The following is a 71,504-nucleotide window of genomic DNA, read 5'->3' on the forward strand; positions in this document are numbered from 1 at the left end:
GTAAAGTATTTGAGTAAATGTACTTCTTTACTGTTACTGTAAGTAAATCTTTGGCTACTTTCTAGTTTAACTGACTTTCAAATAAGAAACTTTTACTCAATAACATTTTGTACTTTTTACTCTAATATATTTTCATTGACAGTAACATTTTGCACATCTGTTATGGTTTATTAATTCTGCAGAAGAGGTGATATTGGGTATTGCGGGTACTAGATAAAATTTGTGTTTTTTGCGCCAAATGGAGCTACTCCACATAAAGGCGAATTAGCATCTTGCTAATAAAATTTTTTATTTTTTAATGATTGCTTTAATACTTTTTCTTTGACTGACTTGTTTGATATTTGTTTTATTCTCGCATGCTGAAGAGGTTGTTGTGTTGATCTTGGTTAATGGCAGTTATAAGGTGTATAATTTGATTTGTATTTTAGGAAATACTGTAAAACCTCACAAATCAACTGCTTTTGGCTTTTAACTTAAGCTTTTAACTTAACTTAGTCTTAATGTTGAGGACTAGAGCATCTTTGAGCCTACGTTCAATATGAGTAAAATCCGATACTTTAAGACTTGTACTCAAGTTATATTGGAATTAGTGACTTTGAACTTATAATGGAGTAAGATTTACAGTAAGGTATGTCTTTTACTCAAGCATGATTTTCAGATACTCTTTACACCTCTGGTGGAACTGCCTGGGAGTTTATACGAATGCTTAGATGTCCAAAAAAGCGTATGCAATATGTATGTGACAAAATTAACCACCCTGAAATCGAAGCTGATGCGATTTAAAGGAAACTTCTCCACCGAGTTGCGCTGCACTATACCTTACATGTAATATTGATCCACAATGTAGCATTTCTACCAGACTTCAGCTGCGTGTTTCTCAAAGAACGAACATAACACATTAATGCTGACTTCAAAGATTTCATGCTGTATAAAATATTCAGACGGACGAGTTTCCTCAGTGAGTTGACTTGATTCAGCCCGGGCACAGCATGGAGATGTGTTGATTGAAAGAGTGAAGCGCTTGAAAGAGAAAATACAGAGGAAACCTGAAGATGGTAAGTTTTAAGTGAAGTCAATGTTATTTATCAAGAATTTAAAACACCACAAACAAAAGGCTGTCAACGTGATGTACAAAAAGAATGAATAATATGACAGCACACAGAGATAAGGCTGAATAAAATGAACTTCACATAGTAAGACAAGTTAAAGGCTAAGAAACACTGAGAAAACAAGAGAATGGCATAATAAAATGTGAATCTCAATGGACCTTAAGATATTAAAAAATTTCAAGATTTAGATTATTACTAGGTTCTCACATCAGGTGGTTCTTCACCTTTGTGCATTGAAATCATCTAAACGCACATCTAGCAAGATTTATAGGTCCTGTGGTTTATGGGGCAACTGAGCTATGTTGTCGTTTGTCCAATTGATGGCCCCATTTATCCCCCATCCTGTCTCCCTGAGCCCGCTTATGGTGATTATCACCACCTGTATTCTATTTCCCCTGTGTGTATTTATGTTCTCTGTTTCTTTGCTAGATTTTTAATGCTGTATGGCCAGTTCTATTTTTATGTTCAAGGTTGTTTCTCTAGCCTTGTCTTGAATCATTTCTTTTGAAATTTTTTGCCCTTTTGTTTGAGAAGTTTTTTATTTTTTTTTATTTTATTAAAATATTTTGAACATTTGCCCGAGTTTGCCTCTTACTCATTCACACACTCCTCTGGGGCACATTTTGTAAGGGTCTGACACTAAAGCTTTTGATCCAAGCTGTGGATTATTCTTTAATTATATTCATCAAATCTGGTGTGAGTTTGCTGTGTTCATGTGGCAAGAGTTTTCATCGGAATGCAATCAGCAGAAAAATGAAGGCAAATCAATTTTAACATTAATTCAGGAAGCTGAGAGTTATTCGTATTGATGGACTTGTGAAAGAAACAGGGTTATTAGCTGTACTAAAGAGAGCTAAAAGATATTTTAATTGGTATTCTGCTAATGATTTCTCTTCCATCTCCAGACATCGATAAACAAGTCATTTTAAGCAATGAGATAAGTGGAGCACACTGAAACAGAACTGAGGATCTGAGGGTTACAGGCCTTCAGTGGCCCAACAGTGGCAGCTTGGCCTTCCCACCAAAAGTCAAACATCTTAACCACTGACCAGAGTAATACATAGATATTATATATATATTAGAGCTGTCAATCGATTAAAATATTTAATCGCGATTAATCGCATGATTGTCATGAGTTAACTCATGATTAAATTTTATGTTTTAAAGGTGCCTTATATTAATACTTTTCAAGTTTTTAATACTCTTTTTGACATGGGAATGGACACATTGATGCTTTATGCAAATGCATGTTTATTATTAGTGAAACCAAACTCAACATAGATCATGAAGACAAAATATTCTTATAAATGTTTTAAAGTAATATTTACACTGGGAAAATTGGCAAAGCAAATTTTTTACATTATTTCAAATAGGACAATTATTGTCCCTAATCTATCTGACACAAATATCAATGATTAGTACAAAAAGAAAACAAATTAACCTGTACTTTACCTTTGAAAAGAGTCATGGCTACAGACAGACAGACAAGAAAATGGGAAGAAATTATAAATGAATTATATAAAAATACAAGATATTTTTGTTTAATATAGACGCTTTGGACACCTCATATGTGGCCATGTGTGGTTCTTCTTCAAATTGTTACCACAAAATTGAAGGCACACAATCGCCTCTGGATGTGGATTACATTATTCCTTCCCTTAAACCATACTAGGAATCCCAGACCGGTTCCAGATTCCACAAAGATATGCCTCACATAGGTTGAAGTGAAAAATCTTGAGTGGCCTGTGTATAGAGCTTTGACCTCAACTCTATAGAACACCTTTGGGATGAACTGAAACATTGACTGCACACCAGGCCTCCCTCAACACCAATACCAGACTACTAACACCGTTGTGGCTAAATTAACACAAATCTCCACTCCAAAATATAGTGAAACATCTTCCTAAAAGAGTGGAAGTTATTACAACAGCAAATAGAGATTAAATATGGAATGGGTTGTTCAAAAAAAGCACATACTAATGTATGGCCAGGTGGTCATATGGTCACAACCTTTTGTCTATAGGCATATAAGATGCTGGCATATGTGGCATGCACTCAATACTGCTCTTGTTCACAGACTGTATTTAAATGTTAATGGAGTCAGAATTGCAAGGTCTCTAGGACCAGTCAACTTCAGAATTACTGGCACCTTTGTGTACAGGATTTTAAAAGCTTTGGCTGGATATTGAATCGATTTGAATGTATATTTTGGATCACTGTTTTGCTGAAAGAGCCAACTGCAGCCCAGCTGTAAGCTCTTAGCAGATGCAGCCAAATTTCCAACATTCCCATGGTCTATGGAGAGCAGTTTTCTCTAGTAAGTGAAAAAGAGTCCATTAATCATAATGAAGCAGCAGTTCAAAGCAGTTTTTTTTTTGTGATACATGGAACTGCAATCAGAAACCTTTTTCAAGTTTCAGGTCCTTCTTAAACTCCTCAAGACACCTGATTCACTTCATTATGAAAAAAGTCCTTGACGAGGTGAATCCAGTCCTTATCACACTCAATTCGGACATTAAGTTTTTCTAAATTGTGAATAATGGATCTGACACACAGGTGACTGCCTAACTGGATTTTAGTCATGATGGTCTTTTGAGCGTCTCGGCTCTGGCAATGAGAAGCACATTCGGTTGCCAGCACATTCCATGTACATGAGTTTTGAGATTAGTGCACTGAATGAAAAAATGACAACAACTACAATTTGGACAACATGCCTGCAAACGAGCTGCATACTTTTTTCAGTGTTACATTTTGTGTCAAAAAATATTTTTTGGAATGGCGTGATACAATATATGAAACAATTAATTAATTGTGTAAAAATTCCATGCGAAAAAAAAAAAAAAAGCAAAACGACCTTCTGTGGATGTGCTATATATTTAATTTAAATTTAATTTGATAAAAAAACATGAAATTTATATAATTAAAATGAATGTAAATATATATAAAAAAAATGCATGTGAAATAAAAAAAAAATACAGTATGAGTGAAAGTAAATGAATTGTAAAAATTACATAAGAAATGAATGAAAGAAATGCAAAAGTTACATGTGAAAAGAAATGAATTTTGTAAAAATCATGTAAAAATTATGAAAACTGTGTAAAAACCGTGTTAGAGAATCGAGAATTACTTAAAAAAATGACGTGAGAATAAATAAATTGCAAAAATTGCAGGTGGACAAAAAGCAATTGTGTAAAAAGCGAATACATTCATTCATTGTTTATTTATCTTGTCATTTGCACAGTGGACACGTAAAAAACTGCACATGAAAATATATATATTAAAAAAAAAAAAGTGTGAAAATTATAGAAATTTTGTTTAAAATAAATAAATCAAGTTAGAAATACATATGGAAAAATTAGTCACTTGGAGAAAAAAATCAGGTCAATATAACTGATTTATGCAGGTAGGGGGGAGGGGGGATAATTACATAATAAAATAAAATGAAAATAAATCAATCGTACAAATCGCAGGTGGAAATAACGGAATTGTACAAAAAAGTTACATATGAAAATACATTTTTTATTTATTTATTTATTTAAGTTTATATATACTACACGTAGAAGACTGCATATCTAAATTTCCCAATCGCAGATGAAATTCTTTTAAGCGAAAATAAAAAAATTCTATCAATCGTGTAAAAGTGAATAGAACTTGTGCCAAAATTTTACAAATCATGTAAAAAAAAACAACACACTGCATGTGAAAAATAAATAAATAAATCACGTGAAGACGGTGTGAATTTTTTAAATAAAAGATACACTTACACTTTGTTATTTCCCTCAACAGGTTAGTAAGGGTTTGACTGAGGTACCGTCTATAATTTCTATCAATTGAATGTATTAAAACTTATGGGTTAAGAAATAGATTTTTTTCGCCTCTGCTCTACTTTCTCCGTCTGCTGGAACGGTGCATTAAATCCGTGTGCTTCGGTGCATTTCAGAAAATGTATTAGCTGAACATTTTAATGATGAGCTATAAAAAAAAGTTCAGTGTTAGCCCGAAGTGCCGACGGCCTGCGCTTTGAAGTGCTGACAAAGTGTTTCTATAGAGTTACTCGCTTTGCGTCACGTCGCTGCGAGGAAAAGACGTCTTTAATGAGAAGCGCTGCTTTCTGCCAGACATTCGAAAGTCTTTGGGGACGTTTTTGGCATGGCTGCCAGAAAAGAGCCAGGCTCGGGCACAGGCTTGCGTCTCCTGGCCTGAGTTCCTGAAGTTACTCTAAATCATAAAAGAGTTTTATGGGCATTAATGACTCGTACTTATGACAGATAGGGAGGGTCAAAGTCCTGTTCTATGAGGGTATGAGGGTCATCCATTAATCACGGATTAATGAACACTAAAGTTCCAGACTGGAAGGTGGTTTATGTGCTGTTACTTTTTTTTTTCCTACGATTATTTCTGATTATGTTTCTGAGAAACTGAGGGTTTTTTTTAGCATTCAGAGTTATAATAACCTTTACTCTTCTGGGAAGATGCTCCACTAGATTTTGGAGTGCGTTTTTGGAGATTTGTGCTAATGTAGGTGAAGTGAGGAGGCCTGGGGTGCAATCAATGTTCCAATTAATCCAAAATAAGTGGTAGCTCAGTGGTTAAGGCTTTTGGTTACTGGCGGATTTGGTTTAAAGGCTGCCACTTTAGGGGCCCTTGCACAAGACCCCGTACACTCCGTGCTCCGGGGGTACTACATCCTGGCTGACCGTGTTCTCTGACCCCAGCTTTCAAACATTGCTAAAATACGTGAAGAAAGAGGTACCTTTTCATCTTTTTCACTAGTGATTGGACTTTGGATCGAAAGGTCACAAGTTCAAATCCCACCACCACTGCCACTGCTGGGCCCTTGAGGAAGGCCCTTAACCATCCTCTGCTCAGATGCAAGTCGCTCTGGATAAAGGCATCTGCCAAACGCCATAAATGCAAATGTGAATGTAGTGTTTCTATAGGGTTGAGGTCAGAACTCTAGAGCCGCTAACTCAAAATTTTCACTCAAAACACTGCAAAGCATATCTTCATGGAGCTGGCTTTGTGCACAGGGGCATTTGTTATGCTGGAACAGTTTTGAGTCTGCTAGTTCAATGCTAGTGTATCCAGAGACATTGTATACAATTGTATGCCTCAACGTTTGTGGTAATAGTTGGAGGAAGAACCACATTTGGTTAGAAAAGTCATGTGTTCTTTTGTCAATTTCCCAACGCATACATGGATCAGCCATAACGTTCAAGACACCAAGAGGTACAATGGCAACTGTTAAGGGGTAAGTTATACTACTATGCAGCAGAAAGAACGGGCAAGCGTAAGGACTCTGACAAGGGTTAAATTGTGATAGACGACTGGATCAGAGCATCTCCAAAGGTCTTGTGTGGTGTCAGAAAAAAGCCTAGAAAAAGAGGCCCAAGTGGTGGGACAAGTAGTGAACCAGGGAAGGATCATGGTGCCTAAGGCTCAGTGATGTGCATGGGAAGGATGAGAAGGCTAGAACATCTGGGCTGACCCCATGGAAAAGCTATTGTTCTGCAAGAGTATACTTTGATTAGAATTTGGTTGTATTGTTAACTATAGACTTTGGCCGTAAACCTGAACACATGAATCCAGATGTGTTCTGAAAGAGCCATTTTTTCCCTGAATGATGTAATTTGCCAGATCTCCAGTTTTCCTGTGGATTTTTACCAATCAGTTCTAGAATGATCACCATCTTTAAGTGACAAAATCATTAAAAGCTTGAGATGCAAGATCACTCGTTTTAGATGTATATTTTGGATCACTGTTCTGCTACAAGTGCCAACACAAGTCAGCTGTAACCTCTTAGCAGGGGCAGCCAAATTTCCCAGGGCTTTTGGAGCAAGTTGTTATTTTATTCCAAACCCAAATTAAATGCTTGTTGCCAAAAATTTTGTCTTTTTGAACAATGAACTTCACAGCCTTATTTCTGTGGCTACATTTCTGGAATAGATTATTGGCATGGATGTGGTATGTCTAATTTTGTCTAAAAAATGAGAACCTAAATGAGCTCTTGCTCATTTCGGGATCAGAATTTCTCCACAGATTTTCTCGTCTTCTTGACAGTCGCTTGAGACAGAAGCGACGTACTTCACGAGGCGGGGGCGCAATATTCATTTCATCTTGCAACTCATTAAATAACGGAACGCGAACTCTGGAACTGAAGATGCATCTTATCGGGTGTAATTTGATTTCTGCTAAACACAACACCGATGTCGAATATATACTGTACATACCAAACAAACTATGGGAACTGTGCCGGCTGCTCACATTAGATAGCGTTTGTTTCTCTCCAAACCTACTGTGTATGTAGATTTATGAAGGCGCCTCTGGCTCTATTGAATGGAGCCCAGTATAATACAAACTCGCATTAAAGAAAAGCAATTCGAGCCAAACGTTCTATTGGTTCGTAGCCAAATATATACTGTAAGTAAAGTATATTATTCTGCATCAGCTACTGCCTAAAGCAGGACTCTTGAAGATAAATTAGAGTGGGGACAATGGGGACGTGGTTGGGCTTCGGTACGAGTCCTGAAGAGAAATCACGTAATAATATTCCTAGTGTAAGAACCAGCACCGGCTCTCTTATCGTAATTCCTGAAGGCTCACTTTGGTGACAGCCACGTATTTGTTATGTGTGGAGTAATTACTTTTCTATGGCGGCTGCCTGCGCTAGCTGATGGCGTATAATTCAAAAGTGATAAATCATCAGCGTCTCGGCAGACAAGCACGAGGTTTCCTTGTCGGGAAAAAGTATTTCAGCACGCGAGGTTGCTTTTGGCTTTGTAGATATCGCAGGGCAACGATGATACAAGAGGCCAATTTTTGATGAGGCACCAAATGATACACCAGACAATTTTCTTTTGGATGCTGCACCATGCAGGCTGTTGTTTTCACCAGTTTGGAAGATATCACCACAGAATTATGCACTGGCCAAAACTGTCCTGACAAATTAAGCATTAACTTCAGCAATTTGAGCTACAGTAGATCATCACATCAACTTTGAGGACAAAATGTTCACTTGCTGCCTAATAAATCCCATCCACTAACAAGTGCCATGATGAAGAGATCATCAGTGTTCTTCACTTCACTGCTCAATATGTTATAATGTCATAATGTCATACCTGCTCAGTGTATATATTATCGGTGTCCCCATCTTGCCTATAGTCAACTGGTACCAGGTGCGAGAAAAAAGTCTAAATTGAAAACACTACATCTGAAAACACTTTATTTCCAAAAGTATTGGGTCACCTAGTCATAAGTGCGGTATGTGATTTTTGAGCATCGCATTCCACATTTAGTCCAAATTTGCTCTTTTAATTCCCTCCACTCTTCTGGGAAGATGTTCCACTAGATTTTGGAGTGTGCTTATGGATATTTGTGTTGATCAGCCACAAGGGTATTACGAAAGTCAGGTACTGATGTAGGTGAGGAGACCTGGGGTGCAGTCAGCATTCACATTCATCCCAAATGTGTTCAGTAGGGATGGAGCTCTATCGCAGGAGATCTTCCACTCCAACCCATGCAAAGTATATCTTAATGGAGTTTGCTTTGTGCACAAGGGCACTGTCTTTTGTGGGCACTGCTTTATTTTTAGAACCGTCTCTCTATCAAGCAAGTCTCTATCATGAGAGATTTTTGTTTTTTTCATCAGTTTCGGGCGCCATGTCTAATTTTTCTAAACATTTTTACTGGTGACAGAGTTTCATTTTTGTAAAATATTAATTTTTTTTCAATACTTCTTTCAGTTAACACTGGATCCAGAGTTTTTTGGACATGAATCAGGGATAGAGAACAAAATAAACAAGATGGCAAAAGGCTAACACTTATTTACAGTGTAGGGGCAATTTAGATTCACCAATCCACCTCCTGGAACGGCAGAGGAAAAACGGAGAACCATGAAGCAAACCACGCAAGGAGAAAAGCTCAAAAAACCCGAGCTCAGGATCGAACCTTGAAGCTGTCAAGCCCAAAAGATCTGCCAGGTGTACATCGTTTTTTTTCCTTTGCTTTTGTGTGAGAATGAAAAAAAAAGAGAGAGAGAGAGAAAAAGAGAGAGAGAGAGAAAGACACTTTGCATTAATTTTTAATGACCTACAAACAGACACCAGTACATAGTCAAGTATGACAAATCATAATGGCAGGCAAGAACTCACAGACATTTTGTCGTAATGATATGTTTGGTAAAATTATTAAAAAATTATAATAATAATAAAAAAAAAAAAAAAAATCACACACGAGCGCACACACTCCTTCGTCGTTGCAAACGCATTTCTACTAGTTGCATCATTTGCAGCGAAGAAAATGAATTTCACTGTGTAACTAAAATAAATACTACAATGATGATGAACAGCCAGGAAGAGCCGGAGTGGAGAGGTCCGAGATGTGGAGAAGTGGTGGTTATGCACCTTAGCAATAAGCTTATTAGTGCTGAGCTTGCAAAAGAGGTAAATAAAATTCCCGGCTCGACATCGCTTTCCCCATCCATTACACTCCGGCGCGTACGCGAGGTCTCTCCAGTCTCTCCGAGTGCGGATGCAAATCCAGAGTTTATCCTGTTGAAGTTTGCGTGATGGAGTGACGGTTCACGCGATTGACCTTCGGGTGTAACGTCTTCGAAGTGCAAAGACGTGACCGTATGAATATAAATACACCTGGAGGAGGCGTCGGTCACACTTACAACTGTCAAACAGTACGGAAAAGCAAAGATACACAGCGACGTCGATTCAAGTGTATACTGATAAACAGGGTGGCGCAGAAAAACTAGACATTTTGGAACGAGGAGCAACCCTGGGACTTTTTTTGATGGTTGCATAAGTATTCAACCCTCCCTATTTTCAAAGAAAAACAGCTTAACACAGCGATGATGCATGTTGTGGAATGTATTGACGAGGGATTCTCACGATGGCGGCTCAAACAGGCTCGATATTCTCTGGTGTGAGGGCCGTTCAAAACCACCAGGGGGCTCCACTTTAACTAATGTCAAGAAGCGAATCTCGCACTGGTTCCAAACAATTCCCAGGGTCGCCACCTCCTAGTTCAAAAACTTTCCTCTTTCCCTGCGCCACCCGGTACATTCGATCGCAAAATAATCCCATCCACAATAAATATCGCACAACAAATTGTGGATATCTGACCATTACATTTCCTACAGTACGTGCAAAACAAAAAAAAAGACCTCACAAATATACGTTCGAATAAATATTCAGCAATTTATAACAGCACACATCAAATCTTTGCCCCAAGTGGCCTGGAATAATTCCGTAATCAAGCCAGTTCCCAATCACGTCCCTTTGTTCGATCGCGTTTTGTTCGGCTGCACGTTTTCAGTCCTGTTTCCGCCGCTTTGTACAGGCGTGAAACTTTTATTCCTTCGTTGATTACGCTCCGTGATCCTTCTCGAAAACACACCGTGTGAACATTTCCGAATGGTAAATTACAGCACCAATTATTTTTTCACACTTCCTGTTTTTTGTCCAGAAATAAACCTGGATACACACACACACACACACACACACACGGCTGTACACACATGCTAGTTTCCTCCACATGCACAATAATAACAATGGATACTCGCGTACACAATATAATCGCTTCGTATTTCTGATTCTGACATTCGTAATTGTAACAATTTACGTAGAAATAATTGTACCACAATGTCTTCAGTCTGTGATTGCAATTGGTCAGATGGTGCCGAGGTTCTAATAAGTTCTTCATTCCATTTTAGATACACTGGGACTTGAACTTAACCTAATAATAATAAAAGAAACCGACATATTTTGTATTTTTTAACAACAACAAAAAAATTGTAAAAGAGTTCTCTACACTATGGACAAACGTTTGTGGACACCTGACCATAAGACTGCTATGTCCTTTCTTTAGTCTCCATTTGCTGAAGAACTTTCACTCTTATGGGAAGATGTTCCACTAGATTTTGTGGAGATTTTTGCTCATTGAGCTTCATAGGTGTTAATAAAGTCAGGTACTGGTGTAGGTGAGATGAGAAGGCCTGGAAAGCATATCTTTCTGTGCACTGGATTGCATACTGGAACAGGTTTGGGTCTCAAATATGGTCTTCAAATGTGTGCCTCCAAATTTGTTGTAACACTTTGGGAAAGAAGACAATATGGCTGGAAAAGTCAGGTGTCCCAATACTTTTGTCCGTATTGTGTTTTTAAGGAAGTGGTCAAGCTGCGGTTAACTTTCTCCGGGAGACTAATGATGTTTGCAGCTGCTATAAGGAAAGCTAATGTGATATTCCATGGCAACAAAAGTAACTAGAAATGAATAAGAAGTATGACAATTTTGTTTCAAATTAAGAAACTAACTTTCGGCATAATTGCTGTTGAATGAAAGAAATAAAACGTACCCTGTTGAGTTTTCGTCTTTACCCCTGACGCACTACACTGTAAAATATATACTACAGATATAATATTAACTTAAATTAAAGGAACGTTCCAGTGTTTCAACCTCATCCAGACGTATTGCTCCTGCAGTGCATGTGGGGAGGTGGTAGCTTAATGGTTCAGTCACTGGATTTTAGATCCAAAGGTTATGTGTTCAAATCCGAGCCACACCAAGCTGCCACTCCTGGGCCCCTGAGCAAGGCCCTTAATCTCAAAGCTGCTCAGTTGTATGAATGAGATAAATGTAAGTCGCTCTGGATGAGAAATGGCATGAATGTAAATGGATTAGCGCCGGATATTTCTGGAATAAAAAAAAATAGCTTCAAACGTTTTCATTGTGGGAAAAAGTCCCAGGATTACGGCATTGATCAAACGTGTTTCAGGTGCGGTGTATTTGAATTCGATCGTAAAATGCTTGTATAAACAACAAAACAATAACCATGACTAATCCGTCTTGGTCATTACGGGTTGGTCGGCTGCAAGCCCTTTTGAGTGCTCGATGTTTACTGGGAAATTCAAGCAAGGAAACAAACAATTCAATTTTCCTTCACAGAACATCGGAATACATCTTGGAGAAAAGGCTCGAGTGCTTCTCTGCGAGCTCAGTGCATTTCAAGAGTGCCTCTTAATTCGGGGGAAAATAAGCAGGCTGATCATACTGACCTGGGATACAAGTTCTCCGGCTTTCGCTTGCTCACACACATACACACACACTTAAAGACTTTGTTCAGTAATAACAAAAAAAAGTACCTGAAAAATTGACTGGTTTGAAAGATGCATGTGCTCTGAGAGGCCTTTAAACACCTAGATTAGACTAGTTTAAACCGTACGCACATACAAACACGTAATCGCACGCAACCGTTCGACGTGCAGTCGCCTCAGGCTACCACAGGTTTGTCTCTCGGATCTCTGAGATTATGTGGTTAGCCTTCTGGAGTGCCTGGGGAGAAAAGAGAAGGGATAAGTGAGGACAAGGAATGGAGATGTTTGCCTTAGGAAACAAAAGAAGAAGAAAAATGCTCATTTTTTGACTAATGCAAAGTAAGTTATGACCAGAGATGCTGAGATTAGTCTCCATTATTGTTAACGCATTCTCAGTTCTATGATGCTTTTCTGTACAGCGTGGTTATAAAGAGTGGTTATTTAAATCACTGGAATATTAAAGGTGTTCTCCTTTTGTGGAACTGCCTGCCTGATGTGTTTTTGTTTGTCCCGGTGTAAAACTGTACCCATTTATATAAATACTCAAATCAACTCAACTAGCTGAGATCATTTTCCCTTCCGTTCCTTATGTTGGAACAATGTGAATATTAATTGAAGCTGAATGGCGGATTTACAGATATTCTTCGGTTCACTGTGGTGAAATGATGAAATTCTGGGTCACCACCTGGACCCCAGTTTGCTATTTGACAACCAAAGAATGTATCATGTATCGTAGTATGTATCATACATAGCTAATACAGATGGTATCAGAGTTACACTGGGTCCACTTTTCGATTATACAATGACGATACATGGTGCATACAGGTGCATCTCAATAAATTTGAATATCATAAAAAAATGTATTTATTTTAGTAATTTAAAAACAAAAAAGTGAACCGCGTATAAATTCATCATACACAGACTAATATATTTCTAAAAAAAATTATTTTCATTTAGATGATTTTGGCTCACATTTAACAAAAACCCACCAATTCCAATAATCAAAAAAAATTTGAATACTTCATAAGACCAAGCAAAAAAAAATATTTTTAGTGAATTGTTGGCCTTTTGGAAAGTATGTTTATTTATTGTATATGTACTCAATACTTGGTAGGGGCTCCTTTTGCTTTAATTACTGCCTCAATTTGGCGTGGCATGGAGGTGATCAGTCTGTGGCACTGCTGAGGTGGTATGGAAGCCCAGGGTCTCTATAGGGTTCAGGTCTGGTGAGTTTGCTGGCCAGTCAAGCCCACCAACACCATGGTCATTTAACCGACTTTTGGTGCTTTTGACAGTATGGGCAGATGTCAAGTCTTGCTGGAAAATGAAACAGCATCTCCATAAAGCTGTTCAGCAGAGGGAGGCATGAAGTGCTCTAAAGCTTCCTGCTAGACGGCTGTGCTGACCTTGGACTTGATAAAACACAATGGACCAACACCAGCAGATGACATGACTCCCCAAACCACCACTGACTGTACAAACTTTACACTGGAGCTCAAGCAGCTTGGATTCTGTGCCTCTTCACTCTTCTTCTTCCAGACTCTGAGGCCTTGATTTCCAAATAAAATGCAAAATTTTCTTTCCTTCCATCTAAAAAGACGACTTCGGCCCACTGAGCAACAGTCCAGTCCTTTTTGTCCTTTGCCCAGGTAAGACACCTCTGCTGTTGTTTCTGTTCAGGAGCGGCTCGACACGAGGAACGCGTCAGTTGTATCCCATGGATACGTCTGTGTGTGGAGGCTCTTGAAGCACTGACTCCAGCTGCAGTCCACTCTTTGTGAATCTCCTCCTAATTATTAAATGGTCTTCATTTAAACTTTTTCTACCACATTTTTTCTTCCATTCAACTTTCCATTAATGTGCTTGGATACAGCACTCTGTGAACAGCAGCTTCTTTAGCGATGAACTTCTGTGTCTTACCCTCCATGTGCAGGGGGTCAATGATCTGTCAAGTCAGCAGTCTTCCCCATGTTTGTGTAGCCTCAATCAGACTGAGACACTATTAAAAGGCTCAGGAAACCTTTGCAGGTGTTCGGACTTAATGAGCTGATTAGAGTGTGACACCACCAGTCTCCGATATTGAACTTTTCACAATATTCAAATTTCCTAAGATACTGAATTTTGGGTTTTATTAGCTGTAAGCCTTAATCATCAAATTAAAAGAAATAAACACTTGAATTACATCAGTCTGTGTGTGATGAATCTATATAATATACAAGTTTCACTGTTTGTATTGAATTACTAAAATCAATTCACTTTTTAATGACATTCAAATTTATTGAGATGCACCTGTATATACACTAAAGGTCGACCGATATGGGATTTTCTCTGGCAGATGCCAATATTTTGACATCAGGGCAGCCGATGGCCGATTTATCAACAAATGACAGTCATTGGGGTCATCGGAATGCATTTCATCATAAGTACCCCCTGTACTCTCAGTTTAATTTGTTGTATGTGCTCACAAATGCACACTGCAGTCGTATGTTAATTTGAATAAGCACCATCTTACCTTCATACAGTAGCTCATTAACCCGTTTATACCTTAGTTTTCTTTCACTCATCTACACACACATTAATGACTACACACTTACCTCGAGCATGTGGGCGACCTCGGTGCGCTGCTGTGCCGTTTCCTGAGACTCGATGAGCAGCTCCTGCAGGAGAGGCTGCCTGTACAGCTGACCCACAAGCTCACTCTGCAGACGCTCCTTCACAAAGTTTACCAGGAAGTGCATCACCGCTTTGGGCACACTAAGAGAGACAAAAAAAATAAAGAGAGATGAGGGGAAGAAGTGGCCAAGAGCTGTGATTCAAGAATATACTTTATTGGATATTTTTTATACCGTAAACAACCCCAAATGAAAAAAAGTTGGTACACTGTGAGAAATGTAAATAAAAAATCTGAATTCTCTTCACAATAAAAAAAAAAAATGTTAGACCAGTTGCTAAAGTTTTGGAAGAGAAATGTTGTCCTATATGTGTCTGATACAGGATTTTAGCTGCTCAACACTTTTGGGTGTCCTTTGTTGTATTTTTCATTTCATGCCTGCCTTTTTTCTTTGCATGATAGAGATTTAACAAGCATTTGATTATTTAAAGGAAATCAAGGTGGCAAATTTATTTTACATTTACGACATTTAGCAGACGCCTTTATCCAGAGCGGAGTACGGAATTGCGTCAAAGTCTCCATCAATGATTACATCATCACTGGTTCACTAGGTTGCAGACTTGGGATACCATCAGCCTAAAACTCTGTTGGAAGGAATTTTATCACATATTTTTTAAATACTTAAACATACACTATTCACAGAGCTGCCTTGCTTATATGCTGAATAACTAATGCCCATAAATACACAAGCGCCAGAACATGATTCCAGGCCTCGCAACAGTCCAGCCACTTATACAAATTACAGGGGACATTGCCTGGCTGTCACCAACTCTACAGCCAGAGAGGACCAGATAAGTGAAACTCAGCCCTGGAGATATTTATACAGATTGAGAATGTTTTTTTGTCATTTGATTCGTGTTTTCGGAACCAACACTTGAAAATAGTGTCCATAAACAACAGCCATGCATATAGATCCATACAAATTCATCAATTCAATATCTAACATTAGTTAATATACGGACAAAAGTACTGGGACTATTTTTTCAGCCGTATATACATGTATATGTAGTACTTCACCCAAACTGTTATCATAAATTTGTAGGCACACGAATGCTGTAGAATAAACTTCACTTTAACTCAAAAACCCAAACCTGTTCCAGCATGACAGTGCCCCTGTGCACAAAGCTAGCTCAATGAAGATATGGGTTTATAGTATAAGATCTTGATTGGCCTGCTATCGAGCTCAGACCTCAACCCTACTGAACACTTTTGGGATGAATTGGAAAGCTGACTGCACCCCCAGGCTTCCTCACCCTCATCAGTACTTGACTTGTGGCTGAACGAGCACAAATCTCCAAAAGCAAACTCCAAAATCTAGTTCCCAGAAGACATGGAAGTTATTATAAAGAAGGAAAAAAGTCCTTTATACTCGTCACGTACTTTTACAGCAGCAGTAAAATTCTTTTTTTGCATATGCCAGAGATGTCGGGATGCCATGATACAGCGCCCCTGGAGCACAGAGCATAAAGGGCCTTGCTCAATGGCCCCTATTATAAACAGCAAATGGGAACTAAATGCAGAATTGGTGTTGAATAGAATTAGGTCCTGTGTCACTTATCCCTTAACCCTCTGTGCTCCATGTGCATCATGGCTTGGATTTGCAATGAAAGAACTTCAATGTGCTGTAATGTACGTGACAAGTAAAAAGCCCCCCCTTTCTTTGAGTTCCTAAATATGTTATAGAGATCATGGGCCTCTATTAACTGCCATAGATGCTTACGGGAAGCTACATGAGGTTCTGCATGGTCTATATTTTCTGCTGTAGAATTAAAATCATCTCCCAAAATTAAAAGCACATACAAATCTTATGGTCACGTGTCCACAAAACACTTCTTGAGCAGGCCATAGACTTTCTATACCGAATATTTGACGTTCTTTCTGTAAATATGTTCATTCATATTTTTTGTATACAGACATAGCGTCCTACATTAATCCATTTGCCCAACCATATGTACTCCTAAATTAGCTGGACCTTTCCCCCTCTGACCTGTCCTGGATGTTCTTGCGGACGATGAGGAAGTAGCACTTGATGAGGCGCTGGATGACCTCGCAGTCGCGTTGCTCACGTGAGCTCAGCTTCCGAGACACCGGCACCGCCTGTACGATAAAAAAAAAACCAGATCCATCAGTCGGGTCCGAATCGCACAGAATAAAAACGCTAAATGTTACAACCATATACAATCATAGGTTGCGAGTTCTTTAATAAATACACCTATCAATTCAATAACAGTGCACTCTTGAGAGCTGTAATGTACTTTAAAAAATAAAGATGCTTTTTTTTCTTTACCGTGTCCAGTAGGTTAACAGATTTGTTAGGGCTTCCAAATCCAGGCACTGAGCTTTTGTCCTCCACTGGAATCTTATCGTTCTTCCAGTGATTTCCTCCATCCAGTGATTCAGTCTGGGAAGGAATTTATGGTGTATGGTTATGCTTACATTTTACACCAGAAAACTGCTATATTTCTGTAGGTCTAAAAAACAAATAGATATGAGGGTGCATGTATGTGTGGTCTCATATATACACTTCATGATCAAAAGTTTGTGTACGCTTAAAGTCGCAGGATTCATCGATTTTGCCGATAAAATCCATACTGATAGTTTTTCCGGGTTGCTGAAGCGACTGGGAAGGTCTTCTTTCATTAGAGATTGGCGAATCACTGATGTCACGTGCTGTTTGTTTTAACACGTGAGACTGTGCTGGACAGCGCTGTCATATTTATTATTTATAATTAGATTTTACTTTGTAATTTGATTTATTAATATATACATAAATTTCATATTTGTTTCATTTAGCACATTTTCATGATAAATTTTTAATCTTTGTAATTAAGTTTAGTACTATTTTACATAGAGTGTTATGTTTGTATTTTTTTATCCAGTATACATTTAAAAAATTATTGCTTGAATAATCGGCAAGTACAATCCAACCTAGCTATCTGTATCGGTAAAATCCACTATAGGTCGACCCTCTAGTGGACACCTGACCATAAGATTGGTATGCGCTTTTTGAACATCCCGTTCCACATTCAGCCCATTTACTGTTCTAATAACCTCCAACTTTGTGCTCATTTAGACACACAGGTGTTAGAAAAGTCATGTACTCGTAGAGTGAGGAATCCTTCGTCAGGGAGCTGGCTTTGTGAAGGTTTGGAACAAGTTCGGGTCTCCGAGATCAAATAATAGGCAAATTCCATACGTCCAAAGATGCTCTATACAATTGTGGGCCTTTAACTTTGAAGAAGAACCACACATGGATGTAAAAGACAGATGTCTCTATACTTTTGTCCAAATATGGTATCTGGATTAGGTGTGTGTGTGTGTGTGTGTGTGTGTGTGTGTGTGTGTGTGTGTGTGTATACACGTGTGCGCAAAAACCTGTTGGCTGTTGACTGATGCAGACACTTGTGCGGCATCTGTGAAGTCCGGGTGCTTAGTGTTGATGTACGCGAGCTCTATTGACACCAGATTATGGACCTGAAACCAAAACAGAAGCACACATGTTTGTTTTACTATCATTGTGGGGACCTTCGATTAACACATGTTCTACTACAGTTACTGTAAAGTCTAACTTTAACCCAACCTTAATTTTTTTTTTTTAACAGTTTTGACCTTGTGGTAACATTTGGTTCCTCAAGATAAAAAATGTATACCCTCCCTTTCCCCAAACAATGTTCCTGATTGTTCTTGTGTGTGTAAATCCTGGTTTGTACCATTTCGTTGGTGATTGGAAGACGTTTCCTGAGTAAACTGGTCACCACCTCCACTATGGAGTCATGCAGCTTGGGAAAGCGCAACAGTTCCTGTAAAACCAAATGGAAATACTTCAATAAAGTACACGAAAAAGATACGTGAATTACTTTGTTATTGTCCACCACTGGGGTGTGCGTGTGTGTGTGTGTGTGTGTGTTACCTGAGTACTGTGGGACGAGCAGTGCTGGATGATCCTCTGCAGCTCCTCGTGGACGAGCTCGACGCAGCGCAGACTCGGCTCCTCCAGTCTCTTAATCTGCTTCTTCACCAGCAGCTCGAAGCTCACCTCGGGAACGAAAAGTGCTGGACGGGGACCCTGCAGCACAAACAGGGCTTTACCCAGGATGCACCTGGTTACATATGGCTGTGCTAGTCATCTTTCCAGAATGGAAAAGTTTCATTGGATTTCATCCGAGTGCACTGAATGCACCGTGTTATTTTGATAAACAAGCGCTAATCAGGTCCTAAGCCGCTCATTTCCGGCACGATCCAGTGAAATTATTTTGATGGAACACCCAATTCGGGTCAGAATGACTTCGCTGTGGTGGCTCTTAAAAAAAATAAACGCATTACCGTGGCATTTCGGATGGCGGTGAGAATGTCGAGCTCGGTGAGTCCTGCCAGCGGGTCGATGGATTGCAGGGTCCGGCCGAACGTCTCGTGGAAAATGTAACAGATCCGAGCGCCGCCGCATCTGCGCCACAAGAGGCACAAAAGACAGGCTGAGTGGTGGATCGCAGCAAACAGACAGCACTTTAAAGCAAGTTATGCACTTCAAACATCAATAAGCCGAGTGGAAATACAAGCACTAGAGGCTGAAGTCATATTTCCTTCCCCGAGTGGACGTAACGAGCTCGGTCCTCCAGCTAATTAGCCGCTTGTCATTTTCACTCAGCTGCACAGAGGAAATGTGTGGCTTCCGTATCTGTCAGACTCGCAAGAGAAGAAGAGCGGCGCGGTGGGATGCTCCGTTCACGCTTCGGGGGAGGAAATAGATCAGCAACATGACTGCAGGTGGCAGATATTCGAGTTGAATAAGGCAGTGTTTCCAGCTGCTAGAATGGAAGTTGTTCATGGAACGTTCTACAACAGCAAACATACACTATATGGACAAAAAGTTACTAAACAAGTTTCCTAAAAATGTTAACCTTTTTAAAATAGCAATTTTTAAATAGCAAATTTTTTAATTTTTACTCCACTACATTAAAACGACACAAGTTTTTCTTCTTTTTGTTCGTTTTCTACACTTCCTGGTTTGGCTCACAAGATTTGCTTTAATGAGGCTCTGAAGACACTCACAGCTCCGAGGTCTGGATGTGTCGGGCCGTGCCCTCGATGGTGTTGCAGTAGTCCGTGGCGAATTTGGTGACGATCTGCAGAAGAGTGGCACTGTGGTCCTCCACAGGCTGCCCGTAGCTGCTCAGCCTCGCCTGGAACTGGGCGTTCAGTGTCGTCACGCGAGCCTTGAGCTCGGGCAGGCAGTCACGGATGTGGTGCATGAGCAGGCGGCTCAGCGAGCGTGCCAGGTGACGTGAGCCGCAGCGTGACGCTAAGGACGGGTAGTGTCGCTGCAGGAACGCTTGCTCGTCACGCCACGCGTCTGCGATGCTTTTCTGGGTGTTTAGGTCATGCTGGCTCCTGAGAAATGAGAAAGAGAGGAGAACAGGCTTAATTCGCTGCACTACATGAATAAAATACTTTACAAAAAAAACCAACAATAAATTAAGAAGATAAAAGACAATTCAAGGTATTAGTAAATAAAAACCTGCACACAGATGTACAAAAATGTTTTTACAAAAATTATTTTGAAATACTGCCCACTTGTGGTCAAGTAAAGGTACTAGACACAAAGGTGAAAGATTTGGGTCACTAATAGTAGAGGTCGACTGAAAGTGCCGAATTTGCCGATAACGGATTAAATCAACCGATTTTTTTAAATGGATACTGGATTTAAAAAAACAACAACTAATTTAAGCATTACTGTTTGGATTTCTAAGAAATGGTAAACGCTGAAGTGAATAAATACTTTAAAAGTATTGTTTTCTTTTTGTTTGTTAATTTTCAACATTTACCCATATTTTTTTTAATAATTATGAATTCTTTTTCCCAATTATGAATTTTTTCACTTCATTTTATTTAACTTTAGTTAGTGCACTATAAACTAACAAGGTACAGCACGCAATCAAAACAAACAGCATGTGGTGTGGGCGATTTGCCTCTAGAGGCCGCTCTCGTACTGTTTAATGACACAGCTGCTCCAGCGGCATACACAACCCGGAAAAACTCTGTATAGATTTTTGCCGATAACTGATAGTTTCAGCAATCGACTTTTGATGCTAAATAATCAGCAAAAAAACAAAGAATCGGCTGACCTCTAACCCATAGTTTACTTCTGCCTTCAGACAAAGCACGCAATGTCCAATTGCAGTTAGGACGCATTCCTACTAGGTTCAAATTTTGGTTTGTTAAACACCACTCCACTTCTCCGTTATAACTAACGGCAAGGTCTAGTTCCAAAATTTCCAGTTTCCCAGCGCCACCTTGTATTTATATGAACTACAAGGTCAACTATGAACACAAAAACCTGCTTTACTTTCATACTCCTTATACCCCAATGTTTTTTTTTTTGTTTTTTAACTGTGACTAATGATACCTTGGGGGAAGAACAACCAGTTATGGTGATGTTCCACAGTAATAGAATAGATTTTGTGTCTGGAGTGTTATTGGACTCGGACCTGTTGACCACGCCGATGATGCCGAGCCTGACGGGGATGATGCGGCCAAGCAGAACCTCCAGTGCGTCCGTCCCTGCATCCATCAGATCGAGCTTACTCACAACTAGCAGAGTCCTCCGACCTGGCAAGAACACACACACCGTCAGAGACACATTTTAAGGGTGCGTGATTTATTATTTTATGTAAATTCTATTTAATTGTATTGTAAAATCTATTTTATTACACCTGATTAACACCTGATTTTTCCCTTCATATGTGGTTTTTCTCCAAACTGTTACCACACGATTGTAAAGGACGTCTTTAGATATTGTAGCATAAAATTGTCTATTTTCTTGAACTAGGAAACCTGTTCGACACAACATATAGTTTACATGAGTTGGAGTGGAAGATCTCCAGCTATAGATCTCTGATCCAAACCCCATTGAAAACCTTTGGGATGAATATGAATGCTGACTGTACCCCAGGCATCCTCACCTCACCTCAATTCAAATCCAATGGAACATCTTCCCGGAAGAGTGGAGGTCTTTTCTAAAAGTAAATGAGGACTAAATGTGGAATGAGATGTAAATCAAAGATTTGATCTAAACTATAGAACTGCCTTCGAGAAACATAATATAATCTTTTTGAAGAAGGGAACAGAACTACAGAGAGACACAAGAAAGACACGAGGGCTCCCTCACCATCAGGATCGACCTCACGTGCCAGTTTCAATGCGTCTGAAGTGGCCAGGTCCGAGTTAGCTGGAGATACGCACAGAATGAGAGAATTAGGATTGGAGATGAAGGACAGGATCATCTCCTGTACCTGAGTCTCAATGTCTTCTGGCTGGTCACCTACTGGCACCTGAGGAAAAAAGAAAGAAAATCCAAATCAATCAATTAATCTAAATAGGTGTTAATGAGTAAAAATGATTATTAATTAATAAAAAATAATAAAGAACATTTTGTCTTTGGTTACCTTGGTGATTCCAGGCAGGTCGACCAAAGTGAGGTTTAGAACGTTAGGGGAGAAAATCTTCAGATGGATGGGTTCTGGACTGATGCCCTTCACGTGTAAACACACATTATTAAAAATATTAACGAGTCTTGGATATTTTTTTTGAATGACTCCAGTCCAATCAAATTATTTCAGTCAAAAGTCACATGACCTTAACCTTTGAAAATCTGCATACATAACTTTTCTTATCTTTTTTATTCAGTATATAGTACAATATAGTAAACATTACAATACTGAATCAGTATGGAGGGCTGGTGATAAAGTTATTAAACATCATTTTGCCATATTTTATTTTAACAATAACACAACACTATAAAAGACATTTTCCTATGTGCTGTATTATGAACTCGGTAGTGGGAGTTCCTTCTACCGGTTGCCGTAGTAACGTTTAAAAGTTCTTATAATATTAATGATATTATTCATATTATATATAAATGATATAAAAGTAACTGAAAGTGATTACTGCAGAATTCCACAACAAAATAAATACCACAACAAATCAGCTATTTTGTGCATGATCCTTTTTTTTTTTTTTTTATAAAACCAAATATATTGTCATGAAAAAAAAATTAAAAAAAGAAATGCCATCACTATGTCACTGCATTATGTCTTGAACAATTAAACATATTGAACTGATTTTTTTATTTATTAAAATATACTTTATATAATATATTTAATTCTCTGAATTTCACTTAAAAAAATAATTATTAAATGAATAAAAAAATAATAATAATTTCCTGTGCATGTGAGTTTCCAGATTTTCCTCAGTACCTTGTTGTTAGTGGTGCGTTCAGTCTCCTCCTCGATTTCCTTCCGAATTTCGGTGAAATCCGTAAAAACCTTTCAACAACAAGAACAAAACTTCAGCTCTTCAAGTGTGGAAAATAAAATAAAAAATAAAAAATCTGAAATTGTTAAAAACCTGGTGCTTGCAGTGAAGGAAGGTTCCCCATTCCTCAGCTTTGATTCCTGTAATGAAGATGATAATAAGCGTTAAAGTGAGAACACTTGTTGGCTTTTTTTTTTTTTTTTTAACTACAAGGTTTTTAAATGAGACGAACGAGAAAACTGTTCAATTTCAATCTCTCACTCTTTGCACAGCAATGGGTTTTTCATAATTAGCATAAATTAGGGAGGATGTAGTGAAGATGGTGGAGATGTAACCCATATCATCAGCCATTCTGAAATTCAATCATGAAATAATGAATAAATGAAAAAAAAAAAAAAAGTGGACAGATTTTTAGGAAGGGACACGGGACAGAAGGTCGCTGAGATGGAAGCAAACATAATGGAGATGTGACAGGTGAAACTGAAGAACAGCCAGGAACAGTTCATGCAGATGAAGGAGTTAGGTTAGTACACAGAGACCTGGAAAGCTGCACTGAGAGTTCGCTTTTGTCCCGCTTTCTGTGGAATAGTGAAAAGACAGAAAGAACAATCCAGAAAAAAAAGTTAAAAGACCAAAATATCCAGAAATTCTGCACTATACAGAATAAGAATCGAACATGATATAAAAAACAGATATTAATAAAATTATAGCAGCTAAAAACAGTCTCACCGGCTTCTCTCTTTTCTCTCCACTGAAGTTATATAATACATCAAACTGTGGGGTATTGAGAAACCGATAACATTTCAAATCCGTAGGATCTTTATTCATTTATTGTATTTGTTTAATTTTATTTGCCTTTTTTTTGCCACGTACATGAATCATACACTGTATATTCCAACATAAAAGAACAAAAATTATCCCATAAAATGGCATTTATTGAAAATAAAATCGATTCACAACACAAATATAAATAGCATCAATAACGTTAATACACACTACAAGGACGAAAGGTTGCCAGCACCTGCCCATAAAATCCGTATGTGCCGTTATTTGCTGTTCTAATAACCACGCCAGATGTTCCACTAGATTTTGGCGTGTGCTTGTGGAGATTTTTGCTCATTCAGCTACAAGGGTGTTAATAAAAGTCGAGTACTGATAAAGGTTGAAGGTGAGGAGGCCTGAGGTACGGTCAGCGTTCATATTCATTTATGTTCAATAGAGCTCTATAGAAGACCAGTGAAGATCTTCCACTCCAACCAATGTAAAGCGCTTTTGAAGATATTTCAGAATTATAATGTAATCGTTAAAAAAACTGAAAAATGAATGAATAGTCCTAGATGCTTAACAATAAACCTCTTATCGTTCGATCTCCTTTTCAGAATCACATGTTGCTGTTGATGTAAATGTAGTTACCGTTCTCCTGTTTCCGGCGTTCTTCAAGAGGCGGGACGTTCACCAGCTGCAACACTAGAGGGCGCCGTGTGACTATTCCTGAACCACGGGGTAAAAAATCTCGTCCGACCAGACTTTCCAGGACTGAGCTCTTCCCACTGCTCTGTAAAGTCAACAAGATACAGTCTAAATCGAAAAGTCTTTCCTTGGCATCATTTGTATGACACTGTATGGACAAAAGTATTGGGACACCAATTTCCACCCATATGTTGTTCTTTCCCAAACTGTTCCCACAAAGTAGGAGGCACACAATTGTACAGGACGTCTATGGATGTGGTAGCAGGGAATTTTCCATTTACCTCATCTAGGAGAGCCAAACCTGTTCCAGCACGCCAATACCCCTGTGCACAAATTCAGCTCCATGAAGATATGCTTCACATGGGTTGGAGTGGAAGATCTTTCGAGATAGAGCGCTGAATCTCGACCCTATTGAACACCTTTGGAATTAATTAAAATGCAGAATGCACCCCAGGCCTCCTCACCTCACCTACCTCAGTACCCAACACCTGTGTGACTGGATCTCCACAAACACACTCCATCTTTCCAGAAGAGTGGTGGAGCTTATTGTAATGTCAAATGGGAACTGAGTGAGATGTTGGAAAAACCACATACAAATCTTATGGTCAGGTGTCCACAAACATTTGCCTATACAGTGTAGCCACTGAAATGGAAAGATGTGATGCCACAGTGTTGGACTGACCTGTGAGCCCACCACAACGATCTGAGGGAGCTGAATGATCTTGGCTCTGATGGTGAGGAAGACCTCCTGCAGCCGGTTAATGACAGGGATTAAAGTCTCCATCTCTGAAAAAAGAGAGAGGAAGAGAGAGAATTCAATCTGTTTAACAGGTGATGGTGTTTTATGCTTCTCTTTATGTGGACGCTGATTTTGATTTGAAAAACACTTCCTTCAGAGATCCTGAACATAATCCTGGATACAGATGTTTACCCAAGTGTTGGTGTAGGTGCGGTGAAGAGGTGAAGAGGTATTTCATAGCTGTCCTACAGGTTCTTCTTTATACCACGATTCACTTACTGACTGAACTTACAATAAAAAAAATCATTCAGGACTATAATTGACAACGAAACGAAAATGAAATTAAAAGACATGAAGTTATAAAAATAGCGATCCATAAATGCAAATTCAAACACTGTGACCAGAAACAACATACATTCTCTTCCTGTGAGTTTAGAGCTGAGATCCTCAAACTCTCTCCTATAAAGGGCCAAAAATAACTTAATTGATGGGCGATGAACTGAAAGTAAATGATTCATCACACCGAACTGTTTGGTGTTAAAACGAAAGTTGCTACGATTCCCCTCATTTAGGTTCCGATAATATGTAGAAATGATTAAATGAATAAAACAAAAAGATTTCTCTGGAATCTGTGTAGCGAATGAGGGTACATTTTTTTCCAGTCGATGGAACTTATAGTACAATAAAAACTTAATCCTGACGTATTGTACAATACAGAAAAATAATCCCATGTACCCCAATCAGACGAAACATTATGATCACCTGCCTAATATTGTGTTGGTCTCCTTTTTATTGCTGCCGAAACATCATTAACAGCATGAAATTCTCCAGCAGTCTGTTGGATCGGACCACACCGGTCAGCCCATGTGCATCAATGGGCCTTGGCTGGTTCACCACTGTTCCTTCCTTGGAGCACTTTTGGTAGATACTGACCACTGCAGACCGGGAAACCCACAAGCCCACAAGAGCTGCAGTTTTGGAGACGCTCTGACCCAGACGTCTAGACGTCTCAGTTTGTTAAACTCTATACGCTCACCCATTTTTCCTGCTTCTAACAGATCGAGTTTGAGGACAAAATGTTCACTTGCTGCCTAATAAATATCTCCACTCACTAACAGGTGCCATGATGAAGAGATCATCAGTGATCTTCACTTCACCACTCATTATGTTATAAGGTCATAATGTTAAGCCTGATCTTTCACTGCTTTATACAGCTATTCAAGTTATAAGCAATACATCCATATGCATGTCATATCAGTGATCTCTATTAAAAGACATAAAGATGGTACTTGAAGTGTTTTCCACATTTTTGACAAGTTCACGTCAGGGTTTCTGCGGGTTTCACCGAATCAAATTTATGACTTTAAAATTAAGACCTTATTAAAACCTATATCACGACATCAAAAACACACCTGTGCGAATATGCTGTGAGCAGCTGGTTATAAAACCAGGCCCTAAATTCAGTTTTTTTCAAGCCAAGATTTGCTAAACTTGCACTAATTTACATCTGGGGTACAGTCAAAAAGAGATTTGTGAGAAAATAACAGAAAGTTCATTCTTAATTCTGCCAATTATATTCAAACTAACAGAAAAAGATCTACAACACCAATAAACAGTACAGGTGGCGGTACATAAACATTAAGACCTGTTTACAATTATTTAAGACTTAGAACAGCAAATTTAAGATTATTATTTTATCGCCTAAAATTGAATCTTTTTGACTTTTTTAGACTGTTTAAGACCCCCGCGGAAACCCTGTATTTACATTCCATCTCAATGTACTTTTTTTTTGCAGCTTAACCATAAAACCAAAAATGTATATTAGATGTTAAATTAGAAATACAGATATGTCAATGGCATTTCATTTCATTTCTTGCTCATATATGACATGGCAGGCCACATAAAAGGTCACCACGGGTTTGATTTGAGGTAAAATCTCAGGGATCTTAGAGAAATGATAATAGATTATAAATGGATGGTATTGATCCAGGTTTTTATTCCGGTGTTGACTACAATCATTTTGAGCTCTAAATTTGAAATGGAAACTTTTTTAATATTAATGATCATCACGAAGCCTCGATTAAGTCAATAAGAAAGCGTATATGGAAAACGAGGGGAAAGACAAGAGCGCAAGAGGAATACAGTGTGAGGTAAGAGAGGAGGTACGTGAGCAGGGCGGATATTAAATCCGAATTTAATGAATCAGTGAATAATTAATGATTAAATATGAATGAAAACGTAAAACTTATTTCTGTGTGTCGCTTCTCTACACTCCTTCTCTCTCTCTCTCTCTCTCTCTCTCTCTAAAATGCTCATGAGGTACCAGTGACCAGTGCTCCTGTCCCTTTCTTCTCTTCAGATGCCTGATTCATTCTGACATCTGACCTCTGGATGGATGTTCTCTTCAATTGGAGACCACTCTGTGCAGCTGAGGATCGTTCCACATCAACAGCCCAAAGATCCATGAAGTTACTGAGCAACTGAAGAACTTTGAGGATGGATTTTGACTGGAATTAACATAACCAGTCTACTACAATGGCTCAGGTTTGCATTGTTTGGTTTGCGTGTACAGTTCTGCTTTTAAACGGCCATCATTGAACTGAACTGTAATGAACGGACATTCAGTGTTGAGGCTGAGGACGGATTCCCTTTTGAGTCTGGTTCCTCTTAAGGTTTCTTCCTCGTGCCATCTCAGGGAGTATATAAGGAGAATATAAGGCACATGTTATACATTCTTTTATACAACTTTATAACCTCTTTATCACTGTAAAGCTGCTTTGGGACACTGGCTACTGTTAAACACGCTCTTGCAAACTAATTCTTTTCACTTACTTTCATGCAAGTTTTCATTCATACCCGTTTTTTTAACCCCAAAAATGTACATGATTCATTTGGTGTCTGCGGTTGATATTATTAATGTCATTTGTTCGGAGTTTTGCGAAAGAGATCGAGGTATTTGTGTCACAATCTTTACCGTACTAAGCACCTGTGTGTTCTTACTTGAAAAGCGTCCTTCCTCTGTCCCTTCGCCCCCTCCGTCCTCGTCCCTGGGTCTCTTAACGATGGGACGCTCCAGACAAGTCCCAGGTCTCGGGCTGAATGAGGAATCGTAATCAAAGAGACAGAAAAGAGTTTTCAGAAATGGGATTCAGGAGCTCGTCACGGGTCAAAAAATCACAAAGGTGACCCTTGAAGCTCGTTATTGATTTGTTGAAGGTATTTGGTTTTGTTGTTTTGTTTCTTAAAACATATGATGTAAGTAAAACAGCTTTATGAAGATTTTTTTTTCCTGGGGTGGGGGAGACATCCATATTGTCATTCTCACATCTGGAATATAAAATTCAACATCTGGGCAGATGTGATGACAGATGCAGCAGGTAGCAGAAGACATAATTGCACTCTCTATCTTTTAAAAGTTTCTATTTGATGCAATTTAAGTAAACTAGAAATGTCATTTTGAGCAAGATCTTAAACCAATAGTGATTATCAGCCATCTAACTAGCTAACAGAAAGCCTAAAAGAAATAACCGCTTGGCTCGATCCCAATAAGCACTAAATCAGAAACAAAGTGCACTAGATACAACCTCAGCGTCTGTTCAATAAGTGCGCCAACGTAGTGAACGATCATCCGTTTGGTATCCAGCAACACAAAAAACGTTGACTAGCAAGATAAAGGACCATAATCGCCAGTTTTCTCACTCACCCAAATGCAAAATAATGTTTGTTTTTTTCCGGCAGTGTCAGTATGATCTTCACAGCATTCCTTGCGCCATTATAACATCATTTTCTCTGAAACGTTCAAAATGATTCACTTCATCGACTCACTTCCTCAACCACCGTCCCTGTGCAGCTGTCAAAGAACCCGAGGGGGCGTGTCCCTGTCATCGTTTAAGCCTCTGATTGGTTACCGCACCTTTGACGTTTTGTTTTTCTGTTTCGTGATTGGATGGTTTGGTTGTCTGTTACAGGGTGGTCACAGCTCAGATCCCTTCCCATCAGTAGCACCCTCACTATTTAATTCCTTATATTAAATATTTAATTATTATGTGTGATAATTATATATAATATATTACTTTTTTTATTTTGTTATGCTGCATACCCTATTACTCAGTACCCCATAATGTCAAAGGGAAAACAAAAAAACAAAAATATATTTATTTATATATATATATATATATATATATATATATATATATATATATATATATATGTATGTATGTATGTGTGTGTGTGTGTGTGTGTGTGTGTGTGTGTATGTGTGTGTGTGTGTGTGTGTGTGTGTGTGTGTGTGTGTGTGTGTGTGTGTGTGTAATTCTTTTAATTATGGCATGTTCATATTGGTAAGTATTTGCAAAACACTTGAAAATGAGCTCAGGTGCTTCCTAGTTCTCATGATCATTGATGAGATGTTTCTACACCTTGATTAGAGTCCACATAATAGAAAAGGTTATTGATTGGACATGATTTGGAAAGGCACACACTTCTTTAGAAGGTCTCACAGCTGATAATGCACATCAGAAAACAAACCCAAGTCATGAGGTCAATGAAACAGAGCTCAGAGACAGGATTGGTGTAAGACACAGATCTGGGGAAGCATACAAAAAAACTGCTCCAAGTAGCCTCCATAATTCTCACATGGAAGAAGTGTGGCACAAACCAAACTCTTGTGAGAACAATCTGAGTAGAAGAGCCTTAATAAGAGAAATGACCAAGAACTTGATAGTCACTCTGACTGAGCTCTGGAGATCCTGTGTTGAGATGGGACAAAGTTCTTTCCACAGTCCCCCACCGATCTGGGATTTATGGCAGAGTGGCTAGATGGAAGCTTCTCCTCAGGGTAAGATCTATTGAAGTCCACCTGGAGTTTGCCAACACGCACCAGAAGGACTCCAAACTGTGTGAAACATGATTCTCTGGTCTGATAAAACCAATATTAAACTGTTTGACCTCAATTCTTAACGTTATTTCTGGAGGAAATCGAGCATCTCTAATCACCTGCCAATAACCATCCCAAAAGTGAAGAATAGTGGTACGCACATCATGCTGGGGGGGGTGTTTTTCTGCTGAATGGGCCATATTGATATCCTAAATAAAAACCTGTTCCATAGCGGTCAGGACCTCAGTTCACGCAAATTCATTTTAACGGCACTAAATTAATTAACGCTGATTTAGGCAGTGCATGTTTCTGTTTGACCATTTTTATAAAAAATATAAATAAATATAAAAGAGGCAAAATTAAAAACATTTATTCACAACGTCAGATTCAGGTTGACGGGATGACAGAGACAGAGATGGCATTTTACAAAAGCACAGCATTTTGTTGTTATTATGTATACGAATAAAAGTTGACCCTTTACAGATCCCAATGATGTATTGGTCTTCTTTGTACGATTAAAAAAGACAGAGTCGTTTAAGTTCATCTCTGCGTTATGAGGAAAAAATGCCACAAAACGCATTGGCGTGTTTGTCGACCCCAGAGGGTTCATCATGTGTGTGCATCCTGGTGGATTTTGGATTTTGGTGCTGAGACTTGGCACGTCAGTAAAACAAATGTTTACTGATTACAAATAAATTTTCAGTGAAGGTTTATTATTGTTATTATTATAATTTTTTTATGTTATTTAATAAAAATGGTCAAACAGAAATGCATGCTGCATTAATCATACGTTAATAAAATGCCATAATTTTGACAGCCATGATATATTATTTATTAATGTATTAATTTATTAATTATTAATTATATTTACATATATATATATATATATATATATATATATATCTGCACTTGTGAATTTGAACAATTCTAAACTGTGTACCTGTAAAATGCAATGACTTCTATCTAATTATTTTGCTCAATTTCTATTTCATTTTAATCTTAAAAATACCGTAGAGACTTAGAAGTCACTTAACATTTGAAATTTTCTTTTTGCCTTTTCTTTTCTTTTTTTTTATTAAAGGAACAGCGCATGTAGGATGTTTTGGTGACAAGGTGAGGGAGGCGAGATTGAGATGGTTTGGACATGTGCAAAGGAGGGACATGAATTATATTGGTAGAAGAATGCTGAGGATGGAGCCACCAGGTAGGAGGAAAAGAGGAAGGCCAAGGAGAAGGTTTATGGATGTGGTGAGGGAAGACATGCAGGTAGTTGGTGTGAAAGAGGCAGATGTAGAGGACAGAGGGGTATGGAGACGGATGATCCGCTGTGGCGACCCCTAATGGGAGCAGCCGAAAGATGAAGAAGAAGAAGAAGAAGAAGATGCAGTATATCTGATTGCATCCTTTACAATTGTATACGAAATACTATAATTATAATGTATTATTATTAACTTATTAGCTCATATTGATAAAGCACTTTCAATATTTATCACAAAACATTACACTTTCTCATTAATGTCAATTGTACTACTCAGTTATGTGTCCCTGTATTTCCAACGAACTATAAAATCATCTGCATTATTTATTAAGTCAAATATCACAAATGTGTAACCTAGAAACATAAGAGCAAAACTAAGTAACCAGGGCGTGGATGTAGAATCATAAAAAAAAAGAATCTGAACAGAGAATCACTCAGTTCTGGGTGTGCCCTGGCCTTCAAACCCGGAGCTCAAGACTGAGCTTGTCTTCTTTAATGAGTACTGAGATTTCCACATAACTGTCTAGTATCTTAATATAGGTTTATAGATTGAATATGGTGAGACAAAGTTACAAATATTGCTGAATATTATTTATTTTCTGAATTTAGAGTGTCTAATTCTACTTTAATTCTATATAATTCACTTCTATTATTTGGTCAATTGTAAAGCTTTTGTGATCGAACTGTTTTAAATAAATCATGTTAGTTTTATACACAGAAAGTCCCTTTATTTTTTAATGTAAATGCAATTCTTATTCTTCAGCTTTGTCTATTACATCTAATACTATTACTACTATGGCTAACTATAATAGAATATACTGCACATACAAGTGCTAGCAACGTTTAATATAAAAATCTAAGATACAATAGATAATGTAAGATAAACAATAGATAATAAGGCATTTTCCACCATGAGAAAGTATTAGGAGAGAGGGCTTTTTGGTTTCTGAGTAACAAGGGAATGGGTGTTTATAGCTTCTATAACCTACATTATATTGCCAAAAGTTTGCTGACACCTGGTCATAAGTATGGTATGTGCTTTTTGAGCATCGCACTCCACATATAGTCCCAATTTGCTCTTAAAATTCCTTCCAATCTTCTAAGAAGATGTTCCACTAGATTTTGGAGTGTGGACATTTGTGTTCAAGGGTGTTAGTAAAGTCAGGTACTGATGTAGGTGAGGTGAGGAGGCCTGGGGTGCACTGAGTGTTCACATTCATCCCAAAAGTGTTCAGTAGGGTTGAGTTAAGAACTCTGTAGCAGGCCAGTTAAGATCTTTCTCTCCAAACCATGCAAATATCTTCATGGAGCTGGCTTTGTGCACAAGGATATTGCCATGCTGGAACAGGTTATTATTATTATACCGCATTCAAAGACGTCCTATACAATTGTGGGTGAACAGTTTGGAGAACATGTTGAAGAACATATGGCTGGGAAAGGTCAGGTATCCCAATACTTTTGTCCATATAGTGTACATACTAACAAGTCAGAACTTGTTTTCTGGGGTTGATTAAAAGTGAAAACACCTTTTTTTCCCAAAACATTTTTTAAATCGGAATTGTACATGGAAAATACCAAGTGCAAGTTGAGTCTTGAAATTGAATTATTATAATTAGTCCTGTTTAAAATCACAGAAAAATCTCAGTTCATAAATGAGGCCTTCTTCTAGTGTGCACTAGCATACTAACAAGTATGCCGAAGAGAATCGAGCTTTCGAGGCCCTGGTTTGGATTCTGCATACTCGCATACTAATAAGTACGCAAAGGGAAGATCTGGGGATTTCATTATTTTGCGATTTAAAACAAAAAAAAGAAGCAGTTGAAATGAGTGTTGTAGAATTTGCGTGTTTAATCTTTGATTGAGATAAGGTTTTTAAGAGAAATGTGTTCGTTTAAATGTGTAAAACTAAAATAAAATTGAGGGGCGGCACTTCCGGTTTTGGAGGCCGGTCAGCAGTGCGTCAGTCCCTTGTGACGCCGCAGCCATGTTCGCCTAGAGGAAGGCGTTCAGTCTCCTCAGCAGATGTGTTCCTCCATAACTCAACCCTGGTTAGGAAATTGATTGTTTCGACACTATTTAGGCATTGAATTTATTTTTTTCAGACGGATATCAACGCTGTCTTTGTGTTTCGGAAGTGAAAAGCCGGTAGGAGGTAGGGGTCGTGTTTTCTTTCTTTCTTCCTTCCTTCCTAAAAATACAAAAATACAAGGTGTCCTTGTTTAATCTTAACCTTAATGTATTAAATGATGTACTTATTTACTGTTTTATATCTGTGCATATATTTCCTTATTTATAAAACCTAATTTCCGCCTTTTTTTTTTTATTACCAAGCTTCGCCTGCAGCCTTTTACTATTGTTTCTACCAAACCCGAATTTGATTTCCTGCGATATATATTTTCTTTTTTCCCCACGAAATCGTTTTAATTTCTGCACAGATCCACAAATAATAAAAAACCATAACGCATCTTCTAACATTCGTCACTATATGATCGAAACACCCCCCGTGTTGTGACGTCACAATATTTGAATACGTGTGTTGATTAATATTTTGGAAATGTGTTTTTGTTTGAACCTGCAATCGTGTTATATTCAATTCCTAGTGAACTACTTCAATGCTCAGTTTTATAATTGAGTAAAATGGCCATCTTGAGTTAGTTAGGTTTGCTGATGGTGTAACAGTGGCATTCCCAGAATTCCCTTAAAGTTGGACTGAGTAGGAGCAGAATTCCGAGTGTCCATAAAGAGTTAACGGTTGATGACTGTGTGTGTGTGTGTGTGTGTGTGTGTGTGTGTGTGTGTGTGTGTGATTCTTCAGATCTGGTCTAGACATCATGGCCTCTCGCAAGAAGGTGCTGCTTAAGGTGATCATCCTTGGAGATTCTGGGTAAATGTCTCTCTCAATCTTACACACACACACACACACACACACTCATCATCACACCACTTCTACTTTCAGAAGCAAACAGCTCTTTGACTTCCCCAAAATAAGAAAAGCTGGTATGAACATTATGGAACAAAGTATTGGGACACCTGACTTTTCCACCCTGTACGTGGTTCTTCTCCAAACTCTTAAACCAATGTTGCAGGCACACAGTTGTATAGGATGCATAAAAAGTTCTCTCCACTTGAACTAGGAGACTCAAATCTGTTTCTCTGATCTGCTTTTACGTGGGTTGGAGTGGAAGATCTCCTGCTGTGGAGCTCTGACCTCCACCTTATTGAACATCTTTGATTCTCACTCATTACATCATTTCCTCAATTTACTAATACAAAACATTTTGGCTGAATGAGCAGAAATCTCCACAAAATGGAACGGAACTTCTTCCCAGAGGAATGCAGATTATTATAAGAGCGAATGGGGACTAAAATATAGACTAGGATGTTCTCAACATGTGCTCAGGTGTCCACAAACTTTTGCTCTGAAAAAAAAGATGATCTTAGCAAAGGAAAATGTCAAGCTTTTTTTTTTTTTTTTTTATAAATATATATTTTTAAATAAAGAGTCTAGGTGTTTTATTTATTTTTTGTTTAGTTTTTTCTCCAAACCAATTTATTTTAGCTACATCATATGAGCACAGATCATTGCATCACCCCAAAAACAGACAGAAACCCAGGTTGCTTGAAATAGAAAAGGAAAATCAAAGAGCGAGTTGTTGCGTAAAGCGAATTGATTACTTCCAGATGTAAGATATATCCTTATGTCTGGAGAAAAAAAAAAACTTTCCATTTTCAAATCTCATTAATTGAAAGGAATGAATAGAAAGTGTCCCATGAATATAAATGTTTTCTACATTTTGTAATAAGTCTCACTGATGCCACAACATCAGCTCCAAATTTATGAGTATGTTTAAAGCGAACAAGCTTCCTGTTCGTTGCCCAGTTCGGGGGGAACATGTTTTTACGCAGATTCTGTAGATTGAAAAGTTGAATAAACGCGCTCTTGTGGCTTTTCCGATACCGATGTTGAAAAGGGTGCAGTATGCAAATGAGTCATGTAATCAAGGGCTCTGCTTTTTTTTTTTTTTTTTTTTTTCTTTCATTTCTTTTATCTTGTTTGCGATCTTGACCTAGTGAGAAAGTCCTGCTGTGCTCCACATACTAGGGATTTTTTACACACACACACTCACTATCACAAAGTGTATTTTTTGCTCTTTGCCCATGTTCACGTGACCCAGGATAAGATTTTTTTTTTGTCCTATTTTTTATTTCATTTGCACAGTCAATAAAGTAAACCGTTTCTACCTGTAAGTTAGAGGACTTTGGTATTCAGGAGTTCCCCGTGTTTTCCAAGTCACCTTCGTTTTCTACTGCTTTCAGCCTGGCTTTAGGCGTGGCTCCACGTTTCTGCAGTCTAGCCAAAGCCAACTTCTTTTTTCCTATTGTCTTCTATGTTTGCCTGTGGTTTCATCCAAATTTTCTTACCACATCCAGATCATCAGCTCCTGAGCACTGGGTTTCCAGATCATCAGCTCCCGAGCACTGGGTTTTAATATCACACAGTTCTGATGTTACTGTTGACCGTAATTCGAATCGCGGTTTAATATTGTGTTCTTTCGAACAGTTTTCTATTGTAACCGCTAGGCCGTGTGGGAGTCTCGGAGCAGGCATGATGCCGGAAATATAAAATAAATACCAACACAACTAACTATATGAACATTTTAGGACATCTGACTCATCCACCCATGTGGTTCCTCACCACAAAGTTGTGAAAGACAATGGTGTTGGATGTCTTTTGGATGTCAAACCTACCTGACTTTCAACCAAAGAGCAAACATCTTCCCAGAAGAGTGGAGGTTATTACAGCGAATGGGGAGTAAATGTGGAATGGGCTGCTCAAAAAGCATCTTACACTGTATTTTCCGGACTATAAGCCGCTACTTTTTTCCCCACGCTTTGAAACCCGCCGCTTAAACAATGAATGAACAATGATGCTAATTTATGGATTTTTCCTGGGTTTTTCCCGGTTTCACAAGCTTTAAGCCAAAAAACTGAGCCCCATAACATTAGACCAATGAAATTGCCGAACGGGTTCAGGTGAACCAATGAGAATCTTTATATTAAATCAGATGCGCTCCCACTGAATCGGGCCGCACCACATCATAAATATGGATGATGTTCCTTTGACGTTTGACCTGCCGCTCACTTGGACTGTCTACAGGAAATGAGAATCATTCATCACGCTGAAAACAACCGGGCATGAAAACACACACTTCACCTGTGTTCTGAGCTGCACGGCATCGGGAGAAAAGCTTCACCGATGGTGATTTTTAAACGCACGACGATGCCAAAAGATAAACTCCCGAGAGAAATAGTTGTGAAAGGAAGGAGGAAGACAGTGAACAATGACTTTCTTGGTAGGCTACTGTTTAGATACAAGTCGTGTTACAGACACTGTCTTTCATTAAAGCCTGTGTAAAGATTATTAGTTTCAGTGAGGCTTATAGACAGGTGCGGCTTATTTATCTTCAAAATAAAAATCTTTGTAAAATTCAGTGGGTGCGGCTCATATTTGGGTGCGCTTAATAGTCCGGAAATTACAGTAATCAAGTGTTATTTTTTGTCCATTTTAGTGTACATCTCTGTTCCTGATGAGAGAAATGTTGATTTAGCCAAGTCTCTGTTCACACCTTGCTATACTGTTTGCTGAGGCGTCACTATTTTGTCTTTGTTTGCTGTTATAATGCTCTTGGCTTGTTTTATTGGACAAGTTTACATGAATCCATGATCTCTCACCCCCCCACCCCACCCCTCCTTTTTTTTTTTTCTTTCAGGGTTGGAAAGACTTCTCTAATGAACCAGTATGTCAATAACAAGTTTAGCAACCAGTACAAGGCCACGATCGGCGCCGACTTTTTGACCAAAGAGGTGATGGTGGACGACAGGCTGGTCACCATGCAGGTTGGTTTGAATTGTTTGGTTTGAAAGCGGTCATTGTGTCAGAAAACACAGATCTCCATGAGCTAGGTTTGATACAGGAAGTGGCAGGTCGGTAGTTGGATTTCTGATCGAATAGCCCTTAACCCTCACCTGCCCAGTTGACTAGATGACATAATTGTAATGGAGTTTGTCAGTGGTGTTGTTCATGTAGGATATACAGAAAACCCTCCACCTGCATGATTCTGATCAGCTTCAGAAAGCCAAGAGTGAGTTCGTTCTGAAACGATTCCAGTGCACAGATTTAGAAATTTTTATAAGTACGTTACCATAAATAGGTTTCGATAAGGAACTAGCATGGCACAATTGCGACAGAAATCAAGTGTGTGTGTGTGTGTGTGTGTGTGTGTGTGTGTGTGTGTGTGTGTGTGTGTGTTTAAAACACTTGCTGTTTGGTTAAATAGTACATGAAAAGGTTGATTCTACCTTACGGTGCGAGTAATGACACTGCGCTAACTCTAGTCCCAATTTGCTCTTCTAATTCCCTTCACTTTTCCGGGAAGATGTTCCACTAGATTTTGGTGTATGCTTGTTGATATTTGTGGATACCCCACAAGGGTGTTAGTGAAGGCAGGTACTGATGTAGGTGAGGAGAACTGGGGTGCAGTCAGCGTTCACCTTCATCCCAAAAGTCTTCAGTAGGGATGAGATCAGAGCTCTATAACAGCAAGATCTTCCTCTCCAAACCATGTAAACCAGGAGCTCATGGAGCTCACTTTGTGCACAGAACAGCTTTGTGATAACAATTTGGAGAAGAACCACATATGGCAGAAAAGGTCAAGTGTCCCAATACTTTTGTCCATCTAGTGTAATTTAATTTGATTTAATGGTTCCATGTGATTAGCGCCGTGGGCTCAAGACCGATAAAGTGCATGTATTTGAATATTAAAACTCGCATGGTTTGAAGACGACAGCATTAACACATGAGGTCTTTTAAATGGTTTCATACGACTAGCAGCTCTGAAGATATCAAATGCATCTGCTTTGAATGATCATCAATCGATGTTCTGTTTGTTGGGAGAACACGGATCAGAACAAATGGGGGCAATGCAATGGATTTTCTTCCTGAGGTAACGTCTCCAGCCTTGGAGGTAGTCTCTGGACTAATGAGCTGCCTTCAGCGAAATCATTTACATACCCGATTTTGATTGGATAAATAGAGGATCTGAAATAGAAGCTGCATTGGTTCTTGTTTAGAAAACCACATAGATTAACTAAAACATTTTATCATGTGTGTTTACTTTTTTGGGTGCTGTGAAACTCTTGGCCGAATCCCACATTACAACCGATTTCCTCCAGTTAATGACTTTTGAGTTAATGAAACTAATGGCATTCGTCTTCGCAAGTGTAAACTTCAAAGCACGTGCCGACTCACCGACACACACATTATCGACTTTTCTGATTAAACTCTATTGGTTTTAGAAACCTGCTGGAAGAAATCAGAAACCATTCTGATTATCTTGTCTATTTTAGATACGTTATCTCCAGGAATGTTGGAAATGCTTACTCAGCATCTTCTGCCACATCAATAAAATAAGGTCAATACTGTGTATTAGATGGTTCAAAGAAATTTATTGTCGCTGCACATTTCTTTTGCATACAAGCCGTTCTGAGAGTTTTTTTGCCGATCAATAGACGAATTTTGTCGACTAAAAATGACTGTTGTCATGGCTAGTTTTTCGACAGCGTATTAGGGCCACTGTGGGATAAAAAAAAACTGGAAGGGGAGGGGCAGGGAATTTCGGCATTTAAAGCTGAAAAGATTACAAGAAAAAACTCACAAATTTATGAGGAAGAAACAAAGATTTATAAAAGTTTGTGTGTAAAACTCAAACATTTCCTATCAAGGAAGAAAACCACATATACAACTGTGTATTACGGCCAATAACGGCTTTTAAGGGTGAGGCAGGGAGCTAAACTCAAAAATCTCCGGGGTTTCGATTTCTATCAAGAAAGAAAACAGCATATACACTTTGCAAGGTTGGGCAGACGTCACCTGCTTTGCATTTTCCCTTGGATTAAAAAAGTTAAATACATATTTTATCCCAGAATCACCAGATCATCATACTGGAAATTTCCGAGTTTAAAACTTTTTATCTTCTTCATGTTAAATTGTTGTCGTTTTAAACTTGGAAGTTTCGACTTACAACTTTCTAAATTTTACACTGAGATTCCCTGCCCCTCCCCCTTTCAGTTCCCTTTAAAAATCCGATATTGGCGGTAATACACCATCGTATTATATGCAGGTTTCTTCCCTGAAAGCGCTCTGGTTTTGAGATATGATCTACAGTAGTGTTAATGTTGAGTATGAAGTGTTGAGTCAAACCCAGTCAGCGTCATGATGAATCCAGTCAGTTTGTAATGTCATATGACTTCCTGATGGTTTCCCAGCAGCCACTGGTTTTGTGAGAACAAGTTAGCAGCTTGTGTGACGTGCTGTGTTGTGTTGTGGTGTGGTGTTGTGCCGCGATGTGGAATGCTGATCCTCGTGTGCCAGCGAGCACATGACTCACCAACCTGCCTGCGATGACTGTAATGGGGACAAACAGGAAGTACAGGCAGAAGAGTTAATGCTTCTTCTCATTCTCTTGTTGGAGGTGTTCTGTATAAACATACCATTAATTCATGAAGATATTTAACTAAATAAAATACACTTCAAGGGTTATTTTATATATGTATATAAAAAAAAAAACCCTCAAATAGTCACTTTGCAGTTGAATCCAGATACAGACATACACTGTATTAGCAAAAGTGATCAAACACTTGGTCAGAAGTACGGTATTTGCTTTTTGAGCATCGCATTCCACATTTAGTCCCAATTTTCTCTCCCTCCAGATGTTCCACCAGATTCTGGAGTGTACTTATTGACATTTGTGTACATCATTTTGCCACATCCAAAGACGTCCAATTACAATGATCTGCTTCTAGCTTTGGGGTAACAGTTTGGAGAGGAACCACATGGCAGGAAAGGTCAGGTATCCAGATATTTCTGTCTATACAGTGTATTTGGAGCACTTAGCATTTATAGACCGTGGAATTGCATTTTGGTTAACGTAAACACTTCCTTTTTGCAGTATGCTGCCTGTATTGGCGCAAACAACACGTGCAGTGGGGTCCTGGGTCTTTCACAGTGTAACCACTGTGTCTGTGTGGTTCTTCTTGTGATACACTGGTAGAAATCACAAAATTAATGTCTTTTATAGCTGGATTGATGGGTTACTGTAAATTTGGACCTGTGGAAAATCATGTTTTGTGTGTTGATAGATTTGGGACACGGCCGGCCAGGAACGTTTTCAGTCTCTGGGCGTGGCGTTCTACAGGGGCGCCGACTGCTGCGTGCTGGTCTACGACGTCACTTCTCCAAACACCTTTAAGACTCTGGACAGCTGGAGGGATGAGTTCCTGATCCAAGCCAGCCCTCGCGACCCCGAGAACTTCCCATTTGTCGTGCTCGGAAACAAGATGGACTTGGAGAACAGACAGGTGTGTGTGTGTGTGTGTGTGTGTGTGTGTGTGTGTGTGTGTGTGTGTGTGTGTGTGTGTGTGTGTGTGTGTGTGTGTGTGTGTGTGTGTGTGTGTGTGTGTGTGTGTGTGTGTGTGTGTGTGTGTGTGTGTGTGTGTGTGTGTGTGTGTGTGTGTGTGAGTGAGTGTGAGATCCTAGACTGTTTTATAGTCAAACTTCATGTACCTTTGGATTCTGGGAACCAGCAGCTTTAGCTCTGTAGTTGTCACAGGCTTCAGCTTTATTTACAGGTGGGTAGATAGGCGGATGGATGGGGTTTGTGTACAAAAGGTGGATTTTTAACTAAAAGGATGGATAGATGGGGAGGGTGGATGGACGGATGGATCTGGCTGTACAAATAATGGATTTTGACTAAATAGTTGAATGAATTGAAAAGATAGATATTTAAAAAAGCATTAAGATTTCACAATTTCCAACAAATATAAATGGTATTTATTCAACTTTTTTTCCATCATTGCTGTAGTTTTAATCATTTTTTTTAATCATACAGTGGTGAATTCTTTGGAAAGTCTCTTCAAATCGTGTGTCAATATTATTAATGCCGTCTTCTAGAAGGATACAGGAAACAAAATCGATAACTAGGTGACCACTCGGATTAAACAAGCCGTTGTGGAGACGTCAAGATTACCGAAGGTTCGCTCCATACTCCTGTATGCGCCAGCATTACTATGAAATCTATAAATAAGTATATGGTCCGGTAATGCAGTCAAGGTTATATAAGCATGTGTGCTGCAAACATCCCTGCTGCGTATTTATATACGACTTTTACCTATAGAAGAGATTTGAGGTTTCAAATGTTTAATTGTAATGCACTCAGTGTTTTGATTGCTTCAAGTTTTTTTTTTTTTTTTTAAAAAACAAGCCTTTTTGTCTGCTCCAGGTTACTACAAAACGAGCCCAGGCCTGGTGTCAAAGCAAGAACAACATCCCGTATTTTGAGACCAGCGCCAAAGAAGGGATCAACGTGGACCAGGCGTTCCAAACCATCGCTCGCAATGCACTCAAACAGGTACAGAGGCGTCTTACATAAATGACCATCATCTACATTTAATCCAATTGCAAAGTTAATCTCTCTCTCTCTCTCTCTCTCTCTCTCTCTCTCTGCCTCTCTCTCTCTCTCTCTCTCTCTCTCTCTCTCTGCCTCTGCCCATCCAATCCACTTCGGTACAATACAGTTAAACTCTATCTATCCAAGTCCAATGTTGCCCATTTGTCAGAAAGGATTTTTATTTTTATTTATTTATTTTTTTAATAATATATTCCGATCTATACGTCCAAGTCCAGTATTATTTAATTGCATCTTTCCCAATTTATCCATCCTAATCTAATCCAGTTTCATTCCCCTTCCCTTACATAGTCCGGTTCCAAACCAGAATTCTGTGATGATCACGTCCACTTCTAAAGCCACCGAATTCCATCCCATTTCAAGCTTCTAATCCAATCCAAGTCAGATTCTGTCTCTGTTAATCTAGTCTATCCTACCCACTCCAATCCTAATTCCAAGCAAGTCTAATCCTATTTTGTTCATCCTAATCTTATCCAGCTCCAATTCATTCTTGCCAAACCGGTTCCTCGAATCCATCCTAACCAGAGTCTAATCCATCTATTCAAAGCAATTCATTTATGGAATTTAGGAATAAACTGGGAATTTACAAAATTACAGGTTAGCCAATAAGAGGGAACTTGAATGTAGTGTGTACAATTAAACCAAAGCTAAACATGTCACTTTTCACAACTTTTAAACAAACAAAATGAAACGTATATGATACAGTTTATGATACAGTTTCAACTTAATTTTGTAAAAATTCCCATGAAAAGTTTCCAGGAAGTTTTATTTTTAACCCTATTTCCAATCCATCTCCCCATCCCAGTCCTACCCGGTTCCAGTCCATTCATTTCAATATGGTTTCAATCCATCACATTCTACACAAACCAGCCCAAAGTCTTTTCTGTTTCATCATTTCCTATTTATTAGTCTCTCTGTATTAAAGCACTATGACACCAGTATCAATAATAATATTCCATCCTGCAGGAGAATGCAGGGGACCCGAGCCCGGACTTTCCAGAACCGATCAAGCTAAGAGACGAGAAACCTGCAAACCCGAACGATATCTGCAGCTGCTGAGGGACGGCAAAGAAACAAAAAGCTGATTGCAAGAAGGGGGAAAGAGATGACCACAATCCAGCAGGGACTAAAACACGATCGAAGCCTCCAACCCTGCCATGTTTGTCTTCTCTTTCTCCTTCAAGACCTTCAAAAATGTACAATAGCGTTCCATTTTCTCTTTCCGAATCTCAATGGCACCACTTTACGGAAACAGGAGAGAGAGCAAACGTTTTTCTTAGAGTATAGCGTATATCCTTTAAATAAAAAAAATAAATAAATAAAATAAAAAAATATATATATATTGCTCTCAGTATCACTACTTTGTCCAAGACTGTCACTACGTTTTATTTTTTTATTTTTTTTGTTTTTTCCTTCCAAAAAAAAAAAGATCATTGTGCCTTTAGTCCTGCTTCATTCCATGTGTCTTATGTATTTCTGTGCTGATCCTGCATTTCCTGCTGTATAAACTCCACCAGTGGTAACGACATCCGACGTGTCTGTGTTTGCATGTCACGAATATACAAGCGATCGAGGACCGTCTTAACCAGAGCATCCGCTTGGCCTCGTGTTTGCGTAACCCACCGAGCGCCACGCAAACGCCGTTGACTAACAAAACGCCGGCTTACACGATCGCATTCATTTACACAATTTTTTTTCCAGCACTTACCACATAACCGGTGCATACATTTAGTCTTAGACACTATCGGCTTCTGCAGTCCATTTAGTTTAGGACAGCACGTGGAAGCGAATCGCACGAGAGGAAGCGCAGAAGCATAGAACGTTCACCTGTAGGTCTTTTCATTTATTGCTTTTCCTTTGTACGTTTACATACTTGTATTAAAAAAAATCAATAATTGTGTATATAAATATATATATTGTGTGTGTGTGGGCATATATATATATATATATAATATAATATAAGAAAAACCTTATATCAGAGAATTTGTTTTATATTCTAGTATGAAATATGGTTTAAATTTGAAGAGAAAAAAAATTAGTATTTGGGCACGTGCCAATATAATTTGGTAGTGTATATTCTAAGCCAAATAGACAAATAAAAGATACATTTACAACCAAACTGTTCAGTTTTTAATAGAATGTCGAATGCATGTGCTTGCTTTTCTTTTTGTGTGTTTTTTCTTTTTTTGATTTGGATTCTTCTAGAACCAAAGTTCGGACAATCGTTTCAGTAGCAACAGTTGATTTACTGGAAATTAAATGGGGAGCATAAAAGAACAATTAAAAGCTAACTACAATATATTTTTATTTTTTTATTGGTATTCAACAAAGAAAATTACAGATTTCGTTTTTCAGCGATGGGGAAAGGCTTCAGGATGGAGTGATGTAACATGGCCAGGTGTGTTCTTGCATTAACGTTAATAAGAAAGGTAATCTGTATCTGAATCTGTATGTAATGAAACGCCTTAAATATTAGAAATTAGTAAATATATTTTACTTGTCACATATACACTGATCAGGCATAACATTGACATTAGAACATTAAGAGCGGTGAAGTGAAGAACACTGATGATCTCTTTATCATGGCACCTGTGAGTGAGTGGATATATTTATTAGGCAGCAGGTGAACATTTTGTCCTTAAAGTTGACGTGTTGGAAGCAGGAAAAATGGGCAATCGTAAGGATTTGAGCGGGTTTGACAAATTGTGACGTCTAGACATCTGGGTCAGAGCATCTCCAAAACTGCAGCTCTTGTGGGCTATTCCTGGTCTGCAGTGGTCAGAATCTATCAGAAGTGCTCCAAGGAAGGAACAGTGGTGGACCGGGGACATGGGGAGCAAAGGCTGGTCCGTGTGGTCAGATCCAACAGACGAGCTTCTGTAGCTCAAACTGCTGAAGAGGTTTTGGCAGGAACAGGGGACCAACACAATATCAGGTAGGTGGTCATAATGTTATGCCTCAAGGGTGGAAGGTTGAAATTTTTCCTTTGTAAATCGCAGCTTGTTAGGGGTCAGAGCGCATGATGCAGCACCCCTAGAGCATAGAGGGTTAAGGGCCTTGCTCTAGGGCCCCAACAATGACAGCTTGGTGGTATTTGCACTTGGGGAAAAAAAAAGCACTTTATGCATCACTATAAAATAACTAGATAAAGCCATCAAGTGAATGTTGACAGTTTTAATAATAAGAAACATGATTTACAGAGTCTGAGTGCTCACATGACCCAACACTAACTTTCTGGTCAGTGGTGATTAATGTAACTCCTTAACTTATAATAAATATGTTCATAAAGCATCCCGACGTAACAAGCATCGTGAGTGAAAACACTGCCGTTCTCGAAGCTTCAAACCGATTTCTGTGGCAACCTCCAGCACATGCAGAAGAACCAGCAGAATAATGTACATTGTGAGGTATAAGATAGTTGCAGCAAAGATCTTAGACTATTTATAGACCATTTCCTTCTAGCATTTTATTCTGGTTTAAGAAGGAAGTTAACCCCAATGTATCTTAGGGCAGTTCCGTTTTTAAAATTCTACACTTGTACCACCAGGAACACATCATTCGAGCTTTCATCAATCCTCATGTGGTCGTAGAAAGAATAAGAAAATGGGAATAAATATTCAGAGTTAGAAATCTGAGTGCGTCTGAAATCAAACACAACCACTCTTTATGTGCACTGTTTAATCTGTACTCATGGTGTCATCATGCCTTTCTCACTCCTTCATGAAGGAAGATGGGAAAAATAAAACCCAGGAGCATACTGATGGCAGTCACGTTTGCAAATGGCATCTGAAAGCAAGAGAGGGGGATGGGGGGACATGTTTTCGCTGAGCCACGCTCGCATGCGGCCAACCTGAAGTAAGCAGACGTGGTCTTACAGTCCGGACATTTCCTAAACGTCCTCGTCGCGTGTGTTTCCCCGAACGTCAGGTTGCTGCTGTCAACGTGTGCTTTTGTGTTTGTGACTATTTATTTATATGTATGCTTGTAGCTTGTCTCAGTCCATGTATGACATGTCCATTCCCTCTGCCTCGGGGTGCAGCAGGCGTCCAGCCAGGCGCTCGATATCGTCTAGGCTGAGCTGTCGGAGGGAACGTTCGTAATCCTGTACGCAAAAAATACAATCTTAATAACTTATCACTAACGAAGGTATATCCCTAATCTGATTGGCCAGAAGGTGTTCCGTATTTACATTTTATCTCCACTTTAACTACATGGTTTGTGTACCTCGTCCACCACTGTTTGTAAGGGGACGGTGAAGCTGAAGCTGTGTTTTCATACAACGAGAACTTTTTCGGACTTTTTGGTTTCACTATAAAACCATACGCTTGTTTTATTGAAGTAAAAAGAGTCTGATGAATAACTATAACAGCAGAAACTAAAGTAATAAGGGACTTTCTGCAACATTAAACGTAACTATAAACAGATAAAAAATGTCATCATATGATCGTGTGCTGTAATATAAAAAGATTGATCATATTCATAAACAGTGAATCGGCAGCGATTTGAGGCGTAGCACAGCACTACAAGCTCACACACCCGAAGTGTTTAGTTCCTGAACTAAATCAGAATGAAGGCACAATATAAATATGGAACTGAAAGTACCTTAATTAGCTGTTCCTGGACTTTGGCTGCATCTGCAGGACTGAAGTGTTTGGCCAGGATGGTGGACAGTAACTGCCATACTCCACTCCCAGTGCTGCTGCTACTGGAGTTACTGCCTACTGCCGAGCCGTTGTTTCTCTCTCCTGTTGGCCGCACCACCAGGTTCAGCTTGGCCTCTGGACCGATGGAGTAATCGCTCAGTCTGTATTCGTCTGCAAACACGAGGGTGTATTTATTCATGAGAAATATTCACCAAGTTCACAAACTTGACTCCGATACGTGACTCCCCTAAAGAGACTCCCCTATAGTCTGCCTGGATTCGTACCTGCTAGGGCTTTTTTTTGCACAACTAATAATAAATATACATTCATTCAAATGTGCACTAAACTATCTAGTGTTGATCGTATTGCATTCTTAAGGAAAACAAACGTCTCTAACGTGACTCCCCACTAACCAGACCCCTCTAACCGGACTCTCCGCTAATCAGACCCCTCTAACTGGACTCTCCACTAATCAGACCTCTCTAACCTGACTCCCCACTAATGAGACCATTTTAACCGGACTCCCCACTAATGAGCCCCCTCTAACCTGACTCCCCACTAATGAGCCCCTCTAACCGGACTCTCCACTAATGAGACCCCTCTAACCGGACTCTCCACTAATCAGACCCCTCTAACCGGACTCTCCACTAATCAGACCGCTCTATCCTGACTCCCCAATAATGAGACCCCTCTAACCTGTCTCTTCAGTAACCATGGCTCTCTAACCTGACTCCCCACCAATGAGACCCCACTAACCCAACCCCTTTAACCTGACTCCCCACTAACGAGAGACTAACCAGACACCACTAAGGTGACTCCTCTTTAGACTCCTCTTTTTGATTTGTACCTGCTAGGACTGTTCCTTTGTATATATGTAATCCTAAGATTCATAAAGTTTGTTTTTTAATCAAAATGTACACTCAACTATATAATACACAAGATTATTGCATTCCTAAGAGGAACAAACTTGACCCCTTGAACACGTGATTCTCCCCTCTAAACATAACTCATCTTGGACAGTCTGAATTCGTACCTGCCAGGGCTTTTCCTTTATAGAGCAGCCGCTGTTGATGCGGCGGAATGTTCAAGCGCTCAAACACCAGTTCTTTCACTGTCAACACCTTCTCGTTTTCTGCAACCTGAGAAACAAGAAAAGCAGCAACAATGAAAAAGATAAATTCTCTAGAATTCACAAGTCATTTCTATTGTCATGATTGCAGTTGGACATGCAAATGTAATTCTTTTTACAATTTACAACTTCACAATCCAGATGTTTGTCACTTTGCCAGGGTTTTCCATTGTATGCTTCAATATGTGTCTGTGTGTAAATATTACTCAGAACTTGCTATCGATTATTTTAGTAATCCAGTATTCTAATAATTATTCATTCAATTAATCGGATAAGTAGTAGGTTTTCTTTATTAAACAGAAATACTAAATCTACAAGAGAAACAAGTCTCATAAAATCAACAAAATATATAACAAAACATTTTATTGCTGAAATTGCACACAAGATTATATGTGAAAACTAAATCCATTTAGTGCATCAAAATTCATTTTGCAGTATCCTCTGTGTTACAGTTCCAGAGCAGTTCAGAGTTTAGCGGGTGGTGCGTCAGTCATAATGGTCCGTGGGGAAACACGGAATTAATTTGCCTCAATGCTCAATGAATGTTTTCAGCCCTACTCAGAACAACAAACTACCCAGCAACCAATTTTGGACTTCTGTTTGACAATTATGCATGTATACTTCCTGATGTCAAACAATTAACCCAGAAGACTTCAGGTTTGGTTTAGAAGCTCAGTTTAATATTATTAGATCATTTTAGTGATTGTGTTTTCTTTGAATCCAAGTTCATCACAATGAACAAATCTTTTTTTTTGAGTAATTTAGCTCATTTCATTCCTTTGATCAAAAATAAAATGTTATATTTTCAATAACAGATACCACAACACGTCTACATACTCCAAATTTGACTAAAAGTTTAAAATATTTAAATATGCCAATGCAACCAAGGACAAATGATGATAAACACAATGATTAGTGGATTAGCGGTCCTCCGGTTCGAGTCGTTCGTTCTTTGTCACGTGACTCCCTTAGACGCTACACAGTGCAGTAGGTCAGTTTTTTGTGTCCGAATCATGACATCACTGTTACGGTTATGTGAGTCACGTGACAAAAGAACGAACGACTCGAACTAGAGGACTCCTGAGACGAACTAAAGTCACGTGACAAAGAACGAACGACTCGAACCAGAGGACTCGAGATGAACTACTCAATTCTGTTTCCTGTACATGAACTCTTTAAAATGACTCGTTCTTCTGAATCACAATAAAACACTGGAACAATAAAACACTGAGTTGAAATAACCACATAGATATTGAATTAGTGCACTACATGGAAGTCATGTGAATAATGTCTCCTACAATCTACATAGTCCACTAGATATCATATACTGCATTGTTTGAGACAGGTTAGCTTCCTATTGTTGTTGTTATTATTATTATTATTATTATTATAAACTGTACTGACCCGCTTATGTGTCTCTTTTCGCATTACAATTACAGCTAGCCTATTAGCCCGAAAGCTACATATTCACAAAGCAGAGATATGTCCTAGCGAGCTAGCTAGCCACAGAAATGGACTTATGGACATATAAAGCTCAATGCTACACCCACCTGGACGCTACATTCTTTGCCCTGGAGAGGTTTCACTGTCAAGATCATCTTGACAGTTGATTAATAAAACGAACTGTAGCGACTTTTTCAGCGTTAGCTTCCAACGAGAAGCTTCTCGCGGTTGTGACGCCACATCCGGTCTGGGATTGGCTAGTGCGACTAGCAAACTCTGCAAACTAGCGAATCAGAGTGCGGGAAACTAGACTTATCGTATACAGTGTGGAATAAAAATGAACAACCGATTGAATGTTGTCATGAGCGAATATTCTTGATGCTGCTGCGTCCCACTCAAACGCGAAACTCGTTCCCCCCTAACTTGGAATTCCGACCCGGAAAGCCGATTAGGTTGTAGTGTCCTGGGTTGACCCTATTCACACCGCGCATGCGCAACGTCTAGCTCCAACGACTTCGACCCTGTCGTGTTAACCGAATGACGTCATTTTAACATGGCCGCTCATATAATAACTATCAACCCACTGCTTTTTAGATCAAGCAACACAGCAGCATGGCGTGGAGGAATGATCAGAAACGCATAATGTTAGATGGAGGTCTTTACTGTTTTTCAAACAGCTTGACAAATCTGACTCCATGATTCCAAACTTCCCAGTTAAATTAAATACAGGATTATTTTTTAAGAAATGCACAAAAATGCAGTGTTGGTTCATTAAGGGGACTTGGTTCTTCAAAACTTCAAATCGTTTTTTAATTAAAAAATATAAATAAATATAAAAGCCGAGTTATTAATACTAATAATGCAATACACATTTACAACGTTATATTAAAAAAAGATATATACTGTATATAAAAGGTATATATACAAATTTACTCCAGCTAAAATTAATTTTCATTCACTTAACATTTGTTTTACCAATGCACCAAGTCTCAAATCAAGCACCAAAATCCCTTTAGATCCACACATCTGGCAAATAAAACCATTCATGTGGAAATATAGCAAAAGTTCCGTTTGGTGTCCTGATGATTTCCGTAAATTAAAATAATAAACACTAATAATAAACAAATTTGCATAAAGCATCCATTTTTGTACATGGCCATGTATTAAAAACTTGAAAAGTATTCATTTCAGGTACATTTCAAACTTATAAAAATGTGCGATTAAGTTGCCATTAATCGTGAGTTAACTCATGACAATCGTGCGATTAATTGCGATCAAATATTTTTAATCGACTGACAGCCCTAATATAGTATATACATGTGACAATAGATTGAACAACTCTGACCAAAGGACTCATGAGATTAAATACTCAGTTCTGTTTCCTGTGGAGATTTTGCGATGCTTTGCTTATACGCATCCAGTGGAAAATAAAAGAATCACTCTTTGAGACTAATTTTTCTTCTGAGTCACATTTAAGACCCCTCACTACGAAACACTGCCCTATCAGAATCTGATGAAAACTGAATTATCTTTTATTTTTTTACCATGAATATGTTGAAATTTTTTTCCAATAGTCTAATCCGCTCATTTCATAGCTTTTCTCTCAGTTGCGCTGCTTCCAGTTGTGTATGTTTATGATGACTTTCTATCCAATCATATTTCAGCCATCACTTGTTGCCAAGGTCAAAGAAATCTGCTTTGAGGCCTTCAGAATCAACAGCCCAGGTGCTTAAATGCATGACAATGAAGCTGTTGCTTTAACCAATCACATTTTGAGTTGGAAGAACAGAGGCCCTCTAGCAGGCGTACAGTAATATTGCCATTTTCATGTCCTTTGATTGGACATTTAGATACTAGTCAGAGCTCGCAAACGACATCTGTAGTTCAAAAGATTTTAAGGACCATTTACACATTTTTGCGTCTTCTTCTATGCAGAATTTGCACAAAAGAGACAATTCGCCTTCATTTCAAAATCCCCAGAAAAACAATTTTTTTTTCTGTGGTTGAAGAACTCAAAAGGTACTACAGAAATTCACAGAAAAACAGGGGTGGGGTGTATTTTTGAAAAATAATCATTGTTGCAGTTGGGTGGATTTCATAATCAAGTTGATTACTTTCACACTACACATTTTTATACATTTATAGTTACATTTTAAGGTTGTCAAGGCTCATTGAAATAAATTGATAAGATTGATACGAGGGACCTCTTATCAATCGTGTTACAGCAATCCCTCAAAAAACGATTTTTTTTGGCAAAAAAATGCTTTATTAATGGAATGATTAAATAAACCTGTCATACTATTAAGACCCCCAAAGTTTATCATTTTGAAGATGTTCATTTGTTGGAACCTTTATTACAGTTTTACATCTGATTGTTACAAAGTTCTGACACACAAGACGCCAATATTGTTGAATAAGTGATACGTCTTTAAGGTATTACTTATGCACATATTAAATGTAGGACATCCACTATATAAAAATCTGTCAGAACGGCTTTTATAACAATTAACAAACCTATTCTTCTCATGGATATAAAACATATATTTCAGATCTCTTTCCCTGTTTATGTTAAATAATAATATGAAAACAGACAGAAAGGTTCATTCACATTCTGCACCGCAGACACATTTTTAAATTTTTTTCTCACACTCACACACACCAATAAACACCATAGTCATGTTGGGGAAAGGACAAAATCTTTAATTCATCTTTGGTACCAATTACCATTATCCATTACCATTGTAAAATGACATGATCATCATCATCATAATTTTCTAGCAATAATTTGTAAGTTTAAAAAACAGTTAAAAGAAAGGTCATTAAAACAAACACAAAATATAACTATTTACTTTTACAACCCTTAAGAATCAGAAATAAGTCAGAAAAAAAAGAGGATAGGTGACAATTATGTAATATTTAAAAGAAAAAAACATTTTCTACATTTTCAAAGCAGGTTACTTTTCAGACTAGAGAAAATTGTAGTTATTACATAAGAAACTGTAAAGATATTGCAGTGATTATCTAAAAAGTGAATAACACAGGGCTGGGCGATAGAATTGTACATACATATTGTTTGTTTATTTTCTTTTTTTTTTGGCTTTTATAGTGTCAAAATTTTTTTTTTTTATATATTTTCATCCAGTCTCTTGTTGAAAATGTTAGTGACTGCTGAATCAAATATTTCATGCTTTCTCATCAAAAAGAGCAATATTTTTGTTTCTTTGTCGGTGAAACCGAACACCCTATTTCATACTGCGTATTTATAATCATTTCATAATGGTTTTCGAATGTTCCATATCTCCCAGCCCGATACAGACAGATATACAGACTTTATTTTACTGAGGACAGATGAATTGATGGTTTGTATGTGCGATAATAGAAACAGTGGAGAGACCCGGAATCTGTAGAGGAATAATAAAAAAAAGAAAACTGTAATTTTTTTATTCATTTGTGCAAATAGAATAAAATATTCAGTGTATTGATGCCTTTAGAACATTTTGATACTTACGAAGAGCAGGAGTTTTACATGTCTGGCTCTGTAAGGGAGAAAAAAAAAAAATCTTAAAAAAAGCTTTATGAGTCTTATAACTGAAAGTGCAACAAAAGAAACAAAATATATGTAAAGGATTATTTAACATCTTACCCCATGTGATAGTCTTTTTCTCCGCCAGGTGTCGGACATCGCAGGTGTATGTATCACCGCTGGCGGGCTTAAAGGGCACACTTTTGGTCAAATGAAACTTCCATCCCTGCTCAAAGGCCAGGTCGGTCTGCTTGGCATTTGGAATCTCCTGACCATTCTTCATCAGTTTGATTTCAATGTCTGGGGGGTGGAAGTCGCTTACGTGGCAGATCAGCGTGTTATCTTTGCCAAATTCACCAGGGTTACGGCTGTAAACCTGGATTTTAGGTGGAGCTAGAGATGAAGATACACATGCATGATTATACCAGATAGACCTGGGTGGTACAAGGATCTTATTTAGGCATGGAACACCGTCACAAGCATGATCATCATAGTGGCAGTGTTGCTCCGGTGTATCCGGAATGATTGTTTCACATTGTGGTTGTTGTTTAAACACTAAAACAATGCTTGAGTATTAAGTTTCTGGATCGAAAGAGTTTTTCAAAATCTTGTTTCGCTGTATAACTGAGGCATATCTATCTATCTATCTATCTATCTATCTATCTATCTATCTATCTATCTCAAATCAAATCAAATTTTATGACATGCAGTGAAATGCTTTATTTGACTGTCCGGCATGAGGGAATAGGATGGGGGAAAAAAAACAAAGAAAAAAGAAGGCTATCTATCTATCGATCTATCGATCTATCTATGTTTGTTTATTTATACACATATGATTGAGCCCAATCCTGTTTAGCAAAATTTTACTTTTTTTTTTTTTTGCAAATTCATTAGAACTTTTTGAAATATTGTTTTTAAAATAATTAGATTTTTAAATTAATAATTTTATAATTCTGGTGTTTGACTGGTTTAGAGTTTTATAAGAATTGTATTTTTTTTGTTATAATTTTTTCATTCTCTCTACACAAAGCCAACGCTGTGGACAAAACCTAAAGTGAAAGTAAATTTGGGGGAATTTTCCAAACACTCGTGTTTGGGGTCAAACAGCTCATTAGAAAACAAAGCATACTGTATTAATCACATGTAAATTTATTTAAATGTTTGTTAAATATTAAAGAGTTTCAATGTATATATATATTTTTATATCTCTACACAGGGAAGTAGCTCAAAACAAAGACAACTGCGCCACAAATGGACGAAACGAGCATTTAATAGTTATTACAATAATACATGAATGTTCAAAGAAGGATTTTAATGAAAATTCTGAATAACAGTAATATTTATAAATACAAACCAATATCCACGACATCGCAGTATCAGGCCTATTATAGAAAGCCACCAGGAAATCATACTTACAATTCTTAGCGAAGGCGTTTGCGCTGAAAACAGCGATCACCAAGAAAGACAGCAGAAGACGCATGTTTTCAAATGAATTTCGATATAAGTTTGTTATAAATAAATTGATTTCCGCTTAAAAAACAGCTGGGCTGGTGTCACGGATCTCCTAAACCACTACCGACTCCTCAAAGCTTGAAGGAAAATGAAGCGAAAGTTCCCACCTCTGTAACATTATGTTGACTAAGCTCCGCCCCCTTTTGAATTTACAGCCAATCAGAACGACTCGCGCTGCTGTTTCCAAGCAGATAATGCGAGTGAAGGTTTGCTTCTGGTACTGCAAACAGGGCGCGCGCGTGTTTTTGGGGAAAGCACGTGACCCTGTTTGAGGCTTCTTTTCCTTCATTATGGACTTTTCCCTTCTGTTAATAGGGAAATTTCTTGCAATTAATTACGTTTTACACTAAAAAAAAATGTATATGACTAATATAAATCTGTTATCTTATGCATGTACTAGTTAACAATGGAAGCATAGGACCACTAGCATCATGTAAACAGTGAATTTTTAAATGTGTTTTATTCACATACAAATCAAATAAATTTTATTCATAAACATTATGTAGAATATTCTCTTTATTTATATTCATAGGCAAATATAATTAAGTAAATATAAGTTTGATACCTTTGACTTATTTTAGAAACTTTCTAAATGTTTATTCATGTGTCATTACCAGGACACAGTTGAGTTTTTATGTAGTTATGTAGTATTTCGAAAAATGTTGCTCTATTATAACATTATAACATTATATATAACACTATAAAATTAGTCAAGCAATCAAGTCAAGTAGGCTTTTGTTGTCATTCAACCATATACAATACAATATGCAATAAATCAGCTGTGTATACGGTTAAAATGATAATTAAACCTATTGGACTAACTGCATATGGTTGGAATTACTTATTACTATCATCGTAGCAAAGCAATAGTAGTATAGAAGCCCTGTATTTTCAAGATAACCAGTTTAAGTCAATGCATGATACGTTTCGGTTAGATTAGGTTCAGGTTTACCTGGCAATGACCTGTGTTTTGGCCAAACATGAGCAAACATTATCTGGAATTAGCCCGAATCAATCACATCTTATACATGTGTGGCATTTCAGTGGTTCGGTTTGTTTATTAGTTAGTTAACTCTGAGTTTTTACTATAAGATTGGATGTTACAAAGAGTACTGAGCTATATTAGTCATGTGTTGTTCGTGTTTAATTATTAATTATTCTAAAATAGTTTTTGTAATCGTTTTGTCTAGTGAACCAGCTAAAACATGAACCAGCTAAAACATAATTTCATGCGCTACTGGGTTGCCAAGGACAATAAAAGGAAACAACAACAAGGAGATAAAAAGTAGGGGTACACATGGTTTAGCATAGCCAAATGCAAAACTCTAGATAATATCTGCAGAAAAAAAAAAATTTGAATATTGCAAGCAAAAATAGGATTTTGATATTATTTAATGTGGTGTTCATGTTTACGAAGGTATAAAAACACGCAGGGGAAAACCAGGAAGGAGGAGACTGGAGGATGGTTAGCAGGAGGGTTCTGTAACGATTGGCTTCCGTTTGCTCCACCTTCAAAAATAAAAGTGAAACAAAATCTGATTATGAAGTGACAAATAAATGAGAGCTCAGAACTTCTTATTTAAATCTATTTAGAGCAGGTGATTTCACACGTATATTAAATAGTGAGCATATTATATTCATAAATAGGTATTCATTCGAAATTGTGTACTTGATCAATGCGTTAAGGCTAAACAAAGACCTGACCTGTATACAATCTGCAAATACAGTCAATCACGTCTTATACATGTGTGGCATTTCTGTGGTCCAGTGTAAAACAATCACTCAATCCAGACACTTTTAGATCATATTGAAAAGTGTGAATATGGTATTTCTGATATTTTGGTGAGATTTTGTTATAAGGTTAAATGTTAGAATGAGGACTAAAGAGGATTGAGCAAAAATGATTTTGGTGTGACCATCCTTTGGCTTTTATTTCTTACACTAACATTTTTACAGTGCAATTAGCAAAGAACTGGTGAAACCCAGACCCAGGTTCACCCAGGTTCACCCATATACTGTCTGGAGAAGTTTGGCCAGAAGTTGTCTTCATGAAAGAATTGTGGCCAAATAGCCATGCCTCCAAAATGGAACAGGCAACAGTGAAGCATTGTGGAGGTTGCTTGCCAGTCTGGGGCTGCATTTCTGCAAACAGAGTTGGAGATTTGGTCAGGATTAATGGTGTCCCCATTGCTGAGAAATACAGGCAGATACTTATCCATCATGCAGTAGCATCAGGAAGGTCTGTGCTTGGCCCCAAATTTATCCTGTAGCAGGACAATGACCCCCAAACATACAGCCAATGCCATTAAGAACTATCATCAGAACAATGAATACTAGAAGTGTTGGTTTGGCCTCCACAGAGCCTTTATCTCAACATCATCTTAGTCTGTCTTGGATTACATGAAAAGACAGAAGGATTTGAAGAAGCCTACCTCTACAGAAGTTCTGTGGTTGGTATTTCAAGATGTTTGGAACAACCTACCCACTGAGTTCTTTAAAAAACTGTTCTTTTAAAAAGTGTACAGAGAAAAATTGATGCTGTTCTGCAAGCAAAGGGGCGGTAACGCCAAATATTGATTTGATTTGGAATTTCATTCTCTTCATTTACTTTTCATTTTGTTCATTGATCAAAATAAACACTTTAAAAAAAGTCTTACTTTACAGCATTTTTTCATGAATGCCCAAAACGTTTGCACAGTACGGTATATATATGAGCCACGTCTTCTTTGGATTTATTTATTACTTATTAAAAAACGTAGGCTATTTTACATTTAACACACGATTGGGTTCTGTGAGAAAGTAAAACTATTTGACATTCAAGAATGCTATAAAACAACAAAAACAAGAAGGAGCTAAAAAGTAGAGGTAAACACTGTTTAGCATAGGAATATGCAGGACTTTAAAAATGTATCTTCACATTAGAAGATTGCTAACAAAAACAAGCTCTGGTTATTATTCAGTGCATGTTAATGTTTACTGGGGTATTAAAAGAAACCCAGGGGAAAACCAAGGAGGAGGAGCCTGGAGGATGGTGGTGACGACTGGATTTCATTCGCTCTACTTTCAAAAATAAAAGTGAAACAAGGTTTGATAATAACATGACAAATAAATGAAAGCTCAAAATCTCTCATTCCAATCTCTTTTAGATCGCTTTTCAGAGTGACACCACTGCTTAGCAATTCAATGAAAGGCCAGTACACATATGGCTATGTTAATTATGGAAAAAAAAAAAAAAGAGATTTGAAGTGATATTACAGTATGAGACCGCATCAAATGTTTGTTTATTTGAATTTATATACAAAACCAGATGCTCAAACATGGCCATTGGAGCCATAGTTGTCCTTGGATGATTTAATTTGACCTGTCATACTATAAATGAGAAAAGGGTAATAATGCCATTTGGAAAAACATCCTGAAAAATAAACACCAGCTTTATGTCTCTCTAAATAGTTTTATTAGGCACTGAACTCTGCTGTACAAAAAAATTGTTTCTTATTATTCTTATGTTTCACTGAGCTAGCATTTAGAAAATAAAACTTCATTTAGTGTTTAGCAGATTACCGAGTCATGTTTTCCATTAATGAATTCATTAAATTTTTAATTTGATGTCATTATAAATGAGAGCAACCATAGCAACTTTAATGTTAATATAATGTTTGGTATAATAAAACATTTACAATATTAATTTTTGGCCCACCATAGGAAACATTTTGGACTCCACTGATATACAGTGTTTCCTGAGACAAACTGACACCTAGTGGTGCTGGTTGTGTTATGCATTCTGAGATGATGTTTTTGTGAACAGTAATTATTTAAATAATCGTACCCACTAAAATGGTCCAAGGTAGAGTCATGGGTCTAGGCTTAGGCCATCACAGAAATAAGTCATAGGCATCAGAATTCATTGTTGAGTGTGGGGAGTGAAGACTAGCTCGACTATCTGTGGTCCCACAGAAGACCTTCTGTAGCAGAAAGTTCATGCTGGCTCTATTGTGAGTCTGTGTAGCTGCAAAATGGCCCGTATGCCCATGTTGACCCCATCCATTACCCATCATGGGCACATGAGCAAAAAAGCTGGTTATTGGAGCAGTGGAATAAAGTGACCTGGTCTGAGAACTCATGCTTTCATTTACATCACTCATGCTGGAAGCGTGGACGTTGCTTACCCAAGGTTGAGCGTCCATTGTTAAAAGCGTCATCAGAATTGTCACCCATTGGATGTTGTTTGTATGTTTTGTTTGTTGAAAACAAATCAGCCCATTTGGCACCAACAGCAATGCCAAGGTTAATATCCCAGAGGTCACACTTTTCCCTCATTCTTTTGTTAAATGTGAATATTTTTATTACCTTAAGCTTTTTGACCTGTTTGCATTGAAGTGTATGTACTGCATTGCTGCTGCATGATTGGCTGGTTTAAATAACTGCATACATGTGCACAGAGTATGTGTGTTTGCATCTCAATCAATAACCATATATCATTACTAGCATGCATAATCAATAAACAGCATGAGCACAGGTTCTTAAAATAAGTATGCATACTAAAAATGTTAGTACGCTCAAAAAGGTATGCGTGCTCAATATATACTGCTCAGGGATAACATTATGACTGCCTGCCTAATATTGTGTTGGTCCACCTTTTGCTGCCAAAACAGTTCTGCTGTTTCCATCGAGCATTAACAGCATGAACTTCTTCAGCAGTTTGAGCTACAGGAGCTGGTCTGTTGGATCGGACCACACGAACCAGCCTTCGCTCCCCACGCGCATCAACGAGTCTTGTCGCCGGTTCACCACTGTCCCTTCCTTGGAGCACTTTTGATAGATTCTGACCACTGCAGACCAGGAACAGCTTACAAGAGAGCGCCAGATGCTTGGAGATGCTCTGACCCAGACGTCTAGCCGGCACAATTTGTCAAACTGCTTCTAACACGTCAACTTTGAGGACAAAATGTTCACATGCTGCCTAATAAATATATCCACCCACTAACAGGTGCCATGATAAAGAGATCATCAGTGTTCTTCACTTCACAGCTCATAATGTTATGATGTCATAATGTTATCCCTGATCAGTGTAGTAGTATTGCATAGTTAAAGATTAGGATGCAAAACAAATAAACATATAAAAAAATGTGAATCTAGAATAAGTATATGTGCAAGAGTTCAGGCTTAGATGTGTGTGTGAAAGCTCATACAAAACGTTCAGACACTTTTAGTGTTCGTCCTTAACATGTGTTTAGATGCAGTTGTCACGCCGTGTGATTCGTGCTTTCAGGATGAAGGTTGAGTTGAAGGTTGAACTGCATCTGCTGCAATCTGCACAAGCGAATATATTTATGTGGATTTAATAGCTGTTTTTTTTATTTCACAGCGGCTGGCAGAGGAGAAGAAATCGATTTGGTCATAGATACACTTGTAAGGACATTTACAAGACAGAATTTAAAATAAAAAGCTGGACATCTTGAGACAAGGTCAGCCGAAGCAGTTCTTAAACTTTTTCATAAAGCATTGAATTACTTTCGAGTTTTCTTTCTTGTAGCATTTGCACAAATACACACAATCTGCTTTTATTTTAAATCCCCAGGAAAACTGTAACGCATGGAAAAATGCACACAAATGCTCATAAGGTTTTTGGGGTAATTTTATAAGGTTAATATTGATTCTAGAAATAATGTATTTGGGTGGTGCAGCTGTGGCTGCAGTGAAAGGAGACTTGTTGATTATTGACTTTTTTTGCTTCATTTTTTTAATGATATTCATTCCTTCTGTGTAAAGGTGCGCTAGTATGCAAACCAAAAGGGACATTTTTTTACACATTGCGTTTTTTAGACACAAAGGTCTTGCGTTTAGTCACTTTCTGTAATGCTCTGTGTTTTAAGTTTGCTGAATTTGCTGTTTATGTTACGAGTTGAAACGAGCTCATGCAAATAAGGATTGTGCTTCTGCTGATGTTGTTGTTATTGCTGTGTATAGAAGTGTGCATCAGTGACCAAACTCAAAATATTTGTATGCATGATAAAATTACTAGTATGCAAAACAAGTGTGCATACTCAAAACATTAATATCCAAGATAATTATGAATACTAAAAACGTTTCTAGAAGCAATATACGTATAAAAAAAGAAAGAATAGAAATATCAGGTAATTCAGGAAAATGTGATTGCTGAAGATAAAACACACTGGTTGATAAGAGAATGGGTACTTAAAATGCAAGTATGCAAATTTATAACACTACTATGCTAATAAGTATGAATGCTCCAAAATGTATATGTAATAATATGCATAATAGTATGCATGCACAAAATTATTATTATGCAAAAAAATAAGTATGCATACTTAAAATATGAGTATGCAAAATAAGCATGCATACCACGAAGGGGTAAGAATATTAAAAATGATGTTTGTTGAATAAGTACATTTACATTTGCCCCCATATCTAAATGTATTTGTTTGTTTGTTTGCAAAATAAGTATGTATGTGATGTACAAGTAATCATTAATACTAAAAAAGGAATAAGTATGTATGCAAGTGTTAATAAAATGAATTCATTGTATTGAAAATTAATTTACATCATTCTGAATCCACCGTGACCCTGATCAGGAAAGTGTGGTTGCTGAAAATAAAACATCAACTTGGACAGAATGGAGACTCAAAATACATACTCAAAATTATAGTATGCATACTTAACCTATTAGTATGCATTAGAAGTATGCATACTCGAAATAATAGTATGCATACTCGAAATAATAGTATGCATACTTAAAATAATAGCATTCAAAATAAGTATGCATACTCAAAATAATAGTATGGAAAATTATTTTTATGAATTATTAAATTATATTTTAGTATACAAATGTATTTTAGCATAAAGGTGTGCTAGTATGCAAGTAGGCCAAAATGCAATTTCCTTTGTTAAAATGTGTACTCCAGTACACATAGCATTTATTTTAGTGTGCAAGTAATCTAGTAGGCAAGGGTACAAGGGTACAAATATCTTACTGAAAGACTTTCGTCTTATGCAAATAAAGAAAGAACATATTAAAGAATTATTAGCCTGATTCATGCTAATGCCCCACTTCTCCTGCGAGCTGTATTCACTTGAGAATCCCTTGCTGCTGCTGAGGCTGGTCCCACATTGATACCTCACTCAAGATTGCTGTGGATGGTCTCACTGGTTCTACATTCTACATCTCATTCATTATTCAGTGAATAAAAAATCCATCATGACCCTCATCAGGATAGTGAGGTTGCTAAAGCTGAATAAAAACCATACACTGGCCAGAAATGGAGAATGGCTACTTAAAATGCATATTAAAAAGGTAGTATGCTTACTCAAACTATTATAATGCAAAATAAGTATGCATATTCAAAATAGCAGTGTGCATACTAAAAATGCTAGTATGCAAAAATAAGCATGCAGAGTCGAAATAATAGTATGCAAGATATGTATAAATATCAAATAAATCAAATGTTTGTTCATTGAAGTATGCATGCAAAAATCTTTTTGTGTGTGTTTGTTTGTGTGGGTGGTTGTGTGTGTGTGTGTGTGTGTGTGTGCGTGCGTGCGTGCGTGCGTGTGTGTGTGTGTGTGTGCGCTGGAGGTATTGATTCTTGTATGATAGAATGGATAGAATGCTATAACTCAATGACTCAAATATGCTCATTTTCAAGTTTTCAAGCAAGTATTGTTTTTTATGCAAATTGCATTTATTAAATGCAAAGGTGTTGTGTTTTGTCACTTTCTGTAATGTGTTTTTAGATTATTTGCTGTTTATGTTATGAGTTGAAAGAAATTGTGCTTCTGATGATGTCATTGTTATTGCTGTGTATAGAAGAAGATGCTTCTCAGACCACTTCTTAATAAATGCCCAATGAAAAGAAACTCAAATGCAAACTCAAAATGTTTGTATGCATGCTAAATTTACTAGTATGCAAAACAAGTGTGCATACTCAAAATAACAATATCCAAGATAATTATGAATACTAAAAAAATGTTCCTATAAGAAATATACATATAAAAAAAACACAAGTAAGTAAACAGTGTGGTTGATGAAGATAAAACACACTGTTCAATAAGAGAATGGGTACTTAAAATGCATACTCAAAATTCTAGTATGCAAAATTTAAACACTAGTATGCAAATAAGTATACATACTCAAAATAATAGTATGCATACTTAAAATAGTAGTATGCAAAATAAGTATGCATACTGAAATAATAGTATGCATACTTAAAAAGTAGTATGCAAAATAAGTATGCATACTGAAATAATAGTATGCATACTTAAAATATTAGTATGCAAAATAATTTACGCAAACCATGTAGGGCTAAGTAAGGATACTAAAAATTATGTTTGTAGAATAAGACAGGAGGTGGAACTGGAGGTAGCAGAGCTGAAGATGTTGAGGTTTTCATTGGGAGTGACGACAATGTACAGGATTAGAAATGAGTTTATTCGAGGGAGGGTGCATTAATTATTTTTATTTATTTCTTTTTTATTTACTTATTTATTTATTTAAGAATAAAACAGTATACAAGTAAGGCAAAATGTAAATGCATCCATAAAATAGAGACTAGTATGCATACTTAAAATAGTAGTATGCAAAATAAGTATGCATACTCAAAATATTAGCATGCATACTTAAAAAAGTAGTATGCAAAATAAGTATGCATACTCAAAATATTAGCATGCATACTTAAAAAAGTAGTATGCAAAATAAGTATTCAAAGTTTGTAGAATGTATGTAGAAGTATGCATTCAAGTGTTCAGGTGTTATTCGGTATTCTCATTCTCAATACCTGTAACAAAATGTATGTATGCATACACAAAGTATTAGTATGCAAAATACTAGTATATCAGGAATAAACCTGCTTTTGGATATAAACCAAATGCAAAATAACAGTGAACAGTGAAAGAGTAGAAAATAAAGTATATTTTATTGAAAATTGGTGTACAAGCGTACTTAGGGGAAAAATGTTTTTTGGCAAAAAAAAAACAAAAAAAACGTATATTTTATTTCAAATGAGGTCACAGCTAACAAAAGATAGTTTTAATGAAATTATAACTTCACTCGGGGGTGCAATGAGGGATAAATAAAACAATAAATACATGCAATGACACCCCCATATACACTGTATATACTGCATATCCCATTTTGTGCACCTCTGACTTTACTTTACAAAAGCACCAGGAGACTGAAGCATTTACTTTTATAAAAATGTATGCTTTAATCCAGTTACGATTACAATTGAATTTTAAATTAAATTTACTATATACATTTAAGGAAGAACTGCACAAATCCAGGTAAAGATAACTGCATAACTGCATAACTGCATATTTAAACAGCCACACATTAGCATCCATAAATACTTTTGGAGTGAACTACCAAACTAGCACAGGCTTCCCATTCTGTTAGAGTTCTCCTACATCACCAACTCTGAATCCATCGTGACCTTGATCAGGACAATGTAGCTGATAAAAAGAAATATGACCAAAACATTCTCTGGTCCATAAGAAATAGGATAAATGCATAATCAAAATTATAGTATCCATACTGAAAATATCAGTATGCAAAATAAGTATGCATTAATTAGTATGCAAAAAAATGATCAGCATCAAAATTAGGCATCAGTATGCAAAATATCAGTATGCAAAATTAGTATGCATACTCGATATATTATACATAACACTGACATTTTGCAAAATAAGTATGCATACTCAAAATATCAGTATGCAAAACAAGTATCTTTTTCTTCTTTTGGCTGCTCCCATTAGGGGTCGCCACAGCGGATCATCCGTCTCCATATCCCCTGTCCTCTACATCTGCCTCCTGCAGCCCAACCACCTGCATGTCTTCCCTCACCACATCTATAAATCTTCTCTTTGGCCTTCCTCTTTTCCTCCTTCTTGATGGCTCCATCCTCAGCATTCTCCTACCGATATACTCCATGTCCCTCCTCTGCACATGTCCAAACCATCTCAGTCTCACCTCCCTCACCTTGTCTCCAAAACATCATACATGCACTGTCCCTCTATTAAACTCATTTCTAATCTTATCCATCCTCATCCTTCACAACAAAAACCTTAACATCTTCAGCTCTACTACCTCCTGCTCCACCTCCAAGTATGCATACTCAAATTATTAGTATGCAAAATATCACACTTTAAATGTACCTAAATGTATGCATCATGCAGGAGTAATTAATAATGAGTTAATTAATAATGAATGATTATGAACACTTTTTTATTATTACTAGATCATACCTGAGATATAGTAAGTAAGCATAGTATAGAAGAAAACTTGAGAAGAAAGTAGCGAAATAAAAATAAAAAGACTACAGAATAAAGTATAGATTTAACGCACTGCTGATTGAACTGTGTGTGATTATTCTCTTTTCTCTTGTAGAACAAAAGTGATTGCATCTCACACTTCATTTACTTCCTATATATCTGTGCCTGTGAGCTTAATACAAAGATTTCATCTCTCCATCATTCTTTCATTCCATTCCTTCTTTAATTCATTCTCAATACCATTCTTTACTCTCTTTTTTTCTACTCTCTCTCTCTCTCTCTCTCTCTCTCTCTCTCTCTCTCTCTCTCTCTCTCACTCCTCCACCTCCTCCTGTTCCTCTGTCTCTCGCCCTCTCTCCTCTCGTCTCATTCTTTCGTTCCTCTCAGGCAGCAGCATGCGTATCTCACACTCGTTTTATTAGCCGCCGGAACAGAAGATGCTCTCGTAAAAGAGCTTTTATTTCCTGTGCAGCTTTTTTTTCTCTCTTCATTGTTGCTCTAGAGGGAGGAATAATACAGTTTTTGCAACACGTAAATTCAAAGCAGGTATGGCTTTCTTTTTTTTTCTTTGCAGCTTCATATTTATAAGGTACACAAACCTGATGTTTAGGGAAGCACTGTGAGTGATGGAGTGGATGCATCTTCTGCATATGAGGTACATTTTGTTCCTGATTCTTTTAAAAATTAAGCTTCATTCTTCATTGCGGCATCTTCAATTTGCCACTTTCAGCTAATTACTGAGACGACCTGCCCTCTATTTTTCTGTCCCAGTTACACTTTTGGAGACACTGAAAGAGATAGAGAGAAGGAGAGAGAGAGAGTTTCTATATCTATATCTATACACATATGTATAAGACATATATACACTTTTTTTTGTCATAAGGCAACATGGGTACTCTCCGAGATCTTCAGTTTGCACTCCAGCTGAAGATCGAAGAGCTGCGCCAGAGAGACGCTCTGATCGACGAACTCGAGCTGGAGCTTGACGCCAAAGACGATCTCATCCGGCGTCTGCAGGGCGAGCTCGACCGGCTGAGGGACACTCTCACCTCTCCCGGATCCTCCACAGGTAACCCAGCTTCGTTCTGATATCGTGTTTAGAGACGTGTGATGATCCAGCGCCAATTGCTGTGAAGAAATGATTGCCTAGGATGAATAGGAGATAGAGCTGTATGCAGCCATGGTGCTCACTGGTGAACCAGGAGTGTAGAAGTGCAGGGGAAGACTTGATAGCTAATATTTCGGGCACGTAGGACACCTTCCTGTTTATTTATTTTATTTTATTTTTTTTTTCTTTCCACCTTTTTGAAGGGAAAGGTCATTGAGAGAAGTGTTGTTTTCATTTCGTTTTCTGTGACATCGATGTCGCATCTATTAACCTACAGGTCCCAAATCCAAAGTAATAACATTGCATGAAGATAATTAATGTGTAATATAGTATTGTATAGTTATAATAATAATAATAATAATAAGAAGAAGAAGAAGAAGAACTAGAAGAAGAAGAAGAAGAAGAAGAAGAAGACGCAAGATAAACACCCTTTTAATCAATACTTACAATAACATTATACATATGCTGTTTCTCCATCATTGAACATTGGACATGGAGGATTCGGTGTTGATATAATGATCTCAGCTGCTGAGCTAATTTATGAGTTTCTCAGGACCTCCTGGTTCCACATCTCCAACTGACTGTACGTCTAAGACTGTAGAAAAGACATTACTCATGATCACATATTCCGGTGCTTATGATTTTTCTCACTCGCTGGTGTTTATAATGTTTTTAAATGTTAATGTAATGTTAGATTCACACTCTTGGTGTGAGGATACGCTTCCATTTTGAGTCTGGTTCCTCTTAAGGATTCTTCCTCATACGATCTGAGGGAGTTTTTCCTTTCAACAGTCGCCTCAGGGGAGCTCATCAGGGAAATTTCACATTCTCATATATTTAGATTTTTGTTCTATAATTCTTACATTGTGTAAAGCTGCTTTAAGACCATGTAAGAAGTGCAATAGAAATAAACTTGAATTGAATTGAAAACTTAATAATGATATACCAATGATAAAACCATCAAAACAGACATCATGATGGGTTTTTATGAGTCTCTGATGCAGGATATTTTTCTTCCAATTTACTATCCAGTAAATATAATCAAATAATCCATTTATTGAGGATCGTTTGTACAATTTTTGTCATTTTCCTGCTCAGAATTTTCAGTGCAAAAACCTAAAATATATCCCTTTTTCGGATTCCGTGCTAGTGCACGAAAGCTTCTTCTGCTCAGCAACCCCTCCAGACCCACAGCTGCTCAGGTTTATGCTTGGATAGAAATCGAAACCCACTTCTAAATCCCTTTAGGGGGAAAAAAAAAAGCATCTGTTAAAAAAAGTAACCCAGAAAGTGTTGCTTTTTTTTTTTCATACCTCAGGGCAACACCGTGCTTCATCTTTAAGGGTGAAGAGAAGATCTGTGATTACAGAGCCTACAAACCTGGACCTGAAACTGATCCTGCAGAATCCTCCTATGAGCCACAGCAAGAACCTGGAGTAAGTCTTTCGTCTGATTTACTTTTTCACACAATCTTGCCTTTGTTTCTTTTCCATCACATTTCTTTTAAAAATGAAAGCTCTGACCCCAACCGACTCCAGAAGGTGCAGTCTTTGTGTGCTCAAAGAACGAAAAATGGCTCTGTCAAAGAGCTTGGCAATGTTTTGGAAAATTTGATCCAAACCCAGTGGCATTTACGGCGAAATGACACAACAATACTAATGCACATTGAATGTCTTGGTTGTTTTTTGATCTCCTAGGTCTCAGCAATTGATCGAGGCAGCGTTAAGGGACACCGAGTGGCTGAAGTATGTCGGGACGGAGTTATCAGACCTGGTGGATTGTGCATACCCAACAGTGGTCGCCCAGGGAGTCCGACTCGTTCAAGAAGGCGATGAGGCGTCGCAATCGTTCATACTGGAAGGTAAAGATCGGATCGGCAAAACTTAACAACCATGCAAATTGGTCTAATATTATATTATGACTGGGGTAGTGGGAGGGTCTAACTGCTCATGGTTTCTAGGAGTTTGGGAGGTTCATCGTCTCACATGATGTCAAAACATTAATACTGGAGACTCCTAATAGGGTAGTGTCCACCCTTTACTTTCTGGACAATTTTTACTATAGAAATTATAACTGGTCAAACATGAATAATCTGCATTTATATGTAATATTTTGCATACACCAATCAGATATAACATGGTCACTGACCAGGCATAACTTTATGACCACCTGCTTAATATGGTGTTGGTATACAGTATATATATCAGGGTGTTAAACACCATCATAACGCTGTGAAGATGGATGTATGGACAGCTGCCTGCTTATTACCTTTATAGCCTGAGGAAAAAATAAAATCCAAAAATGATTTATTTCTATTCCACTACCAGTGCTAATATCCTCTATAGTATGTGGGTACTTTCATAATTTCATATTTTATTCATGAGCAGAGGTTCTCTTATTTCCAGATTACCATCTCTTTTTTTTGTATCACTTCTCATTCTTATAAATACATTGCTATAAAAAGAAGGATATATTTTTCCTGATTCTAGTAAAGTATGCATCTCTATAGCTAAAGAAAACTATTTAGCATTCTCCTGGTGTGTGTGTGTATTTATATGCAGATGTTTTTCTCTATATTTTATTACTAAGCCCCATTCCGCTCCTCGGATATATATACCGGAATGCTGTTACAGCTCAAGGTCTGCTCTAAATGATTTATTACCAGTGCAGCTTTCTCAGCCAAACTGATGTGACCATGATCTTTAATAGATCACCAATATATTACTTCCCCAACCTTCTTGTTCTTATTTTTCAGGGCTCAGATTCAGAAAGGATGCCAGTTGTGGTTATATTGCTTTTTTGACCCCTTATTTGATTTTTTTTAAGTTACTGTCTGATTGAGAGAATCAGAATTGCATTGCTAATGTTATGTAGAGTCATCATATCAGACCATCTCATGGCAGAGTAAGAAGAACACTATAACACTAGCAGGATTCTAGGGGTCCAAGCACTTTTTTTTGGTCAATCTTTTTCCATGCCAAGAACATTGTTTAAATTTTTTAAAAATTAATACTTCTTTTTGTTGTAGAAATATAGACAGGAGCAAAAACAGAAACATCAGCAGTAACACCCATTACAAAATTATATTTTGGCTAGCTTAAAGAGTCAGCGATGTATTGGCCTACGCCTGACCTAATGATTTACAGTGTTACTAGGTTTAAGGAAATAAAAGAGCATTTTTTTCCTTTTATTAAATTGAAATTTTTATGATTTTTTTAAAAATTTGTTTTATTATTATTGTTGTTGTTATTTGTTTATTTTCTTTATTATTATTATTATTTTTTTTTTAGCAAAGAAGGAAAAGAGAAATTGTTTTAAACTAAATAATAAATTATAATTGTATTTAATTAATGTATTAAAATTGCAAATTAATTTACATTTTATTATATTTGGCAACAATTATAATAAAATGAAAAGATTTTATTTTATTTGCGTTGCCCTGATTTTTGAATACAATGCAAATTGTTTTTTTTTTTTTTTTTTTGTTCTTGAAATAAAAATATAAAGTATCTAAAGTACAAAAGTAAAGATGCAACTACATATTTATTAATCCAGGACTACCATTAATACTATGCCACTTGAGTAATAATAATAATAATAAAAAATTCCTCAGGTATTTTAACTCTTGTATTATTTGTTGTTTTATTACATGCACAAAATATATTATAATCTGTTGCACTGGAAGCTTCCATGTTTCTGACAACGGAGAGACAGGAAGAAGATAAAAGAGGGAAGCGAGAGGGAGATAATGTCAGCGTGTGATATTGTAAAGCAAGACGTGAAGATAAAGAGCTGGAGTGTGTCAGGGAGAGAACGTCAGAACGACGCTTATTAACACCGGCGATACGCTGGCATGATGCGGAGATGACGGCGTGTCGGGCTGAAATTTGTGACATCTCAGATAATCTGTCACTCAGCCGTAGTTGCCCCTGGCAACGCCACCAACCTGTGACAGGGGCCACGTCTCTATGGGGTGACCATCTGGGCGTGTTTTAATAATGGAGACCAAATGGCCCTGGAAATGTTTTGTGAGGACATTTGGCCAGTCCTTATAAGAAAGACTCTTGGAGATGGTGTAGATTATGGAGGGTCCTTACAAAGATAGCAAGTCAAATATGTGTCTTTTCTTTCAGAGGGAAAACTCGAGGTATCCAGGGCTGGACAGAAGCTGCACAATATTGAACCTGGAACATTGTTTGGAGAGCTGGCCCTGCTTTACAACTACACCTGCACTTCTACTGTTACAGGTGCACACACACACACACACACACACACACACACACACACACATACAAACTGTCGCTGGAAGAATCAAATCTAATATTAAGTGAACGAATGCAGTAACAGAGCAGCTGGTTCAGTCAGTTCTCTCTCACACTCTCACCATCTCTCTCTCTCTCTCTCTCTCTCTCTCTCTCTCTTTCGAACACAAGCATATTTGAGATGCGCTGCATGCACTAGCACGGGCAGCCCAAAAGCACACAATGAGCAGCAGATAATTCCCATCAGCACTGATCTGCTTTTGGCATGGCGAGATCAACAGAATTTCAAATCAAAGCTCCCCAAACATGTGCGCTCGCGAAACGCCGACTATTAAACACACGCTCGATCTGCTTACCGTAGTGTTCTCGAGTACGCATTCGTTCTCCGGATTGTGGAAGATGGCGCTTGGGTGTGGGGTGATTAGCGGGTGCTAATCGAATGAAAAACCAGAGATGGTATTCATGCATAATAAAGGAGGAAACAAGGGAAAACAAGGACAGATGCAAATGATCAGGCTCGAGCTTTTCATAGAAAATAAAGATCTGCTTTGCAGTGGATGAGTCAGGGTTTGTAGCACCTACTTTTACAATGAGACGTTTCTGAATCTCCCATTTATTTAGTTGTAAACAGTAAGGAGTAAACAGTTACAGATTGAGCTGCAGGTCTGAGGAACCCTTACCATCACATTTGGAAGCATAAGAATGCTATGGGATTTCTTTGTATGCTGTAGAATTACAGTTTCTCTTGTTCCAGCATGACCTCATCATTCAACATTTGGTCCTACTAAGGCTGAATGATCGTAAATCCTCACATGAAGACCCAAACATGCGTGTGATGGTCAGGTGTCTTCAGCTCAACTTGCTCCTGTTGACTCCTTACTGATTAGTTTCAGAGACGTCCCAACATCGCAGTAGTTGCCACAGACTCTAAATCGTCCACTGAAAAGACCTTTTTTCAATGATCTTTATAAGAAAAGCTCAAGCCTGATCATTTTCATTCTTCAAAATCCAGTGGGAACCTCCCCAGAAGAGTGACAGTTATTATAACAGCAAAGCTGGACTGCTATGTTCAACAAGTACATTAATATTTATGACACTGGGGGACGCTCTTTTAAAGAGTGACTTACAACCGAGCAGGTCAGGGATAAGGGCTTTGATTAAGAGCACTTTTATTATTTCTTTCTAGTGTTTGCATGTTCTTTCTTTCTTTCTTTCTTTCTTTCTTTCTTTCTTTCTTTCTTTCTTTCTTTCTTTCTTTCTTTCTTTCTTTCTTTCTTTCTTTCTTTCTTTCTAGTCTTGCATGTTCTTTCTTTCTTTCTTTCTTTCTTTGTTTCTTTGTTTGTTTCTTTCTTTCTTTCTTTGTTTCTTTCTTTCTTTCTAGTCTTGCATGTTCTTTCTTTCTTTGTTTCTTTGTTTCTTTGTTTCTTTGTTTCTTTTTCTTTCATGTCTTTGCATGTTCTTTCTTTCTTTCTTTCTTTCTTTCTTCTTTCTTTCTTTCTTCTTTCTTTCTTTCTTTCTTTCTTTCTTTCTTTCTTTCTTTCT

General features: G+C 37.8%; 5 protein-coding genes and 1 long non-coding RNA gene across 9 annotated transcripts in view; 3 read left to right on the forward strand and 3 right to left on the reverse strand.

The window, feature by feature from the left end:
* Positions 1-11,873: 11,873 nt before the first annotated feature.
* Positions 11,874-29,261, reverse strand: si:dkey-32e23.4 (dynamin-1-like protein). 3 transcript variants are annotated; one of them, XM_046871492.1, is made up of 19 exons: positions 29,105-29,261; positions 28,402-28,496; positions 25,345-25,448; positions 24,606-24,747; positions 23,732-23,770; positions 23,286-23,332; positions 23,135-23,203; positions 22,325-22,411; positions 22,048-22,210; positions 21,368-21,488; positions 19,932-20,270; positions 19,206-19,326; positions 18,793-18,948; positions 18,593-18,682; positions 18,258-18,356; positions 17,170-17,283; positions 16,870-16,979; positions 14,806-14,965; positions 11,874-12,449 (listed from the first exon to the last, which is right to left on the reverse strand). In XM_046871492.1, the coding sequence occupies exons 3-19, from the start codon at positions 25,444-25,446 to the stop codon at positions 12,393-12,395; spliced, it is 2,016 nt and encodes a 671-aa protein (XP_046727448.1). In that variant the 5' UTR covers positions 25,447-25,448; positions 28,402-28,496; positions 29,105-29,261; the 3' UTR covers positions 11,874-12,392. The 3 variants fall into 3 exon arrangements, with proteins under 3 accessions (XP_046727448.1, XP_046727449.1, XP_046727451.1); XM_046871493.1 differs by having other exon boundaries at positions 28,388-28,496; XM_046871495.1 differs by lacking the exon at positions 23,732-23,770.
* Positions 29,262-33,493: 4,232 nt separating this feature from the next.
* rab7b (RAB7b, member RAS oncogene family) lies at positions 33,494-43,586 on the forward strand. Its single transcript, XM_046871868.1, has 6 exons — positions 33,494-33,687; positions 34,351-34,419; positions 37,307-37,433; positions 40,734-40,952; positions 41,873-42,001; positions 43,025-43,586. Exons 2-6 carry the CDS (start codon positions 34,367-34,369, stop codon positions 43,115-43,117), a joined length of 621 nt encoding a protein of 206 aa, XP_046727824.1. The 5' UTR covers positions 33,494-33,687; positions 34,351-34,366; the 3' UTR covers positions 43,118-43,586.
* Positions 43,587-45,217: 1,631 nt separating this feature from the next.
* Positions 45,218-49,711, reverse strand: ubl4a (ubiquitin like 4A). Its single transcript, XM_046870262.1, has 4 exons — positions 49,381-49,711; positions 47,735-47,840; positions 46,661-46,872; positions 45,218-46,160 (listed from the first exon to the last, which is right to left on the reverse strand). The coding sequence occupies exons 1-4, from the start codon at positions 49,426-49,428 to the stop codon at positions 46,053-46,055; spliced, it is 474 nt and encodes a 157-aa protein (XP_046726218.1). The 5' UTR covers positions 49,429-49,711; the 3' UTR covers positions 45,218-46,052.
* On the forward strand, positions 49,049-49,453 carry LOC124399403. Its single transcript, XR_006928227.1, has 2 exons — positions 49,049-49,175; positions 49,270-49,453. It is a non-coding gene; the product is annotated as an uncharacterized LOC124399403 (long non-coding RNA).
* A 2,241-nt stretch (positions 49,712-51,952) lies between the features above and the next one.
* Positions 51,953-54,406, reverse strand: b2ml (beta-2-microglobulin, like). The gene is made up of 4 exons (XM_046871460.1): positions 54,213-54,406; positions 52,917-53,189; positions 52,782-52,809; positions 51,953-52,674 (listed from the first exon to the last, which is right to left on the reverse strand). The coding sequence occupies exons 1-3, from the start codon at positions 54,274-54,276 to the stop codon at positions 52,796-52,798; spliced, it is 351 nt and encodes a 116-aa protein (XP_046727416.1). The 5' UTR covers positions 54,277-54,406; the 3' UTR covers positions 51,953-52,674; positions 52,782-52,795.
* Positions 54,407-64,995: 10,589 nt separating this feature from the next.
* The window catches only part of prkg1l (protein kinase cGMP-dependent 1, like), a 23,381-nt gene continuing 16,872 nt past the window's right edge, over positions 64,996-71,504 (forward strand). Inside the window, exons 1-5 of one of the 2 annotated variants that reach the window (XM_046871457.1) lie at positions 64,996-65,138; positions 65,476-65,661; positions 67,019-67,136; positions 67,398-67,561; positions 69,834-69,947. In XM_046871457.1, coding sequence (XP_046727413.1) covers positions 65,481-65,661; positions 67,019-67,136; positions 67,398-67,561; positions 69,834-69,947 — 577 coding nt within the window. In that variant the 5' untranslated portion in view covers positions 64,996-65,138; positions 65,476-65,480. Of the gene's footprint in view, positions 65,139-65,158; positions 65,248-65,475; positions 65,662-67,018; positions 67,137-67,397; positions 67,562-69,833; positions 69,948-71,504 lie in introns of those variants that run through there. The other variant, XM_046871458.1, reaches the window with a different exon arrangement.

This window comes from Silurus meridionalis, chromosome 17 (assembly GCF_014805685.1).
Source record: "Silurus meridionalis isolate SWU-2019-XX chromosome 17, ASM1480568v1, whole genome shotgun sequence".
NCBI lineage: Eukaryota > Metazoa > Chordata > Actinopteri > Siluriformes > Siluridae > Silurus > Silurus meridionalis.

Bases quoted from the DNA above. Each gene is read 5' to 3' on its own strand.
- si:dkey-32e23.4 (XM_046871492.1), bottom strand. From the start codon at position 25,446: ATGGAGACTTTAATCCCTGTCATTAACCGGCTGCAGGAGGTCTTCCTC. The intron at 24,748-25,344 runs GTCAGTCCAACA...TTGACTTTACAG, and splicing joins TCGTTGTGGTGGGCTCACAG to AGCAGTGGGAAGAGCTCAGT. The intron at 19,327-19,931 runs GTGAGTGTCTTC...CTTGTGGCGCAG, and splicing joins CACATCCAGACCTCGGAGCT to ATGCGGCGGCGCTCGGATCT.
- rab7b (XM_046871868.1), top strand. From the start codon at position 34,367: ATGGCCTCTCGCAAGAAGGTGCTGCTTAAGGTGATCATCCTTGGAGAT. The intron at 34,420-37,306 runs GTAAATGTCTCT...TTTTTCTTTCAG, and splicing joins ATCATCCTTGGAGATTCTGG to GGTTGGAAAGACTTCTCTAA. The intron at 40,953-41,872 runs GTGTGTGTGTGT...TGTCTGCTCCAG, and splicing joins TGGACTTGGAGAACAGACAG to GTTACTACAAAACGAGCCCA.
- ubl4a (XM_046870262.1), bottom strand. From the start codon at position 49,428: ATGATCTTGACAGTGAAACCTCTCCAGGGCAAAGAATGTAGCGTCCAG. The intron at 47,841-49,380 runs GTGGGTGTAGCA...CTTGTTTCTCAG, and splicing joins GCAAAGAATGTAGCGTCCAG to GTTGCAGAAAACGAGAAGGT. The intron at 46,161-46,660 runs GTACTTTCAGTT...TTTTGCGTACAG, and splicing joins TCCAGGAACAGCTAATTAAG to GATTACGAACGTTCCCTCCG.
- b2ml (XM_046871460.1), bottom strand. From the start codon at position 54,276: ATGCGTCTTCTGCTGTCTTTCTTGGTGATCGCTGTTTTCAGCGCAAAC. The intron at 53,190-54,212 runs GTAAGTATGATT...CTTCATCTCTAG, and splicing joins AAACGCCTTCGCTAAGAATT to CTCCACCTAAAATCCAGGTT.